Source organism: Pseudonaja textilis, chromosome 1 (genome assembly GCF_049901715.1).
Source record: "Pseudonaja textilis isolate UNSWEBS1 chromosome 1, rPseTex1.2, whole genome shotgun sequence".
Lineage (NCBI taxonomy): Eukaryota > Metazoa > Chordata > Lepidosauria > Squamata > Elapidae > Pseudonaja > Pseudonaja textilis.
The window spans coordinates 88,627,396-88,699,484 of NC_141990.1; the positions used below are offsets into that span (position 1 = coordinate 88,627,396).

At 39.6% G+C, this 72,089-nt stretch overlaps 1 long non-coding RNA gene across 1 annotated transcript; it reads left to right on the top strand.

Moving 5' to 3' along the window:
• The first annotated feature begins 3,996 nt into the window (after positions 1–3,996).
• On the top strand, positions 3,997–25,322 carry LOC148127718 (uncharacterized). The gene is made up of 3 exons (XR_015741040.1): positions 3,997–4,138; positions 22,282–22,339; positions 25,129–25,322. It is a non-coding gene; the product is annotated as an uncharacterized LOC148127718 (long non-coding RNA).
• The last annotated feature ends 46,767 nt before the right edge of the window (positions 25,323–72,089 follow it).

Here is a 72,089-nt window from a genome sequence, read left to right on the forward strand (position 1 = left end):
AAAGCATAAGCTCACATAATTCTTTATATTATTTTTTGATAGCCAGATGAAGAGGTCCAAGAGATTTTTCCCCCCCAGGCATATAGCTTCCTTCTTTTAAAGTCACAATTTATGCCATTTATTATGATAGCAGTAATATATTTACAACCTGGCCATCATTTTACAATATTTACAGTGCTTTGGATGGATTTAGTCGCTGTTACTGTTAGGTACACCACAGCATTTATCTCCTTCCAAAATATCAAACGAAAACAAAAAAGTGGAAAAAAAATGAGAAGATTCTGCAAACTTTTTTCTACTCCCAAAATGGCAGCTGAAGAGAGAAAGAGACTTTGTCTATCAGACTTTTTTTTTTTTTTTTACAGCAAACTGATTCCCTGTGAGGTAGCTGTTTGGTTGTACTGAAGGACTATCATAAAAATAGAACTAAAACTAAAATAACCGGATAACCACTGTGAAGTTGCAGTTCTGCCTCTTCTCTTTGGGACCATAGTGTTATTTATGTCAGTAAAAGTAGCAAATGGCACTTTGAGAAAAGCAAATATTTTTGACCCCCTTTGTATGAGGGATAAAAGATTGGGGGTGGGGATCTTTGGAGAGGAATAGGCATAATGAAATAGGTCCTATCCACTTGAATTCCATGCTAACTTCCCAAAAATTTACACTGCACATTAGTTTGCATTGAAACTCCTACTCTTCTTATTCTTTCTTTTATTCATGCCTCCTCTGCCATGCCAGTATGAACCTGTGAATAAGAATGTGAAACATTTTTAGAGGAAACACCTCATTAACTGTTTCTGGGTACAATTTCCTGCAAGCAAGTCTTACAACCCACTCCAGTTTGAGCAAAATCTAATATACAGGCAGGTCTGATGCATGGAAATATTCAAGTAAGGAACAAACACTCTCTCCACGGTGCTTCCCTGGACTTTTTTCCAGTTCATTCTAATCATCCTGTATTTGCAAACAAACTATTACTAGTGGATTTATCCTGCAAGCTAATATAAAGACAATATTTTAAAGTGGGTTTTAAAATCAGGGTGGTGTATTGCTGGCATGATCGCAAAGGAAGCAATTTAGAACTCACTTCCTCAAAGGTTACATTGTCGGCTGCAGTCCAATGTTATTCCTTCTCAAAGTATTTATATCAGCACAATTTAAACATTACAACTCCATCAGTTCTGAATTCTATGCTTTATTTAGAAGCGACACACCCTTTACCATCCTGTATGAAAGTACATGGGAAGCAGTTGGAAACCACCCAATGTATAACCCTATTTGCCCAGGAAGAAGTGATCACCCAAACCATGACAATAGGAATAGCAATAGCACTTAGACTTATATGCTGCTTTACAGTGCTTTACAGCTAAGTTTACAGAGTTTACAGAGTTAGCATATTGTTCCAACAATCATTTTATCAACCTACGAAAGATGGAAGGTTGAGTCAACCTTGAGTTGATGAGATTCGAATTACTGAACTGCTGGTAGCTGGCAGTCAGTAGAGACAACCTACAATACTGCATTCTAAGTACTGTGCCATCATGGCTCTTATTGGTGATAAAAAAAAAAATCTCTCTCAGTGACCAGAGTTGGGACTGGTAACTTTAAATGCCATGGTTGCTAAGTGGAAAGTCACATAAATGTGATGGACTTACATCATCACTGTTTATTATCTAGTTGTTAAGCATAGCGGTGTGGTTGTTAAACATGACAGGGACTTTTAATTTGGCTATTGCATTCTCCATTAATTCTGCTTGTGACAAGCTGATTGGGAAGCATGCACATAGTGATCATGTGACCATGGGGTGTTGTGACAGTCTTAAATGCAAGGATAGATCCCAAAGCTGTTTTTAAACAGCATCATAATTTTGAACAATTATTAAACAAAGTAATCTGCAAGTGAGGAGACTATTTTATATCAACTTACATAACAACATGCTAATATCAACAGCAGTTACAAGTATGTGTCAAGTTATGTATCAGAAACAGCAGGATTCAGGGAAATTTATTCAACAGACCAAGTTTCATTACAGGCGTCATCCTGTTCTTGAGAACCAGTGGAGCATCATGGTTAAGGTGTTTGGCTAACATCAAGAATACTTAGGTTACGTCCTGGAAGCACACGGCACTAATTTCGGCCCAGTTTATGCCACAAAATTGTTGCAGTGGAGTAATAGAGTAGAATAGAATAACAGAGCTGGAAGGGACCTTGAAGGTCTTCTAGTCCAACCCCCTGCTTAGGCAGGAAACCCTACACCATTTCAGACAAATGGTTATCCAATATCTTCTTTAAAACTTCCAGTGTTGGAGCATTTATAACTTCTGGAGGCAAGTTGTTCCACTGATTAATTGTTCTAAAAACAATGGAGAAAAAACAATTGTTCTAAAAACAATAGAGAAAAAACAATAGAGAAAGCCATGCCAGTCTTTTCTTTTGAATATTTAATACAACATCTACTTATGTTTATATTCAGTACAAATACTGAATATATAACAGTATAAAATACTGTTTTTTATATATACAGTAATTAATATTATATATACAGTATATAACAGTATACAGTACATAACAGTGTACAGCATATACAGTATATATACAGCATATACATACATACATACATACATATATATATATATATATAACAACAGTAAGCACCTGGTTAATTCAGTTAGATAATTATCTCATGGCTTAGCAAAGAAAACCAAAAATTTGGGAGTCACATTTGCAATTTGGAGAATCAGTTGCGTGTGCTGTTGCAAAACGACTGCTGGTTATGGGGTCTTTATTTTGCTACATGGACATTTGTATCATAAAACTGTATGCAGCTTTATCAAAATGCAGCTTCCTTTAGAGGCTATGCCCTATTCACCTTGCTTATCTTTTTCTTGCCTAGTGATTAGAGACAGCCATTGTTCTTATTTTTAAGGAGACTTACGGGATCTGTTTGGGACTTAGATGTATTACCAAAAATAAAGATGATGCTACAAGCTGTAGCGTCTTTTTGCAGCATGCCAGCCCTTTGATATCATAAATATATAAATAGAGAAGGTCAGATGGAACAGAAATCCTGCTGAGTACCAAGGAGGATGGCTATGAGCACACTGGCAACATGTTGAGGAATTCAGTGCTGCATGCCATCTCTGTTTTGTGATTCAAGTGTAGCCATTTTTGGACATAAACCACAGCTTCATAAACCACAGTTTACAAACCACAATGGCTGGGTGCATATCACTGTGCCAAAACCAAACTACATTTTATTTCAGTATGATTTGTGGATCTCGTCAAACATTGCCATCTTTGTGCAATTGTGGATATTGAGAACCATCAATTAATTTATTGCCTTCCTTAGTGAGGTAGAACGCTTGACTGGAGTAAGTTTAGTGCCATATAAGATTTCTCAGAAGGAGGAGATTCGGGAGAAAACTATAACTTCTATCTTAATTGGTCTAATTCTCTAATCCAGGGCTGTCAAACCCGCAGCCTGTAGGCCAGATGAGTTACGTGCTGGCCACACCCATGCCTAGATTAGCTAAGGGTAAAAAAGTCATGATACATCATGTGATGATACCATAACTACGCATGTTTAACAACCTTGCTCTAATCCATCCAGGTTCTTATCAATCTGGTGTTTCTAAATGAGTTCCAGTCCCAAATCAACCAGAGGGCAACAGGATGGGGAAAGTTGCTATTTGGGTCCTCTACTTTATAACAGGGGTGTCAAACTCATGTCATCATGGTGTCATCACAGGACATATTGTGACTTCCCCCCCTTCGCTAAGCCAGATGTGGGTGTGGCCAGCACATGACGCATTCCGCCCACAGCCTGTGAGTTTGACAGCCCTGCCTTATAACATTTTTAGCACTGATTTTTGAAATATCTTCAGCAAGTAGCAAGAATATTCTGTCTCAGATTATTGCTTAGAAAGGAGGGCTTTTACAGGTGTGGCTTTTCTCCCCTTGCATTTTGCTCATTCTGTAGCAAAAGCTTGGTCATCCTATCTTAATGATGTGACAACATCTTAAGAAACAAAGTGACGAAGGCTTCTCAGCTAGGCTGACCATACCAGAGAAGAAACGAGTATTGATAAACAAAGAGGAAAAAGAAGAAAAAAGGAGAGGGGAGCATATCGATTTGAGGTATTGCTTACTTCTCTTTTAAATGATCAGCTTTAATCATCATCCATGCCATCTTGCTATAAGCAAAAAGAGCAAACAAATTAACACGAGCTATTAATAAGTTCTTGTCTCACTGGGTCACAGACAAGTCATTGTGGATGAGCTAGATCATGCCTTAGGCTGTGATTTTCACATCACTGCTGGCCACAAAGCTCTTTCTCCTGCCTCTCTCCTATTTTAGCTCCTCACTTTCAGAAGACAAAAGCATCCTAAGGCTCTTTTGATCTTTCTTCGTTTCGAATCTATTGCATTTTCATTCTTCCATGGGTGTATTTTGTTGGATGCTTCTGTTATGAAGATTTGCTCTATTAAGATTACGTAAAGGGGGTGTGCATAAGTGCACCAATGTGCCTACCATGCCTGTCCTATTGTTTCTTTATTTTTCTTATATGTATCCATTTCATGTATTCATAACTATGTTTATACTTATACATATTATCTTGTAAGCGATTGATAAATCAAATAAATAAATAAATAAATCAGATCCTACCATTAAGAAACTTGCCTATGGACTTGCCTATGACTCACATTTATAACTACTATTACATTTATAATTACTCAAGGGAAATCAGGTGGGCAATTTAACCAATCTAGGTGGATCTCTCTTCTTGACAATTACTAGAACCACTGTAGAAACTCACTTATTCCCTACAAGACAAAGGGACAAAAGGTAGAGAAGAAAAGAAGGGAGACTGTTGTATCCCTAACGTTTGGAAGCAGCTTATCCAACTGGCACTCCCCTGTTCCATGTCTTTGACTAAAACCCCCATCATCCCCAACCAGTATGGTCGCTATCCATTTTGGCAGGTACGACAAGAGTTTATCCAAACATATCTCAAGGTCACCAGGCTAAGAGATTGCTCTATCACTAGTTTACAATTTTTGCCTCATTTACTTTGTCTTTTAATACTTTTGTTAAAGGAAGAGCTAATGCTCTGTTTTAATGATGTGGAACAGAGGCTGACAGATTGGGATATGTTCAAGGCCAATGAGCAATTTGGTTGCTGAGATTATTTTTGAATCCAATTTTGCTGCGTCAACATTCTTCTTTCTGACCCACAATGTTACAGTTAAACCGGGACTGGATAACCTGATACCTAATAGGACAAAAACAGCCCACTCACTAATCTATCACATGCTCTGTGTAGCAAAAGTGAGCCTGATGTAATTCATACGTGGCAGGGGTGTTAAGTTTGGGAAAGGAGAGGCTGAACCAGAGCATGAGTGCAACAATACTTTATTATAACAATAAAGGGCTGACCGTGCTTGCCAAGCCGGGAACTGGCTCGCAGCGATCAGCAACTGGTTGGACCCCGCAGCCTGCTTTTATAGCTGGCTGCTGGGAAGAACCAACCAATGAGTGAAGGGGAAGAACGCCCCTGCAAAGTGAATGGACCTGAGTGAGAACTCCTAGGGTTCTCAGAACATAACACCCTTCCCCCAGATGCGAACACGCATAGTCTTTGAGGTAGGCAGGAGGTTTATGCTGGCGCCCGGAACGGCGCAGCTCTGGAACGCTGTCTGTCCGTTCAGGGTCTGCCTGGGAAGGCAGAGTTGGTAAAGTGTCACCAACGTGCCCCTCGGTTCGGGCAGGTCCGGGACTCGTAGGGTTGGTCACTGGGGACGTGCTCTCGTAGACTGGGTCGGACTGGTCAGCCGTTTGGACGCCGCTGTCCGTGTTCGGGCTTTCTGGAATGGCTGCTGGTGTAAACTGGTCGCCGGGAAGGATGTGGATGTGGGGTTGATGTTGAGGCCTCCCTTCGTTTTGTAATTCTGGGTCCCTGCTAGCGAGGGAGCTGAGACGCCTACGCAGCTGGTCCAGGTGCCTTCTCCAGACACGACCGTCCTCCAGTCTGACTCGATACGACCTGGGTCCGGTGATGGCCACGATCTCGCCCGGGATCCACAGGGGGTCTCCAGCGAAGTTCCTCGCGAATACTGGCTCCTGTAAGATAAAATGTCTAACCCCCGATGTGGAAGCGAGGGGAGAGTCAGGGCAGTATTGTGGGTGCAGTCTGTCCAATACAGTCCTCAGGCGCCTGCCCATCAGGAGTTCAGCTGGGGACTTATTGGTGACTGAACATGGAGTTGAGTGCTGGCTCATCAGAAAACGCGCGAGTTTGTGGTGCCAATCATCCCTGCTGAACCTCGCCAGGGCTTCTTTAGTGGTCCTGATGGCCCTTTCAGCCAATCCGTTACTGGCAGGATGAAATGGGGCTGTGAAAATGTGGCGGATACCCAGGTTGGCAGTAAAACGGCTGAACTCGGTTGATGCGAACTGTGGGCCATTGTTGGAGACAATGGAGTCGGGTAGCCCGTGTGTTACAAACAGGCGAGTTAATACCTTGGTAATTGCTTGTGTGGTGGTCGTGGATAGCTGTGCTACGTCAATCCATTTAGAATAGGAGTCCACGACTACTAGGAACATTTTCCCATGCAAAGGGCCGGCCAGGTCGATGTGAATTCTGGACCACGGAGCGCTGGCGCTCTCCCATTTAGTAGGGGTGGCAATAGGAGGAGCAGGACGGGATTCCTGGCAAATGTTGCAGGAACTTACCCACCTGACGACGTCCTCGTCGAGGCCCGGCCACCATACGTAGCTGCGTGCTAATGCCTTCATTCTAACGATGCCAGGGTGTCCCTCGTGCAACGCCTCCAGAACTCGGGTACGCAGTGAGGTCGGGATGACCACTCGAGTGCCCCACAGTAGACAGCCCTGCAAACTGGACAATTCCTGCATGCGGGTCTTGAAAGGTGTGAATTTGTTTTCAACATTACAACCCGGCCACCCCCTCCTCACCCAGTCGAGCACCTGGGCGAGCGTTTTGTCTGCCTTGGTTTTAGCAGCAATGTCAAGGGCAGTGACGGGGAGGTCCAGTTGGGTGACCTCGAAAATAGCGTGGACAGGAGCAGGGTCTTCAGCTGGAGCCGGCAAGGGACAGCGGCTGAGAGCGTCAGTGTGGGACAATATTTTACCTGGGCGGTGTATGAGTCTGTAGGAGTAGGCTGCAAGGAAGAGGGTCCATCTCATCATTCTAGGAGAAAGGACCTGAGGGGTCTGTTTGTCCCCAGCTAGTAGACCCAGGAGGGGCTTGTGGTCCGTGACCAGCTCGAAAAAATGGCCAAAGAGAAACTCGTGAAATTTTTCACTGCTGCAACAGCTGCTAGAGCTTCCTTATCGATCTGGCTGTAATTGCGCTCTGTTGTAGAGAGCGTCCTGGAGAAAAAGGCAATGGGAGCCTCGGCGCCATTGGGAAGCCTGTGACTTAATACTGCCCGATTCCAAAGGGAGATGCATCTGCTGCCAGCACTAATGGAAGGTTGGGGTTGAATTGAATAAGTACCGCCTCTGACGTGAGTAGTGATTTGACGGCGTGAAAAGCAGCGTCTTCTTTGAGCCCCCAGTGCCAAGGTGATTTTTTATCCAGTAATCTGTGTAGGGGTTCAGCTACTGATGCTTTATGGGGCAAGAAGGAGGCGTAAAAGTTCAATAGCCCCAAGAAGGCCTCTAGTTCAGTTTTGGAGGTTGGAGTGGGTGCCTCGTGAATTGCCTTGACCTTGGACTCCAGGGGGTGAATGCCTGAGGCGTCAATTTTATAACCCAGAAAGTCCACCTGTCTAGTGGCAATGGCGCATTTTTCTTTTTCAATTTGAGGCCATGCTGTCTGAACCTCTCTAACACTGCTCTGACTCTCTGGAAGAGTTGGGGTCTGTCCCTGGCCGAGACTAAGATGTCGTCGAAGTAGGGTACTACACCAGGAGGCCCTGCAAAATCCGCTCCATGAGGGATTGAAAAATACCTGGGGCAACACTTACGCCAAATTGGAGACGCTTGCATCGGAAAGCACCCCTGTGAGTGACAATGGTCTGGAGTTCCGCTGTTTGGTTGTCAACGGGAACTGTTGATACGCTTGAGACATGTCCAATTTGGCAAAAATGCTGCCGGGTTCAAAAGTGTGTAATAAATGCTGAATGATGGGCACTGGGTAAGCGCTGACTTGTAGAAACTTATTGATTGTGGTCTTGTAGTCCGAGCAAATTCTCAGGCTACCATCTTTTTGAGGGGTGTGACAATGGGCGTCTCCCATTTGGCGAAAATCTGTTGGCTCAATGACCCCTTGTTTTAACAGTTTATCCAATTCCGCATCTAGTTTTGGCGAATAGCGAACGGGACCCTCCGCGGTTTTAGTCTGATTGGGACTGCCTGGGGGTCGACTGAGAATGAGATAGGGTACCGTTATAACACCCCAGCTCATCGCTGAATACATCTGAGTAATCAGCGAATAAGGAGTCAGTGTCAGAGGTTGAGACAGCATGGACTCCTGTTAGCCCTAGGCCGAGATGGGGAAACCAATCGAGCCCCAATAAAGTAGGGAGATTGCCGTTAACTACCACTAGAGGTAGGTGACCTTTAAAAAGCTCTAAAATTGACAAGGAACTTGCCTCTGCCGATTACAGGAATGGTCCTCCCTGGTAGTCCTTCAGGCTAAACTGGCACTTCTGGAGCCGGCTAGTTGATAGGCTGGGCTGGAGCCTCTTGAGGGTGTTCCACGAGATAATTGAGAGCGCTGACCCTGTGTCAACCTCCATGCAGCACGGTTTACCTTCTAAGGAAACGGAGAGAGAGATTTTACTAACAGTGTGGCAAGTGTGCTTGGCATGGTGGTGAGTGCGACAGTTCAATACTTGCCTCTGCGGTCCAGAGTGTGAGAAGGGGGGCTTTGTGCTGAGTTTTGAGGGGCTTGGCAGACTCTCGCGATGTGCCCCCTTTTATGGCAGTTATTGCAGGTGGCTCCTTTGAATTTGCAGGTGGCCCTCAGATGAGATCCACCACAGGCTAGGCACAGGGTGATGTGCTTGGGCGGCCCGATGTTTTCTTGTTTGGCTCCTACCTGCGGCCGTCTGGTGTTGGAGAGGCGGTGGACGTCGTTTTCGTCACTAGGGGCTTCCTCTGCTACCACCTCCTCGGAGTGGACTGGAACTGTCGTTAGCTTTGCAGTCGGGCCATGGATTTCGGAGGCTGAGTGCGCTGCCAGTTCTGCTGCCAAGGCCTCCTCGACGGCTTGTGCTAGGTTGAGGTCTTTTTTCACAAGGAGGCGCCTTTGAAGGTGTAGGTCCTTGACCCCGCAGACTAGTTGATCGAGGAGCATGTCCTCCAGGTAGGTTCCAAACCCACAATGCAATGCTGCTGTTCTGAGGGCGGCCATATACTGATTAATGGTTTCCTTGTCCGCTTGCTTCCTCATACGGAAGGTGAATCTCCTGGCAATCTGTGAGGGCCTGGGAGAATAGTGGTTAGTGAGGATTTCAAGTAGCTCTGACCAAGGAACGTTTTTCAACTCACGTGGAGCCACGAGAGCTGTGGCAGTATCGAAGACGATGGCTCCACAGTAGATCAGGAAATACGATTTTTTCCGATGCTCTCCAGCAATAGCCAGCCCAATTGCATCGATATAATGGCCAAAACGGTTCTTGTATGATTCCCACTTCTCCTCATCCGGTTTGAACGCTGGGAAGACTGGATTGGAGTTCATGGTGATGGGGCCGTAGAACAACCTGTGGACAAAATCTCTCTGGGGCAGCAGAAAATGTTCTAGTGCCTGTGGCAGGCAAGTGATTTCAGCTCTGGAGAGGCTTTTCGCAATCCTCTCTCTCTCTCTGGGTTAGCCACGTTTGGCCATCAGCCATTGGCGGCATTTGAATTCGCGCCTGTGTGGGCGTCAGTGACTCGACTACAGCACCGTGCTGTGCCCTTTAGGTTTGAAATTCAAATGACAGCCGTTTGAATTTCGCGCCTAAACAATGAGCAGCTGCGGCTCGCAGCGCTTCACTTTCCCTGTAGCTGGGCTAACAAGCGGCTACAGACGCTTCTAACTTTCGATTCTGACCGCTCTCTCTGGCTGCGGATCAGTGTTCGCTTCTTAGTGCTTGCTGACCGCTTTCTCTGTCAGCGGATCAGCGTTCGCTCTTTTTGCTTGCTGACCGCTCTATCTGGCTGCGGATCAGCGTTGTTCTTGTCGCCGGCCGATCGCTCTCTCTGGCTGTGGATCGGCGGCTAGTGACACAGCGGTTGCAAGGTGCTTCTGGTAGCCATCCCACCTTCGTCGCCAGTGTTAAGTTTGGGAAAGGAGAGGCTGAACCAGAGCATGAGTGCAACAATACTTTATTATAACAATAAAGGGCTGACCGTGCTTGCCAAGCCGGGAACTGGCTCGCAGCGATCAGCAACTGGTTGGACCCCGCAGCCTGCTTTTATAGCTGGCTGCTGGGAAGAACCAACCAATGAGTGAAGGGGAAGAACGCCCCCGCAAAGTGAATGGACCTGAGTGAGAACTCCTAGGGTTCTCAGAACATAACAAGGGGGATGACTAGTTATGCTAATGTATCGGTCACCAGATTCCAATTTGAATAAGATAATAGCATCAGTCAATGCCGTTGTTGTTGTTGTTGTTGTTTGTAGATTGTATGTAAATATGATTTTAATCTTCTGCCTCTACAGGAACTTATAATTATTTTTTTGCAAAGCCGGGAATTAATAAACCTTGATCCTGGCTCTATGTTTTGCTGAGCTCTTGAGAAATTATCTTGTATAAATCTTTGGCTTCCTGACCTCTACTGCTGCTGTCAAAAGGAGAGTGGCAACATCCTGGCTACTGAGCCACAGAATGAATAGATAGATGGGAGTGAGGCTCTGTTTTATGGTGGCTCCAGGCTCTTGAACAAATGCTTCAAAAGGCAGTGTTACAGTTCTAATGATTCATACATAGCCATCAGCCTCCGGTGCCTCTCAGAAGGCCAGTTTCATAATGTTATTTAACATAAAACCTGGAATTGCTGAGTTTACTATCAGGGCATGTTATGTCACTAAAGATACATAGTTTGGTCCAATGGTCAGAAACATATTTACACAACTAATTACAATAAGAGATAGGGTTAGGGTTGGACAAGAATATTTTGTGATATCTTTATCCATACGTTTTCTTCTAGTTTCATAAATCTCTTATTTGCTGCCTGTTGGTGGCCACAAAAACAGGAAGTTAATGATCACTTGGTCTGAATGCATTCATGTTTGGGAGAGCCCATACTGTATCACGGTGTGCCCCACAAAGGAAACAGGCAGTTAGAAACGTGAAATAAAAATAAATAAATAAATAAATAAATAAAATATTTAAAAACACAATATTTAGAAATAATGTAACTGCCCTGATGGCGCAGCGGTTAGGAGGCAGTACTCTAGGCAAACTATGCCCACAGTCTGGAGTCCGACCCTGACAGGGCTCAAGGTTGACTCAGCCTTCCATCCTTCCAAAGTCAAGTAAAATGAGGACCCAGATTGTTGGGGGCAATTCACTGACTCTTTAAACTGCTTAGAGAATGCTGTAAAGCACTGTGAAGTGGTTTATATATCTAAGTGCTATTGCTGTTGCTAACTTCTTTGAAAGAGGGCACCTTTCAAATAAATAACAACTTAATGTTGTTGATGCTAAGAATGGGGGTGGCCATATAATTGACGGATGTGCAAGAGATCAATATTTTAACAGATAACAGATAATCAGAGTGGGAAGGGACCTTGTCGGTAATCTAGTCCAACCCCCTGTCCGAGCAGGACACCCTACACCATTTCTGACAAATGGCAGTCCAATCTCTTCTTGAAAGTCTCAAGTGATGGCGCTCCCACAACTTCCGAGGGCAAGCTGTTCTATTGGTTGGTTGTTCTCGCTATCAGAAAGTTTCTCCGTATTTCCAAGTTAAATCTCTCATTCAGTTTCCATCCATTATTCCTTGTCTGGCCTTCGGGTGCTTTAGAAAATAGCTTGACCCCTTCCTCTGTGTGGCAGTCCCTCAAATATTGGAAGACTGCTACCATGTCTCCCCTGGTCTATCTTCAATAGACTAGCCATGCCCAGTTCCTGGAACTGTTCTTCATATGTTTTAGTCTTCAGTCCCCTAATCATCCTGATTGCTCTTCTCTGCACTTTTTCTAGAGTCTCAACATTTTTTTTCTAGTGTGGTGACCAAAACTATCTTGATATATTAAGTAGAGATGTTTGTGGAGAAGTCTGTACTAGATCTCACCAGTGTAGGCTGCTCAATTGCAATAGCATGTAATGTTCTGCAGAAGAACTATTTGTTCTTGTCCAAGCTGTAAAAAATGAAACCGTGTGATAGATTAAATTACACTTGTAAATATAAATAGGAAGTAAATATAAATAGATCTAGTTGCAGTTGGGCCAAGGAGTGCTGCTTTGCTTCCCTACAAGTCTTCTAGAGATGCATAAATAGTGGATCAAGTGTCTTTTCTGTGACCTTTGCAGCACTGGTTAGTTTCATCAAGCTGATCTGAAGAGCGAAGAGCACATTCAGACATGTTGTTTCTCAGGCCTCCTGAACCCTTTGCAATTAGGTGAAATAATCAGAAAGGACACCTGAATCAAAAATATGAATAGCTGACCATGCTGCAACTGTAAATATGCAGGTCTGTTAGATCCTAACCCTAACTTTGACTTTTTTAGCTTAATTTATGTTCCTGAAACTCAACCCTTGCTTTCTCCTCCAAATATAAATATTGCACAGGACTATTCCCATTTTATCGGATACTTACTATATATGAGAACAATTCTTAGATAATAGGTATTACATAATTGCAGGTATAATTCCAAAAGAAGAAACACAGGAAGCCACACAAGTGAGAAGTTAAACATTTCCCATGCAAAAACAGCCTCTGGCTAGTTGGAGGTGGAGGAAGAGAGTTTCAATGACAGATAAGACAGCAATTCTCCATTCAGAATGCAAATTATATTTTCTAGTTGATATACTGCATCCTACCACTTATAGAAAACATCTCCCACATATTCCTGTTATTTATCAACCACCTTCTCTAATGGCAGCCTACCTAGTTCTATAAAGAATAACTGGTGAAGCCAACTTTGCTTTTCATCCCTACTTTCCTGCAGTCTTGCAGAAGTGTATTTATTTTTGCTCTTCTCTGTTCCCACTATTTGGCAAGTCTCTGAGGTTCAGCATATAATCACATGCAAAGGCAAGTCTTTTTGGCATCATTTCAGCATACCACATATCTTCTTACTATGATTTTTAGCATCCCGTAGTGCCAAGAGCTATTTTATTTCAGTTCTGGCTGGGAGACAAGGCAACATTTCACTGGTGGCAAACTCCATCTTTCACTCCCTTTCAATCATTTTAATGGGTTTGATTTAGACTCTCAGGGACCAAAACTGGAAAAGGAAATTCTATAAATACACTAGGGGAGACATATTTGAAAAGCCAAAGTACCTATTTGTAACAAAGATGCTCCTGAGGCTTTGCTAATTATTCATATTCTGCTATTCATGGAGTGTTATATGATATAATAGAGTGGTAAACTTGCTAAGAGTAGAACATAAAGATTTTTCATATTAACCGGGGGGAGTTTGCTATTCAACCTGCTCTTCAAGTTGACCAATACCTAGGAATTGGACTTTAAATGTTGGTAACAAACTACTGAAAAAAATTGACACAATTTATTGTTGCATTATAAAAGAAAACATGGCAAATGGGTACAGAAAATTAAAAGTCTACAATAACCTTCCCTGGATTTATTTATTTATATTTCACCCACATTATTTTTTACAAAGGACCCAAGACATGAACATACCTAATGCTCCTTCTTCCTCCTATTTTCTCTACAAAATCCAGTGAGATGAGTTGGGCTGAGAAAGAGATGGACTGGTCCAATGATGGGTTTTATGCCTAAAGTGCCTTTCATGCCTAAATGGATTTCATGCCTAATGATTAAGTGGGAATAAAACTCATAGTCTCTTGGTTTCTAGCCTGGTGCCTTAATCACTACACTAAACTGGTTCTAATCCAGGAAAAAAAAAACAGAGAAAAAAAGCTGGACATCTCTGCTCTCTTGCTGCATGCTACGCGATGTCAGTTTCATGCTCATTACAGCTCTCAGCACAAAAGGGAAATGGTACCTATAACTATCCACCACTCCCCACTTAAAAGCTTGATATACCTCTGTTAGGTGATATTCATGAGATAGACATGTTGTGTATAATCTCAAGGTGTAGGATGATGACTTGGGGCGTGGCACAAAGGCAACACAGTAAGATAATCAATAAGAGTTCCTTTCCTCCTCCGTAAGGCATGCAACCCATGTTGCTCTCTTCTCCATTCCTCCCTGCATGCCCTAGGATGAAGAGGGGATGGGCCTGGGTCTTCCTCTGAACTCCCACTCTCTTGTTCTATCTCTCCCCTGCTCTGCCCAGCTGGACTTTGCCTTTCCCCAGCCTTCTCCACAGCCAACAGAGCCACACTCCCACTCCCTGTCAGCTGTTCATCTTCCTCCTCAGATTCAGACTCTGACAGGGGCATGACAGGGTGCTGGGATTTCCTTCAGGATATATTTTTGCTTTAGGTCAGATTCCAAAAGTGATGAGGAGGGACAATAACAATACAGGATTTGGGACTATCATTTTTAAATTGCATGTAGTGCCTCAGAATTCATGTGAATGGTCAATGAATTTCAAATTACATGTTGTCTCACTTTCCTATTGAAAACTCCCCATTGCAGGATGCTTGGCCCAGTTGTCTTCAAAATGATGAGTCAGAATTTCTGACACTTGAAAAAGACAAAAGTTTAAATATAAGGGTGGATTCTGGGAAATGGTTGGGCATGGGTCAAGGATATAGTCCCACAAACAGCACCAAATGCTTTTAGTATTGTGCTTTATGGAGCCAATGATTGGGGGGGCATGTCATCTGCTCCAACATCTGGCTTGGTGCAAGATGCCATAGTTTAGTGCAGGATGTGTCTGCAGTGTTCCTGACAGAGGATACAGTCTTTCCAAGCAAAAGAGTGTAATAGTCTTTACAAATAGGAATTTTGTCCTCATAGTTTGATACATATTTTGCATTTTATAGCTGTTTGCTCTGTTGTGTCCCTCTGAAATAAGCAGTCAGTTGTTCTGCATTGCAACTTATTAGATATCTGAAGGCTGCCTTATGGTATCGTTCATTTCACATTCTCTAGGCTCAATGTATCTCTTTTGGGTGATGTTGATAAGTCTTAATTTCCTGTTCCTTTGTAATCTTTTTCCTTTTTTATTGCTTGCTCTTGAGCAGTCAGATGAGTATCTATTCATTATCCCTTGAATAAGGATCAAATTGTTCCTTGTCTATTCTTGTTCTGCAGAGGGGCAGCCATATAATTTCTTTTTATGGTGTTGCTTTATTTCATTTTTATTTGGTAAGCACTGGTCCTGTGGTTCCATTCAGGAGTATCAGAAGAACAAGCTTTGCAATAAAGAAGCATTTTATCACGATAAAGGTTAAGTTTATCAGAAAGTATGAAATCTAACACAAGTAATATGAAAGCATCTGCTTGGTGATAATTCGAGGATGAATTTAAATAATTGAAATTTGTCATTAGTCTCATAGATAGATTAGATAGATATAGATATAGAGATAGAGATAGATATAGATATAGAGATAGAGAGATAGAGATATATATAGAGATAGAGATATAATCATTCTAGACATATGTTTATAATATTTAAGCTTTATTTTTCTTATTTTGTATTTTTATCTCTAATGTTTTTATCTAAATGTGATGTAAATTGTACCTTAAATAAATAAATAGATAAATAAATCCACTTGTTCCGTATTATTTTGATATCTCTCTAAAATAATGTGGACATTTCCAAATTGGAGTCAGTTGAAGACTGCATTCATAAAGGGAGTTATGAAAACAGAAATATAAGAAAGGGATTTTTTCTTTTTTTTTTTTTGGTATAAAATGCTTCGGTTCTGGTTAAGTTGTTGAATATTTCGATACTACAATCCATTGAATAAATATAAGCCACAACTCAGCAGCAATTCTCAAAACAGTTAAGAATTACAGTACAGGTAGTCATCAAGTTATGGCCACAATTGAGGTCAAAATTTATGTTGCTAAGTGAAACATCTGTTAAGTGAGTTTTGCCCCATTGTACTTTCTTGCCATAGTTGTTAAGTGAATTGCTGCAGTTGTTCAAGTTAATAACATAGTTGTTAAGTGAATCTGGCTTCTCCATTGACCTTGCTTGTCAGAAGGTCGCAAAACCTGATCATGGGTCCCCAGGACACTGCAACTGGTTCATTAAATATGAACCAGTTGCCAAGCGACTGAATTTTGATCATGTGACCTTGGGAATGCTGCAATGATTGTAAGTGTGAAAAATGGTCACAAGCCACTCTTTTCAGTGCTGTTGTAACTTCAAATGGTCACTAAATGAACTGCTGTAAATTGAGGACTACCTGTAATAACAACATGAAGGATCTGATGGATCCCACTGAAATATGCAGTACCAAAGGAATATGATTAATATTGCCCTACATTGCCTTTTGTTTTTCATACATCAACCCAGTGATGGCATGCTACCGGTTCGGCCTGGTTTGGCAGAACTGGTAGCAAAAATTCCTATTGGTTTCGCCAAACCGGTAGTAAAAAAAAGCCTCCCACGATCAGCTGAGAAGAGGAAGAAAAGCCTCAGACCTCAGCTGAGAGGAGAAAGAAGAGAAAGGCACAAGATTGGCCCTCCCACCCTCCCCTGCGCTTTTCTCTTCTTTATCCTCTCAGCTGATTGGCACTGCAGGCGTCAGCTGGTGTGGGGAAAGCTGTGTGCTTGCATTAGGTGCACGCGATCACCGAATCAGTAGCAGAACAGGTAGGATCCCACTGCTGCATCAACCCTAACTAATTGTACAGGAGAATCTGGAGGAGAACCTCAGATGAAGTTTTCAGTGTGCAACTTGCCCCAAGCCATTTAGGGCTTTATATATGAATACCAGAATTGGGTCTGACTCTGAAAGAAAGTCAACGGAGATGAGAAAACTAGTCTCTGGTGTAATAGAATCACATTGATCAGATCTGTCTGTGTCTGTCTGTCTGTCTCCCATCTTTCTTTTTTTATGGTTTAACACTTTTATTGAGTTATAAAAGACAATAAGTTACAAAATACAAAAGTAAATAGGAAAATGGTGGGAAGGAAAAGGGAGAGGAGAAGTGAGGAAAGATAAGAAAAAAAGAAAAGAAAAAGAAACACTGACTTCCGACTCTCTCTGTTGATGATAAGCATTATCATCAAATCACAACTTTTTATTTTTTTCATAATCATATGAGCAAGCCATTGTCTCCCATCTTTCTATTTTTGAATTTATATGGCTGCCCATCTATCCAGTAGAACTCTGCGGGGGGCAGTAAGATCGCTCTGTTTTGAACCAAATGAAGTTTCTAAGCTATTTTTACGCTGCAGTAATGGAGAGGTTACTAATATATCTACAAAAGTTGCCCAGTGACTCTATACAAATAAGGGGTAAAGCTGCTTTAGGACAAATCTGACATCCTGGAAATGCTAGCCATACCAGTTGGAAAATCTCCCTAGCCCTCAAAAATTCTTCAGGGTCCATTTGCCTCAGGGAAGGCACTTTCAGAAACTCTTCCAGGTTTGCAACAGAATACGTGACTGAAAGTCAGCACCATTCAGCAGAATATTATCTGGTTACATTAGGTTATCTGTTACAAGGGAACATTTCAGATTATTACATTTTTTTTCCCACTCAGGAAAAGTTCATCCAGAATGTACCTTACAATAGGCATTGAACCAATGTTGTATATTAGGGGACATCCATGTTGTTAATGGACGGAGTTGTTCCAGTTGCAAAAGGATCAATATAGACAAACATGGTATGACTCTTCCTCACCCAATTCACCATACAGAAGCTACTTCTTTTGAAAGTAGGTAATAGGAGATAATAATGAATGGGTATAAATACACAGATTTTCTTAATTATGATGCGCCTGTACGGATTACACCCTCTGTTATTTACCTCAATTTATCTCATAGTAAACCTTCATTTTGATGTGCACCTTGTGTACTTGCTAGCAGTTGTCTAAGCAAAATCATGCTTTTGCTTTGTCACAACATTGTAAATTTTGGTGCCGTTCATCTACTTGTTTTCAAAGAAATTTTTATATATGAAAGCATGATTTAAAAAAATACCCTTTTCTTATTCAAAAGAAACAAAGCAAGTACACAAAATTAACTCACCACTGGAGAGTGTATGTTTTATTAGGGATGATGTAGTCATTGCTAAATCCAAACCTTACATAATTTAACTTACATAATTTAATGCAGCAGTCGCTAACTGGTGGGCCATGGAAAAATTTTGGTGGGCCACAGAAGAAATGGCCCCGAGAGCAATTAATCTGGGTTGTGCAGTTCTAGCGCCTCCTGGCTCTTCGAGGGACCCCAGAGTCAGGTCCCTGAGATGCATGTGCCAACCAGCATCCACACATGGTGGGCAGCGGCAACAACAGTCCCCTCCCCTGGTGCCCACTGTTACCTCTCCCCATTCTCTAGTTTTGAATCACTCCCGCCTCTCTCTTTCCTTCCCCCTCCCCCCTGCACCCACGTATAGGCAGCTAAGGAAAGGGAGACGGAGCCTTCCGCAGCTCTCCACTTTTCCAGTCCTCGCTGCCTCTCCCAACATCGAAGCCTTGGAAATGCAGGCAAAGCCACCACAGTGGTACCCCACTGAGTTGCTTGCTTTTCCACTACTGCTTCTTCCTTCTCCAGCACCTCCTTCTCTTGGTAGGGCAATTCTGAACTAACCGAGCATCCTAAGGCAACTCCGATGCTACCGCTATGGCGGCTTTGCCTGCATATATATATATATATGTATGTGTATGTACATGTATGTATGTGGATGTGGATGTATGTGTGTGTGTGTGTGTATGTGTGTGTAGATATATATATATATATATCACTCACAGATGAACACCATACAGAAGCCTGATGATGGCAGATGAGATTCTGCCGAAACGTTGCTACAACTTTAAAAGCACAACTACAATGACGTGGGAAAATACCCGAACAAAGACGAATGCCATACATGTAAATACCCGCGAAAACTTAAGAATATATATATATATATATATATTTCTGAGGTTCTCGCGGGTATTTGTATGTGGATCTTTGGTTATTCGGGTTTTCTCCCGCATAAAATTGGAAGTATCTAGGTGATGTTTCGATGAAGTCTCATTCATCATCTTCAGGCTTGTGTCTTCAGCTTTGTGCTTCTCAGAGTAATGTGAGCTTGCAGCTGCTTCTTCCTTTTAACTGCTAGTGGGGGTGTGACTTGATTGGGTGGGGGCTTGGCTGTGTTCTGATTGGGTGAGGGTGTGTTCTCATTGGTTGGGGGTTTGGCTGTGTTCTGATTGGCGGGGGTTGGCTGTGTTCTGATTGGCTGGGGGTGTGTTCTGTTCAGGTGGGGGCTTGGTTGTGCTCAGGTTAGTCTTAGTTGCTGGGGGATTTGAGCTGGTGAGTTGTGATCTTGCTGTTTGGCTTCTAGTACGTGGTCCTGCTGCATCTTCAACAGCCTACACCCCAAAATACAATTCACCATGGAAACAGAAGCCAACAATCAACTTCCCTTCCTAGATGTCTTGGTATACAAAAGATCAGCATGGCTCCCTAGGACACACCATCTACCAGAAGAAAACACATACTAACGCTATCTGATGTGCACTCTCACACACCACCCAGCACAGATCAATTCCGGTAGCCAAGACACTCATCTCCAGAACAAAATGCTTAGCGATGAACAACACCAAAAACCGAACTCACACTCTCACCACATGTGCTTGCCAGTATGGATTCAAAGAAAGAAGATTACCCACCTAATCCAAAAAGAAACCCCATCCAAAATCCAAGACAGAGAACAAGAAAACGGCAAAGCCCTCCTCCCATATATAAAAGGCACTACAGACAAAATTAGCAAGATCCTCCAAAAACACAACATCAAAACAGCATTCTGCACAAACAGAAAAATATCCACCATCCTAAGAAACCCCAAAGACAAAATCGAATTAGAAAACCAAGGAGTATATGAAATCCCCTGCACTGCCTGCCCTACCACATACATTGGACAAACTAACAGAAGAATAAGTGCACGCATTGAAGAACATAAGAACTCAATCAAAAAGAAGAAACGACCTCTTCCTGGTCCAACACCTCAAAGCCACAGGACATGAAATTGATTTTAAAAATACCAGAACTATCGCCAAAACTGAACACTTCAACAGCAGAATAATCAGAGAAGCCATAGAGATAGAAAACGCCCACACAGCATGAACAAACGAGATGACACCTCCCGCCTTCCAGCCATTTGGAAACCTGCCCTCATGAACAGGCAGTACCTAACATGAAGAAGGACACCAGACCCACACCCATGAGAGCCACACAAGATGCCACCACCACACTTCCATGTAGAAAACAGACTCCCACCCATTCAGAAAATGAGACACGACCATGGACCAGAAGCTGCACTGCAGCTGCATCACTACCCACTTCAAACCCCTCCGAGCCATACATGAAGCAAACCGACACCCACTATGAAGATGCAGAAGGACCACGAACTGAAGCCAAACAGCAAGATCACAACTCACCAGCTCAAATCCCCAGCAACTAAGACTAACCTGAGCACAACCAAGCCCCCACCTGAACAGAACACGCCTCCAACCAATCAGAACATGGCTAACCCCCAACCAATCAGAACACAGCCAAACCCCCCACCCAATCAGAGTCCCACCCCCACTGGCAGTTAAAAGGAGGAAGCAGCTGCAATCTCACATTACTCTGAGAAGCACAGAGCCGGAGACAGAAGCCTGAAGATGATGAATGAGACTTCATCGAAACGTTGCCTAGATACTTTGAATCTTACGCGGAGAAAACCCGAACAACCAAAGATCCACATACAAATACCCTCAGAAAACAAATATATAGAATATATATATATATATATATATATATATATATATATATATATATATATATATATATATATATATATATATATATATATATGCCATCATCAGGCTTCTGTATTGTGTTCGTCTGTGTTGTGTTCGTCCACAGACGAACACAATACAGAAGCCTGATGATGGCAGATGAGATTCTGCCGAAATGTTGTTACAACTTTAAAAGCATAAATATAATGACGTGGGAAAATACCCGAACAAAGCTGAATACCATACATGTAAGTACCCTCGAAAACTTAAGAAAACACACACACACACATCTATATAAAATATTAAATTTATATTTAACATATTTTTATATTAAATATATTAGCTTATTAGTTGTCCTCAGGATTTAAAAGTATGAGTTTGGTGGTCCCTGAGGTCCAAAAGGTTGGTGACCCCTGATTTAATGTAGCTATCTCATACAACAAAAAAATATAGAGGAAATCTGGACAGAGCTAAATTAAATTCAGAATAACATTTAAAAACATTAACACTGCATATAAAGCACACTTTCAATAGTTTTACAAAATATGAAATAAAAATTAAATTAGATTAAGGGTTAACTTTAACCTGCTATTAATCATCCTACACATTGTTTAGAACAAAGATGTGAAAACTTTCATAATCCACTGTCCTCTAGAGGTGTTGAATTTTCTTGTACCATAATGAATGAGATGATGGGAGTTGTCATCCAGTATAGTTTGGAGACCTAGTTTGAGTAGTCCAATTTAAGTGACAGAATAGGCATCCCAATTAGAAAAGATTGTTTTTTTGAGAATGTGCAAAAGCAGCATAGAAGCAAATAGTTTTGGAAGTAAATTCTTTTAGGAGCTCTGTGGTGTGAGCTCATTATATAATTAGCTTCCATGATGCTGGTATTTAGTTGCATAAGAAATCAGTAAGTTGCTCTATGCACTCCCATCTAGAAACAAGATTTAATTAGTCAGGAATTACCATACTTCTTTATTGTATATAGGATGCAGTGTTCATATTAGATATTTGACAGTCTCTGTCAAAGGGGAGTGATGGTACAACATTTTTCTTTGCTGTAGTTCAGATTATTTAGAATAGAATAGAATAACAGAGTTGGAAGGGACCTTGGAGGTCTTCTAGTACACCCCCCTACTCAGGCAGGAAACCCTATACTATTTCAGACAAATGGTTGTCCAATCTCTTCTTAAAAACTTCCAGTGTTGAAGAATTCACAACTTCTGGAGGCAAGTGGTTCCACTGATTAATTGTTCTGTCTCCTTAGTTCTAGCTAGCTTCTCTCCTTGATTATTTTCCATCGATTGCTTCGGTCCTGCCTTCAGGTCAGTGGTGGGATTCAAAATTTTTTACTACCAGTTCTGTGGGCGTGGCTTGGTGGACATGGCAGGGGAAGGATATTGTGAAATCTCCAGTCAGAGGTGGTATTTGCCATATCTCCGAACTACTCAAAATTTCCGCTACCGGTTCCCCAGAACTGGTCAGAACCTGCTGAATACCACCTCTGATATTGGAACACTGCTATCATGTCATTCCTAGTCCTTCTTTTGTTTAAACTAGACATACCCAATTCCAGCAACCATTTTTTACATGTTTCCAGGATTCTACAGTATCAATAGCTACTTTACTTGAATTTGAACTCTAATGGCCAATAGCTTAAACTAACGGAATTAGTATTTCTTTAAATAAATCCCAGTACAAACTTTCTAAAATTCTGCAAATGACTTTTTTTCAAAAATAAAATAAACTTCAATAACTGATTTCATCTTCATTATCCTCACCCTCCACAGACAGAAGTTTTGGTTTAAATCGGTGGTAGTACTGCCTATTTGCCATCATAATAGGGAATTTATAGAATAAATCTTTGGGTGGATCTAGCATGTTGACATCATTAGGTTTTAATTCTAGGTTATAAACTGCAATAAAATAATTTGTTTTCTAACAACTATCTACCCCTCACTTGTAATGAATATGTGTGTATGTGTGTGTGTGTGTGTGTGTATACACATACATGCATATATGTGTGTGTGTTATATACACACACCCATTCACATACACAGAATTTCTTTCTCTTTTTTTTTAAGAGTGACAGGCACTGTTTAAGCTAAGGAGATGTCTTGAAGCCAGATGTTTTTCATAGTTTGTCCTTGTTCTCTTTTACATTGAATAAACAATGGCAGCTTATTCTTTGACCTCTGTATTATAAACATCCTTGCTTGCCATGTACTGTGTATTGCACGTTTGCATTTATTAAGGTGAATCTGAGAGGAAGGGCCAGCCTATTTTGGAACAACTAAACTATTTCATTTTTACTAATCAATCATCAACAACAATAAAAGAAATATTGGGTGTTTCTTTCAAGCGGTGCAAAAAAGAATGAGTCATGGAAATGGTCTTGGCTTACTTGTCCATAACTCAGAGAACAGAATTAGGGCATGGTTGTAAAATCTAGGTGGCATTTGTCTAACAAACCAGATTTGCAATCTTGTTTGTGCTCCCATAAACAAAATAACCTTTTAATGAACTTTCATATATTTACATTTTTTATCCAGAATTCTTATTGTAAAACCATTAGAATTAGGAGAAAGAGACAATCGGTAACTGTTTTAATTTGGATCAAGAGCAGAGTGTAAAAAATGGACTGAGTAATATTGGAACTAATATGGACTTTAGCCTTGGGGCAATATAAAGCAAGATACAAGTATGCATATCATTGCATTTGTTAATAGGTGAAGTGTAATATGTAATCTCTCCCTGCTTAGCCATGCATGCATTTTCTTCACCGTTTCTAGAGTTATTAAAGGCATTCCAAGACTACATTGAAATATTTATGTGTTTATATTATCCCCAGTGAAAATCCATCATAGACTTTTCTGTTTCCCACTTTAGATATTATTACATATAATATACTGCAGAACTGGGTCAGTTTCAGGGTCAGTTCAGAAAAAGCCCGAATGCCTCAGACAGAACGTTCCCTGCACAAGAGTTGCACAAGATTTTCTCAAACAGAGTTATGACGTTCATTTTGTTTTAAATCCCTCTAAAGTGAAGAAAAATAATCCCGAGGCACCTATTCAGAAAGCAACCTCCAAATATGAGCCAAAGCTACCAGATCCCCGTCTTAGTGCTTAATCACTTCTATGTGAATGAAAGCAGTCTTTCAAGGACACACTGTACTCACAGATCCTACTTGAGGCTAAAACTTCAGATTGGAACAATAGAGGAAGTTTGACTCTAAATCCCACTTATTTTATAATATTTTAAACCAATGAATTTATTCTGTTCATTTGCTTTGCTGGTCTGTGACCGTTATACTGATAATATTCTGACAATACGTTTTCATCCACCCTCTTTGTATGTTCAAACTGTCTCGGAAGAATAATGTGAACTCAAACACAAACACAGCTAGTTCTCGACTTATGGCCACAACTGAGCCTAAATTTTATGTTGCTAAGCAAGGCAGTTGTTAAGTGAATTTTGCCCCAGTTTATGACCTTTCATCACAGTTGTTAAGTTAACCATTGCAGTTGTTAAGTGGGTTAACATGGTTGTTAAGTGAATCTGGCTTCCCCATTGACTTTGCTTGTCGGAAGATCGTAAAAAGGGATCCCAGGATCCCAGGACTCTGCGACCGTCATACATATGAATCAATTGCCAAGTGTCTGAATTTTGATCACATGACCATGCAGATACAGCAATGGTCGCAAGGGTGAAAAATGGTCATAAGTCACTTTCTAAAGTGCCACTGTAACACTGAAGAGTTACTAAATGAACTGTTGTAAGTCGAGGACTACCTAGAGTTATAGTTCACTGAGAAAATGCTTCTGTAAACAGGAAAGTACTTAGGTCCCTCAAAAAGTCAGGATGTGTTTAATTGTATAATCAAGCCTTGTCCCCCTATTTTCTTTAATGTCTTATTATTTTTTATGCTGCCAGAAATGACACATTTATTTTACTCAGGTGCCTCAGATGACAAGGTGTCAAGAAACAATCAGCTAGACTTTTAAAAATCTTGCTCATTTATTGGTTAATTTCCATGGTGCTCAGCTGTTCTTAATTTGCTCCCGGACTGTTCCACAAACCAATCAAAACAATCAATCTATTTTTCTTGCAGAAAGTATTCATAAGCTGTGAGCAGGTTAAAAATCAGTGCAGAAGTCTCACAAATGTGGATTTTTCCCCAGAGACTTGCCTCCAATGGTTAAGTATTATCAAATATAGGTCATGTTAATGAAGTAGTCTGCAAGGTTACTATGGAAACTCATATGGAATTCAGCTGTTGAATGCTGATTAAAAATGTTGCAAATAGTTAAACTTGCAGTGGCTGTTTACAGTTGTCTGTTAGATTAGTTTCCAAGTCCCCTGATGCACTTTGTGAAAATTGTAAAATATGAAGACATAGGAGAAAGTGTTGAGGAGAAAGTCAATGCCTTTGATGGCTTACAGAAACCGAACAACTCATTCTTCATCCATTAAACCAAATCTTTAGGAAGGCACCAGATTAGAAATTGGGAAACCAAAAGGCCAGCCATTGCCTTTCAGCCCTAGAAAGGAGGCAATGGCAAACCTTCTGAAATTGACTACAACCAGCCTACGAACCCTCAGAACCCAAGTCAACCTCATAGCTAATCAGAGATCCTCAACCAACCCATGCAAGTCCCCACAACTTCACCTTCCAATGACCCTCACCTGATGTATCCTCCCCAACACAAGACTCCCACTGATGACTCACACCTGACCCATTACAAAATCCTCACTTGATACACCCATATCTGAAGCCCTTATAAACAGGAGAACACTGATATCAACATCTCCTAAACTCCACTGAAGATGTTACCTCGCCTGGCAATGAAATGTTAGGAAACCAACCCACAAGCTTGGAGAACAAACCTTCACACTTATTTTTGAAACAGTGCCAGGGAAATGGCAGAGATTTGTTCAGGCAGCCACCAGGAGTTAACACTTACTTCAAGGGGCACCATATGTTAGCTAGTAGTGGGATCCTACCTTAGTTGCTATTGGTTCAGTGGCTGATCACGCATGCATGCCTCTAACATGCATACCCCCAATAAGCCAATCAGCTGAGAGAATGAAGAAATAAAAAGCTAGGAGTCACCGTCCCATGTGCTTTTCAGTATTTTATCCTCTCTGTTGATCTTGGAGGCTTTTTTTTCCCTCCTCTCAGCTGATTGGAAGCCTTTTTTTTACTACCAGTTCGGTTCAACCAGTCCAAACCAGTAGCATACCACCACTGATGTTAGCAATGCATAGATTACATCCATACATATCATTACTTCATTATGGCTTTGACTATCAGGGAATTTCCTGAGAATCTTTGAAAATCTAATACACAATGATGCATCATCACTGTTGACATTCTTTGTGAGTATGCATATTTTTCATATGTTGGGCTGTTTTATATCCCTGTGTCTTCATATATGTTCCTATTAGAATAGGTAATATAAGCTCTTTAGGTTCAAGCTATATCAGATACTGGAAAATTAAAGGAAAAGAAAAAAAAAATATGTTCGCTGCAACTTAATTGACCCTTTAGAAACACAAATCAGCTGCACATTTTAGTTAACTGGTCTTCTAAAACTCTTGAAGCTTTGATTAGCACTAAAACACATTTGTCACCTCTATTTGATAGAAAATTATACCTGTGATCCACCTTCAAAAAGTAGTTTCTCATCTCAGCTTTAATGAAATCTTTATATATTTGTAAATTTTAAAAAATACTAATTCTGAAGATAAAATACTGATCTACAAAGACACTGATCTAGACTCCAAAATTATGATCTGGCAGAGAACTTGGGAGATGAAATCAATAGCATTAACCATTATTAATTGAAAACTGGGTATAACATAACCCTAAACCATAAACCTCACTTTTAAAAAGACCCCCAAAACCTACAATCTTGGGTTTACCCATTATTAAACAAAGTAATGTTGGAACCCATCATGTACTATAAGAAGATTTGATTCTGAGCTTGCTTCCTGTACATTTGGTATTCTGCTAAAACACTAAATTGTTAAGTCTGGTATCACATCAAAGTACCACATCAGACCTGAGTTAAGTGACCACAAATGGTTACAGGATGAATGATGCTTGGCATGTTACAGAAAAAAACATATAATCAAAAGGAAAGGAAGAAACCTTTTCCAAGTCAAACTATTGTGTCCATTTGCTCCAAAGAGTTTCTGGTAGGATTCTTTCCCAACTCTCCTTTGAGGTGCCATGAATCTGGAACCTTCCATGCTGATATTCTGTCAGTGAGCTATGGCCTTTTCTCATGTTTATCACATTTTATTAAGTTTGGTTTGGCTTATGCTGATATAGCATTTAACCAGTAGTTATAATCCACAAGTCACTAGATTGAAATTGTATGTGAATGCCTGCTGGCTTGTTATTTATAATGAACGATTAATTGAATCAATTGAACACTCCATAGACATTTAGCTATGCTCTCTGTAAACTCCAGATAGCCATCCAAAACCTGCTCTCAAAGTTCCAAGTGTATCCATTGGCTGTCAGTTTGAAAAGTCCCGTTCTATCGCTTATAAGTAGCCATATAGACTTACCCAGGAATCTTCTTTTGTTTTTCATGTTAGTTAAATGTATTTTGACTGCAGCAGGTGGTGCCATTCTAATTAGTAATTAATCTTACATTGTTTTCTTCTGCTTAAAGAAACAAGAGACAAAACCCTATAATTCTTCTTTTCAGGGAATCTTAATATCTAGTCTTAACAGAAGAAAGCCCAATGAATTCTTTATATTAGTGATCACACTAAGGACTCTGGAAAATAACTTTGTCTTGCATGGTTTCATAAAAAGCTGCCTTTTAAATATTTTTGTGGTTATTTCCAATTAAGATGATGACTGCCCTTCTGTTTTTTTTAAAAAAAAATTATTAATTTTACAATTTAAAACAAATCAACAACACATACACAATAGAAAAATGAGAAAAGAGAAAAGAAAAAAGAAAGAAAAGCAAAAAGAAAGGAGAAAGAGAAAAAGAAAAGAAGAGTAAACACTTAAAAACATTCTCATTTTCGACAGTTTGTAAGATCTTTCCTCTTCTTATTCTCTTCTAGACGGTTAGATCAAAGATAGACCTTATATCATAAGGTAAAAAAATGGGACAAACTTATATGAGTGAAATATAAAAATATATATGGATAAGATGTGTGTATATGGCATAAAATAAGATGACTGCCCTTCTGTTATTGATTGCTCTTGTATGTTTCAGTTGCTGATAAGAAAAAAACAGACTTTCTTTGTTCTCTGACACAAGTATTTTGAAGTGGGAAATCAAATAGCGGACTAACTTTTGAAGTTAGGAACAGTCAAGTATCTGTGACTTTCACATTGTCTCTATTGGAAGAATAGAGGACTGGAAACCAGAGAGGAGGGAAAAATAACTCTTCGTAGTTGGCAAGCTGGTCACAAACACATATTGTTATGTGAAGAAGCTAGAGGTTGGCTGTATTTTATTAAGACAGGAAAACTGGAAAAAAACTTTTTTTTAAAATGCAATTTTTATTTTACCCTTAGCAACCCAAGTGCATATCTCTTTTATTACAAATGTATAGATAAATGGAAACATTTTTTTCCAGAAAATATCTTCAAGGCTATTTTGGCAGTTTGTGCTGACTTAGTAAGAAAATTTAATCCTTTTTTTTCTATTTCAGTTCACACACATCCACACTTACTTTTTCACTTAGGGAAGTGCCACTTTGAAATGATGAAAATCAGTGAATACTGATCTTACGCAAAAGCTCCTCCTGATCTTAAGTTCTTTAAAGTAACTCCAACCAAACTTCCTTAATTTGATGATTAAAGAATCACCAGCTATAAGCTGTAATAACATTCCCATAAATGTAGAAGTTATACCCTAATTATTCATGGACAAAAAAAGCTCTACTTTTGAAAGGCCTGAAGTTTCTTACAGTCTCTCTTTCATCTTTTTGGTTTCACTTGCTTCAGAGGAAGTGAATGTATAGAACAGGAATCATCTTCCTGTGATTCATTTCTGGCTCCTGGTAGCTTAAAAGTAGATCTAGGCAGAGTCTTTATCTCTTTCTTTGAAATGTATTGTTACATTCTGGTCACTGGTATGTATGCAATTTTCAGCATTTCTGGGAACCCTGTTTTAGAAACCTTGTAACCTTAGAACACAATTATCTCAGTTACATGTTTATTTTATGTTGACGGCTGTGTTGCTAGCTACCCAGAGTCACTTTAGCAAGATAGATGGCCATATAAACTGAAGAAAATAAATCATCATACAAATATATGTTATATTCTCTTTGAAGTATATTGAATATTTTACAGTAGTCATGAGAGCGAGTTTGGCACATTAGTTAAGGCAAGGGTCTTCAAACTTGGCAAGTTTAAGACTTGTGGACTTCAACTCCCAGAATTCCTGAACTAACATGACTGGAGGAGGAATTCTGGGAGTTGAATTCCACAAGTCTTAAAGCCGTCAAGTTTGAAGACCCCTGAGAAGGCATCAGGGTAGAAAATGAGAGACTGTGAGTTCAAGTCCCATTTGGGGCACAAAACCTATCCTTGAGCCAGTCTCTGTCTCTCGGCTCTAGGAAAGAGGCAATGGCAAACCATTTCTGAAAAACTGTGCCAAGAAAACTGCAGGGATGTTTCCAGGCAGGAGTAAAACAAAAAACAAAACAAAACAAAAACTCTGTAGTTATGCTTTCAGAAGACAACGTGTCTTGAGTATTTTTGATGCTGCCCTTGCCCAGAGTTGTCTCCTTCAGCTAAGTTTGACTTTGATTTCTAGAATAAACTTCATCCAGTATAGCTATTAGCTGTTGACTGAAGGATTTGACAGGTCAGAAAAAACACATTTGACAGGCATCTGTGGGGGGTGGGCAGGGGTAGGATTCAAAAATTTTAACAACTGGTTCTGTGGGCATGGCTTAGGTGGTGGGCGTGGTTTGGTGGTCATGTGACTGGTGGACATGGCTTGATGGTCATGTTATTGGCTGGGTGTGGCCAACTCAATATCACTCACATCGAGGCACGCATCTCCTCGCCTGCCCTCTCATGGCTGTGGGGATGCAGCAACAGTCGTAAGTGTGAAAAATGGTCATAAGTCACTTTTTTCAGTGCCACTGTAATTTGAATGGTCACTCCATATAAGCAAAGTACCAGCAAAGGAGGGGAAAAAACCTCCAGAGAGGTTCCTGAGACAGGAAGTCTAGTACTGCCGAGAAGGTAATAAGGGTTAACGGAAAGGCAGTTTCTGTAAGAACACCAGAATGTTTCCTTCCTGCCTTCCTTACAGGATTAGGCCAGTAATTTCTTTTGACAACCAGTTCTCTGAACTGCTTAGAATGTTAACAACCGGCTCTAACAAATAGGTGCGAACCTGGAGAATCCCACTCCTGCTCCAACCTCCCAGTCCAAGGACCAGTCTACGGCATGCCAGCAACTGGGCTGCGCAAACAAGCAAGCCTCATGCATAGATGCATATAGCATGCAAAATCATGTCCCCTCTGGTCCGTGGAAAAACCTCCATGGAACTGGTCCCTGATGCCCAAAAGATTGAGGGCTACTGACATATGGCATTGATCTCTTTTTCAAATGGATAACTTTATTAGGAAGAAATAAAATAAGTGCATTAACACTGAAATTTCACAGAACTCTTCCACATTGCTTATGCAAGAGAGGGGGACAAATAAACAAGACATACTTTGAAAGCAAAGAACATTTCATGGGGATCATAAACTGGTGATTATCTATAATTTGACACAATTTTAAGATGTTGGTTCAGGATGTTCTTTGCATGAAAACCACAGGACATGAATGCATTTTCATGGGTACAGATATAGAGAACTCAATGGGACATCCCCCCCGCCCCCAGTAAACACATAGAAGTATTCCCACAGTACAAGTGGCACTGCAGTTTTCTCTTGTGCTTCCTGGGAGCTGAAAGTTCATGGGCTCAGCTGCAAAAATCCAACCATTAGTAGTAATCCTGGATCACTTCAAATGTTCCAGTGTGGAGGAGCCTTCAAGCACTAACAAGAACATATTGATTTACTGTAAGGTTGAGATTGGATGCAAAGTAAAATAAGATATAGTGCTTGTTAAGACTGTGCATGGTTCCCCAATGGTCTGGAAGAATTGGTTCAGACTTGTATAAACATGCATTGCTCTGCTATGTGTTAAATTGGGCTGGCATTTTTTTTCAACTTTTGCATGAATCTGGGGGAAAAAATTGCCAAGGAATCAATATGATTCTTAAAGCAGTTATAACCTTTTTCAGGCTTAAGCCTGAAAAGATACTGTGTGTGCCCAAGGTCAAAAGCATTTCTGAATTGTTTTCAAAGTTTGCACAGCTTTATTCCATACTGTATATAAGTAAATTAGATAACTGCATGAAGGAAAAATAACAACAAAAGGCCTGCTAATTGTTACCTAGTGATTGCATGGTATGTTCATTGGAGATTATTTTATGGGAGGACAGAAGGAATATTTCAGCTCTAGAGTTGTTTTTCCCCCTTATGGAAAGCTATATTAAATATAATTTAAAGAGAATATAAAATTTATTTGTTTGGTGATTTATTTTCTTCAGTTTATATGGCCACCTATATTACTAAAGTGACCCTGGGTAGTTAGCAACACAACCAGCAACACAAAATAAATATGTAACTAGAAGCTGGGATAAAATAACAGACAAACACAACACAACTAACATTTAGAGACAGGACAAGAAACCCAGGTCAACAGGATCAAGGTCAAGTTAGTGTTTGAGGGATGATATTTAGTGGTGGGATTCAAAATTTTTTACTACCAGTTCTGTGGACGTGGTTTGGCAGGCATGGCTTGACTTGGCTTGGTGAGCTGACAGGAGAAGGTTACTGCAAAATCCCATTCCCTCCCCACCCCACTAACCTCTTTCCAGCTCCGTTTTCCTGTGCAGGGCAACAAAAGAAGACCCAGCCAATCAGCTGGGACTCAGGAGGCAGAGAATAGATGGGGGTGGGGCCAGGCACAGATGGTATTTGCCGGTTCTCCAAACTACTCAAAATTTCCACTACCGGTTCTCCACAACTGGTCAGAACCTGCTGAATACCCCCTCTGATGATGTTCCACAGGGCAGGTGCAACAACAGAAACGGCTCTTCTTGGGTCTTGCCAAGATGGAACTCTTTAATAACAGGATCCATAAACTGCCGCACAAAAAACCATGGCCCCATGCCATGAAAGATGTTATATGTGGGGTTGTCCTTAGGGCTATGTTTAACTTTCATAGAAATTTTAATTACAAGGAAAAGGAAGGAGATGTAAGAAAAGGAGTTGATAAAAGGGTTGAAGGAAGTTTCTTCCTGAGTGACCAAGGCTGAGGGTGGAAATTCAGAAAGTGCTTTTGCAGACTCATTCTTATGTCACAGCCAGGACAAATGTGAAACCTTCATCAGCAGTAAAGAAACCTTCATATTGAAATACAGTATATCTCGGACTAATTTTGTTTTTGTTTCATGTTGATTTGCTCTGAAAACTAAACGGGACTAAATTAGTAAAAGCCGTTTGCATTTCTTTCAGTATTTGCTGGGTGGTGGTGGTGGAACCTACACTCTCACAGGCTCAAAGTGATTCAGAGCAGCAGAAGTAAATCATTTCTAAGTATTGCAAGATCGCACTCATCCAGCTGATCACATCTCTGGGGTATTACTCAACTAGCCAATCAATCGCTCAAGTTTACAGAATTTTTGAAAAGCTAGCAAGGATGAACTACCATAATTAACGAGCCAATTTTTCTTAATAGAAATGAAAATAAATATCAAACCACAGAAACATGTTCTGATCGAAAGCCAAATCACTGTCATTCTCAGTTAATACATTAAAAGCACTTAGTACAGCTATTTGTATTGTACTCAATGAATATTAGAGAGGTGATGAATCTTCAGGGATAGTTCAGAGAGAATAACACTACAAAGGTGGGTGGGCATGAAATTGAATAACGAGGATATAATCATATTTATCTGAAACCCTGACAGCCTTTCCTTGCTTCTCATGTGCCCTTTAGTTAGATAAATGCACTTAATGATACCGTAAGCCAGAACATTTTGACAGTACAGATAGTCCTTGACTTATAACAGTTCGTTTAATGACTGTAAGAAGTTACAATGGGTTTGAAAAAAATTGACTTATGGCTGTTTTTCACACTTATGACCGTTGCAGAAGCCCTGTGGTCATGTGATCAACTTTCAGATGCTTGGCACCTGGTTAACATTTATGACAGTCACATATCCTGGGGTCACATGATCACCTTTAATAACAACCTTCTGACAAGCAAAGTCAGTGGGGAAGACAGATTCACATAACAGCCGTGTGTCAGCTGTAGAAGCCATTTTGAGATCCGATGCTTCCACGCTGCCACAATTGAGCCTGGGAAAGTGGGAGCGGGGGAACCCATTGGAGTATATCTAGTTAAACATAATAACATTCTTTTTCTGATTCAAGGTCAGGTTGCATTGCGCATAGTGAAAGGAAGTCTTAACTTGGGACGGATGGTGACTGGGCCATGTGATGTGATGATGGGTGCAGGGGATGGAATTGTAGTTTTTACTTATTGCAAGGAAGCCCACAATTTTCAGATTCGGGATTCCACAGTTATGCCAGTTACTATCCAATTAAAAGGAGCCCTTGAGAGTTGTCTGTCTTGGAGTTATTGAGTGCAATGGAGGTTTGCTGGAATGCTGATACCATGTTAGTAACTTAACAATTTCAGGAATTCACTTAACAACCGTGGCAAGAAACATCCTAAAATGGGGCAAAGCTCATTTAACAAATGTTTCACTTAATAACTGAAAGGATGGCCTCAGTTGTGTTCGTAAGCCGAGGATTATCTGTACATTCCAGCTTCTCAGTAACTCCTATCTTTTTCTTTCCATCTGTTTATGAAATCTGGGTCATGGCATAATTTTTTCCTTTCTTTAACTGTACCCTGGCTGTGTGCTGCTTCTGAGTTTCACCTTCAGTAACCCCAATTACAAGTGGGAATTTAAAAAAAAAAAATCATGGAGGAAGATCTAGAGTTCAGATTTTCCGCCTGGTCAGGAAAAACACTGCTGCCATGAGACCGTGCAAAAATCCAATCGCTTCCCACCGAGCAGAGAGAAGAGAAAAATGTTGGCTCAGACAAGTAATTTCATACAGCAGATGAGTCACGCCATGAAGGTTTGTTTGTTTTTTTTCATTTCATCATGATCTCAACAGCAATCTAATGAAATGCTTTGAAATAATAAAGGCTAACTTCTTTTCTAATTATCTTTAAATAGTCTCCAAGTCTCATCTCCTTGCCTGCTAATGATTAAAAACAGCCTTATCCAAAGAGGAATGGAGAATTAGAAAGGATAACATTCTGCGTTCAGTGGGGCTATATTTTGTGTGTGCATGTGTTGTTTTTTTTAAATCAAATCTGGACTTGCAGCCGTAAAAACGGATGTATCGAACTTTTAAGAGCATTTGAAAACTGTTTGGTTTATTGTACAGTGTCCTGCCTACCCTGGAGCTCCCATAATAGATTCACCAGCCTGTGTTTTATAGTACTGCCAGTTTCAGCATCTTGTATTCACATCTTGTATTCATAAGACCAGCTGGAAACTTGCAATCTTATTCATTTTCCAGGGAAGCCAAAATATTATTTAAATAACGTATTTTGACCAACTTGGAATGAAATCTACCTACCAGTCCATCCATAGCTCTTCAACATTTTTAAGCAAGCATCCAGAGACCATGGGTAACAGATAACAGATAATCAGAGTTGGAAGGGATCTTGTCGGTCATCTAGTCCAACCCCCCGCCCAAGTGGGAGACCCTACACCATTTCTGACAAATGTCAGTCTAATCTCTTCTTAAAAGTCTCAAGTGATGGTGCTCCCACAACTTCCGAGGGCAAGCTGTTCCATTGGTGGATTGTTCTCACTGTCAGAAAGTTTCTCCTTATTTCCAGGTTAAATCTCTCCTTGTTCAGTTTCCATCCATTATTCCTTGTTTGGCCTACAGGAGCTTTAGAAAATAGCTTGACCCCTTCCTCTCTGTGGCAGCCCCTCAAATATTGGAAGGCCTCTATCATGTCTCCCCTGTTCCTTCTCTTCACTAGACTAGCCAAGCCCAGTTCCTGTAACCGTTCTTCGTATGTTTTAGTCTCCAGTTCCCTAATCAACCTGGTTGCTCTTCTCTGTACTTTTTCTAGAGTCTCAACATCTTTTTTATAATGTGGTGACCTAAACTGGATACAGTACTCTAGGTGTGGTCTTACTAAGGCTTTACAGAGTGGCATTAGTACTTCCCTTGATCTTGATTGTATCACTTGTCCTAGGTTCATTATATGGAATGGTTACCTTTTATCTTCTACAGTTAGTTTGTGTGACAATGTGGTTGCCCTATGAAAGAATGGATGGAGGCTTATAGAAAGTCTCCAAGTTGTAGCTTTCACCAGGAAACATTCTTGTTCATGTGTAGAAGGACAGGAAGCATGCTAATGACACACTCTTTCTAAGGAACAGAAGATCATAGGTCAGTGAGGGCTAACCTGTTTTATGTTGCATGCTTGTGCGCTCACATGCCTGCACCCATGATTCAATGTGCGCATAACTCCCTCTGTCCCCTGCACATGTGTGCATGACTCCCTATGCACGCAACCCCCCCCCCCACATGCCTACACATGCACATGCAACCCCCCGCATGCCACACACATCTACCATGCACGCATCTCCCCCTGCGCATGTATGGCAGATACCCGACAATCAGCTGGCTGATGGGGGGCGTGCGCAGGGGTGGGATTCTACAGGTTCACACCTATTCGCTACAACTAGTTGTTAACATTCTAAGCAGTTTGGAGAACCAGTTGTCAGAGGAAATCATTGGCCTAATCCTGTAAGGAAGGCAGGAAGGAAACATTCTGGTGTTGCTTACAGAAACTGCCTCTCCATTAACCCTTATTACATTCTTGGCAGGACAAGACTTCCTGTCTCAAGAACTTCTGTAGAGTTTTTTCCTCCTCCTTTGCTGGTTCTTTGCTTGTGTGGAGTGACCATTCAAAGTTACAATGGCACTGAAAAAAATGACATGACCCTTTTTCACACTCATGACTGTTGCAGCATCCCCACAATCATGAAAGGCCAGGTGAGGAGATGCGTGCCTCGATGTGAGTGATGTTGAGTGGGCCACATCCAGCCAATAACATGACCACCAAGTCACACCCACCACCTAAACCACGCCCACAGAACCGGTTGTTAAAAATTTTGAATCCCACCCTTGGGCGTGCGCGTATGCTCAGTGGGGCTCTTCCAGGCAGCTTCTTGCATACCACTTCTGGCATGCATGCCATAGGTTTGCCATCACGGTCATAGGTGTTTTACCATGACTTGAAACTGATCCCTAACGTTCAACTATTTCTCCTTCCCTCACATTGAGCAGAAGGTAGGTGATGATTAGTAGTTACTAAATAGGACCATGCATAGTCTGTACCAGACATTTAAGCCCACTGCTGATATAGAAAAGCTTAACAGTGCAAGAAGTTGTTCCAGTGCATTAACCTTTACATGCATTGTTTTGCTCAAATTGGCAGTTCCCTATCAACACAAATAGCAATATGATTCCAGTTGCTTACATTCCAACATGTAATCCCAATCACCGTGAAAGACATTTGAATGTTAGAAATGTGCTGACTTCTGGGAGTTTTCCAGACATATGTAAGCCATAATGTTTCGGAAAAACCTATAGTATAATTATGATTTCTGAATCATAATCATCATTAGGAAACAAGAAATTCAGTAACGGAATTCCCACTAAAATTAGTGCAATGGGGACTTCATAAACTTTTGCTCTCTTTACTTATGTTAATACTGGATGTCATCCATAAACCATGTGATGGGATCAGGAATAACAAAATAAGGGACCTTGGAGGTCTTCTAGTCCAACTCCCTGCTCAGGCAGGAAACCTTATATAATTTCAAACAAACGGCATCTGATCTCTTCTTTAAATCCTCCAGTGTTGGAGCATCCAATTATTTAATAATATTTTAAATCCCCCCCCCAACACCCCCCCCCCCCCCCCCCCAAAACCAAAAACCCCCCACACCAACCCCCCAACCCCACCCCCCCCCCAAACCCCCCCCCCAAAAAACCCCCCCCCCCCACCCCCCCCCCCCCCACCCCCCAAAACCCCAAAAAACAACCCCCCCCCCCCCCCCCCCCCCCCCCCCCCCCCACCCCCCCCCCCCCCCCCCCCCCCCCCCCCCCCCCCCCCCCCCCCCCCCCCCCCCCCCCCCCCCCCCCCCCCCCCCCCCCACCCCCCCCCCCCCACCCCCCCAAAACCCCCCCCCCCCCCCCCCCCCCCAACCCCCCCCCCATAAAACCCCACCACCAACACACCCCCCCCCCCCCCCCCCCCCCCCCCCCCCCCCCCCCCCCCCCACACCAAAAAAACCCCCCACCATTTACTTTAAAAATGTATCTTAGTTTTATTGATTATAGTAAAAATATTGTCCTGATGTAATCTGAAGAACCTAGCCACTACTACTGATTTTATTTTATGTCATCTATCTTTGATGCATCCAAAAAATTATACTGAACACAAAAATGCTGCAGAATTCAAATTTTCTTCCTGAAGAATTTCAGGACCCTTCTATCTTCTATGGGAAATATGTAAGTCCTTGATATGAGATATTCTATTTTATTTTCATGTTGTTGAACTTTGGAATCTCTGAGCAGAGACTCACCCATTCTCCAATTGTTCATTCATAGATACAGTAAATTACATTCACCTTTGTTTATCAAGATTGCTTCCACCTCACGCCACTGTATTCTTACATGTCATTACTTCTTTATCATAATAAAAAATCTTATGGTACAAAATGTAGCTTTAACTCTCCTCCTAGTCCAGTGTCATGGTTATGGATGAGTTGCCCATGTTTTTCAGCAGGATAAAGTCTGTAAGCAGCTATAAGGATATTGCCAAGTTTCCTGGCTGTTGTTATCATTTTTCCAATTCAAAGCTATTGAAAACAGGAGAACAATGAATTTTTCTTTGGCCTACAAGATACTTTGCGCAAAGTACGTCAACTACCTTATTGCTGTATTTATTATTCCTATTTTATAGATATGAGAATTGAGACTTAGCTGCCTAGAATTTCCTGATAATATTTCCTCTATCTGACTAAAAAAACCCATTATTAGTGTTTGATAAGGTATCTCCGTAAAAGTCCTGACACACTGTAATCTGAAGTTTTGTTGACACTCTCTACTATGCAAAATTTTAAAAGGAAATATGCCATAGGTTAACTGTAGCCAGGAACAGAGGTATTTAACTAGCAACATCTGTCCTTGGCTTTACCTTTCATTTTTCTTAGGCAAAGAAAATTTATATTATGGATGTTTCCAGCAAAAGCTTAAAAATATTCATTTATGGTTCCAAGATTCACTGAGTCCAAAGACAATTGAATGGAAGGCCATGTTTCATTAATATCTGCACAGGTACAATAAAAGGTGACTTTCATAATGATTACTTTGTGTCAAGTGAAAATGGTTGTAGGTTCTAGGAAAAGAATAGAGATTCTTAAGCTGGCTGACCCAATTACTCCTTTTGTGGTCTCCAATAATGTGATTACCTTACCCAAAAAACCAGATTCTGTTATTTAACATGCACGGCTCAGGAGTGGCAGTCCCAGACTGAAACCTTCACTTACATAGAATTACAATGTGCTTCATTAACCCCAGATTAGAACCTCTGTCCTAGAACTTACAATACTTTCTGCAACTGTCTTAGAATTACTAGTTGTGCACTGCTTTTGGTGAGATAGGCATCTATGTAAGTTTGATTAATAAATCAATAAAAAGATCACAATGGTGAAAAGGTCCATTTAAAGTCAAGTCCCTCTACTTGCTACAGGAATCCAAATTGGAACAACCCACAATGCTGTCCAGTTGTGTACATTCAGTAAAGGAATCTTGTTTTCTTATAACTTACATTGATTATTACCAGACTTGCACACAAGGATGACCTTCCATAGAACAAAGTAAGGCACGTTAATGCTCAGTATTTCTCCACTCTAAATACAGCCAGCTCTTTCAGACTCTCATCTTTGGACTTGGTTTCTACATCCCTGCTTATCCTCATTGCTATCTTTGAACCATTTCAATTTCTTCTGCACTGTAATAGCCAAAACTGGGTATAGATGGTGCTGACCACAACAATGGAATAATTTCTTCCCATGATTTGAAATGTACATTCTTTTGTTATACCGGTGATCTAAAAAAAAGTGTGTGCCCCTGCCACACTATTGGCTCATAGTCCATTGGAATTGGGTGACCAATGATTTTAAATTAATAATAATACGTTTGTAATCCATTATTGTTCCAAGTTCTTTTTTCAAAATTTCCAAGCCAGTCTTCTTCACATGTTCAATTTGTTCCAGAAATCAAAGGAAGAGAGAAATATGACAGGCTAGGTAGTAGGCTTCAATGAGATGGGCTAATATGGCATAATCATTTTAGAACAGGGGTCGCCAACCTTTTGGACCTCAGGGACCACCAACCTTTTGGACCTCAGGGACCACCAAACTCATAATTTTAAATCCCGGGGACTACTAATATGAATTTTGACTGACGGTAGCTTGCTGACATTGGTGGGAGAGAGAGGGAAAGAGAGAGCGCACACACGCGCGAGAGAGAGATCTGATCTAACCACTCTCTCTCCTTCCCTCCCTTCCTCCCCCCCTCTCTCTCACACACACACAAACATACAGAGGTAGGGGTGGGATTCAAATTTCTTAACAACAGGTTCTGTGGGCATGGCCTAATTTGTGGGTGTGGCTTAGTGGTCATGTGACTGGAGGGCCATGGTTTGTATGTAAATATTATAAATATTTATGTAAATATTGAATTTTTTATTAAAAAAAGAGCAACTTTTACCCCAAATCAGGTAAAGCAGGCAGGCAGATTGAGTTGCTCACAGAATCACAGATTCATTCAGAGATTTATCTATCTGCCATTGGCTACCTGAGTCTGTCACATAAAATTTGCTTGCAGTGAGTCTGCACTGAATAACAGAAGTCCTAAGGAGGATTTGGCTCTGCTTAAAAGCAGAGACGAAAATCTAAAGATTAGCTAGAAAGTGAGAAATCCAACAATTTCCTGCTTTCTAGCTAATCTAAATCTCCCGGCACAGCAGAACAGCTGATGGTCGGGGGGGTAAGGAAAAATAGCAACGTAGCAGGCAAGTTTGCCAGGTAAAGAGTGAGTGGGTGGGAAGGGTTCATGCGGGCCATGTGGGTGGCACAGCCTTATGTTCCCACACAGCCTGGATTAATTGCTTTGTAGGGGTGCTCTGAGGGTGACATTTCTCTGCAGACCACCAAAATTTTCTCACGGACCACCAGTGGGCCATGGCCCACCGGTTGGCGACCAGTGTTTTAGAACATGTCTCTTGAAAATAGTAACAGCGGCTAACAGTGCCTAGCTGACCTTAACTGACTCGAAAAAAGTCTAAGCAGGCCATATCTGCTTAGTACTTGCATGAGAAAGCACCAGAAAATATCAGAGCTGTAGGCAAGACTTAGAAGTTTTTGAAAAGGAAATTCCAGAATAAGGCAATGACAACATGCTTTTGTAATTTTGCAATGAAAATTACAGAGATGTAGCCATGAAATCACCATGAATCGAGTTTGATTTGATGAAATAATTGCCTTTTTACTGCGAAAAGCAACTTATATTTGCTTTAATGAAGAAATTTGCACGGTGGAGGCGATGCAGTTTGTTTCATTGAAGCAAAGAGACAAAGCATATTACCTCAGAAAAGCAATATAGTTGGCCCCAAACCTCTTTGCACCACTGCTGTCGGAGAAACTTCCTAGCTTTGAAGTCATTCCAGATATGTTGAGGGACTACAAGGCTAATTTGTAATGTGGCATGACCTATAGAATGTGCCATAACGTTCAGCACTTTTGATGAAGCTGTCTAGACTGACAGGACTTCAGCTAGCAGTCCTGGGGATACGTCCTCTTAGCCTTGTTCTGCTGGAAAAAAAAATCCTACCAGTCTTTTGCAGGAGTGAAAGCTCTGCTGAATGAGGCCAAGAGAACCTTTGAAGCAGATCAGGGTGAAGCAGCAACTGGCTCTCCTTTACTACAAGAAAGAAAGAGGCGGACTTCCGGGTTGTAAGGCTTCGTCGACGGCAGGAATCCGCTTCTCTGCGGGTCCCTGCTGTGCTCGCCGTCAAGGTACCCTCGATCCAACTGGATTTGGGGGTTGTCGCTACCCTGAAGGGGCAGCGGAAGACAGAGGAGATCCGAGCAGGGGTCTGGGGACATCGCACCCCCCCTCCCCAGCCGGCTAGACTCCTTTTCCCGAGACGGATGAGCGGCTGTCTCGGCAGCCATGAAGGATTCTTCAACCGGACAAGTTTGCGCAGGAGGAAGACTTAGAAGGAGAAGTTTTCTTGGCTAAACCAGGACATGATGTACTTTTAAAACACCCTGGGAACCTGACTTTGGATTGATACATTTGTTTCCAAAAGAATTTGTAACATCGGCGAAAGTGCTGAAGGAAAGCTCACTCACCCTCCCTACGGAGAAAGCAAAGGAGCACAGAAAAACTTGCTCTCTAAAGGTAAAAATAAGCTCTTTGTTATAAGTGGGAAGGGAGGACTAAAAAAAAAAAAAATTTTTTTTCCTAAACTTTGCTGGAGGAGACGCCTTGAAGATTACAAGACCATTAATTAATGGAAATACGGCTTTTAAAATATATCTGGGATTTTGCCTCTGGAGAAAAAACTGTAAAAGAGAAGAAGAGGAAAAAGTTTTGCTTGTTTGGATTGTTTGATAACTCTGACATTTGGAAATTACTTCAAGATTGAAAGCATCTGGGTTGTTGTTGTTGTTTTTTTAAAAAAAACTTATAATGGTACCACCGGTTGATGAACTGAAAATGGAATATGAAAAATTAAAAGAAAGACAACAAAGTGGCAAGGATTCTTTGGGAGCTGCCTTCCACTTTTAGAAATGGCGGTTTCTACGTACCAGCAAACACTGGAGGAAGGAGAAGGAGAAGAAGAAGAAGAAAAGGAAGAAGCCATCTTTAATGGACTAAAAAGTTTGATTAAGAAAGAAAATGGGAAGGAAGGAAGGGAAAAGGAGAATTTAAGATTTAATAAAACAACCAAGAAAAAGAAAAATAGGATGAAAAGAAGGTACAATGTTAGAAAGCAATTGAAAAGAGAATTACAACAGAGAGGGAAACTTAAAAAGGGGGAGAGGAGAGGAGGGGGCAAAAAGACCAGATTGGAGAAAAAAGGGAGGGAAAAAGAAAAAAAAAGCCACGGGTTAGGACAAGATTTTTAAAAAAGTTTTTTCTTTAGAGATGAAGGATGATAGATAGCTTATAATTAAAGAAGATTCTGCAAGAGTGCATAAGATAGTATTGTAGTATTTGTATTTGGAACAGTTTATTGGAATATTTAATGAAATATTAATGTTTAATAATGATGGATGTTGATATTTGATTAAATATTAGGAGATCTGTTAAATGATTAATGCTTAGTTAAAGTTTAATTTGTTAGTGTTTTAATATTATTATAACTTTAGTATTTTATTTTTCTATTCTAAAACAATGTACTTATTAGAACTAGAATTAGAATAGAAATTATACATTTAATTATACTATAAGTTTGTTATTCTTTCATTTTAAGATTTAATATGTAGAAGGTACTAAGCAGAATCAGAATGGAAATTATGTATTATTTTAAGTTTTATTTTAGGAGAAGGCGTCATACTTCAAAAGCGATTACAGGGGAAATTTTTTGGTTAAAGGGAAGAGATACATAGATGTTTACTAAAGAACAGACAAAAGACATAAGTATAATGACTTTGAAATAAGATGAAATAAATAAAATATAATTAAGAGAGTGAAAAGATGGGAGAAGTTATATAGAAAATACAAAATGGTTAATAAGATATGAAGGGTATATAAGGTGGGCATGAATTTGATTTAGGTCTGTCAAAAAGATGTAACCTGGGGCCAAGTCACTTTTCAAAGAAGTTTTATGTTTTATGTTTAGTGTGTGGATTATGTTTGATTCTAAATTAATAAAATCTTGGAGAAATGAAATTAAAGGAGAGAAATTGGGAAAAGATATGTATAAATGATAACTAAGGAGGTTTTTTTTTTTTCTCCAATGTTTTGCTTCAAGTGTGATAATGTGGAACCATGTTTTAAAGAATAATGCTTTGTTTGTCTTGTTGAAGTTTATGGGTAGTTCTTGGAAAGGAGGTTTTATATGTTTTGTTTGTCTTGAAAAATCAATAAAACTTGTTTAAAAAAAAAAAAAGAAAGAAAGAGGCCATATTGCTTTGCAAAGCAGTTTTGATGGTGGGCACATTCAAACCTTCCCTCAAGCAAGCACCCTTTTGAAGTTTTTCATAGCTTTACTCTTTACTTCTACAAACACATCTCTTTCATCCATAATCTTTGACAAATTTCCTAGAGAAGACCAAGACCTTTTTATGGTAAGATTTAATATTTATTGTCTAACTGAAAATTATTTAATTACATCTTTTCAGGATTATCAATTTTAATCAGGCTAAAGCCTATTGTTGTCCTTCAACTTTTTCCCTGGAACTAATTCGCTATATTTTCAAAGAGCTGAAGTGTATTAAACATGTCTAGAGGCACAAACTAGTTCTGACAGAGACTCATTTATAGAAAGCATATGAAGCAGGACAAATCTTAGCAATAATATTTTGAAGACTGTGATAATGAACTAATGTTTTTTCCACATCACAGATTCCAATACTTTGAAACCATTTTAAAATGTTTACTTTTTATTTATCAAACAGCATACTGTAATGATTGTGAGCTGAAATCAGTCAGTGCATTAAACTTGAAGAGGTAGGAAAACAGAAAACAGAAAACAAAGACAAATAAATCTCAGTGTCTATAGTCATCTACACTCAGTTATGTAAGATACCATTATTCTTCTCCTTCAGAATTTCTCCTGATCACCATACATTCATTTTTCCTAAATGTTTGAACTTTCCTCCAGTTAATCAGGTAATCAAAAGCAACAAGCAAGCAAGCAAGCAAGCATATAATTTAAACTTTTAAGAGGAAAATGAAATTGATAACCTAATCATAAATTCAGGATTGACCTAGTGATTTTTGACCCTTGAGATTATGACCCTTTTCTATGCTCTTTCAAGGAAGGGAATGACGTAGCTTAATCTTACAGGATTGATTTGAAGATCAGAGGAGCATGAAGTTGCTGGATCTGTGATAATAAATAAGGAATGACATCTATTACAATAATGTAACCTTTCTAAATTAGAGCATGCAGCTGCCACATTATGAAGAACAGATTTAAAAGCACTTTAAGTCTTGCAGAAAGTTGACACTTCAACCTAATGTTAAATTTACTCAGCTAAGCTAAATGTGTAACCAGCAAACAATGGTTCTCAGAAAGGCTTGTGAATAGTTAAATGTGTACTGTATGTATCTCAGACTACGTAACTAATATATGAGCACACTATAGATGCGTTCATCCCTGCTGGGCATACACTGAAGGCACTTATTGACTTTGACAGCATGGCTGAAAACTTAGCACTCTCCCAGATAAACTGCACTACAAATGTGGTGATCTATTCAGCAAAACTGAGTTGGAGCTAGAGGTTTATAGCCAAGACCACCAGCTCATTGGCCAAATATTGCTTTTTATTATGAGTATGATCAGCAACAGAATAGTCCAAACTTTAGGAAATCTGAATTGATAGGAAGTCATGTATGGTCATACCTTAGAAATACTGCAGATTTGTAGTGGTTCCAGACCACCACAATAAAATGAATATTTCAATTTATTCCATTATACCTCCAGTCCCTGATTACAGATAACTCTCAACAATCTTGTGGGATTAAATATATTCAACCACCTTCATTTCCCCCCTATTTATATCTATGCACATGTTTTCCTTACAGTTTCTGAGCCTGTCCCAAACCTGCTTCTAGATCAGTCTTATCGTGGTACTATTTTAACATCATATACTGTAAGATCAAATGACTTATTTATAACTAAAATGCAGGCTAATTATTGACCCATATATTTAGCCATGGAGTTGGTTTGTATTATGTGGAAGTTGCAGGGCCTTAGACAATATGGCACTTGTGACTTTGAAATATATTGTAAGATATTTTGGACAACAAAACTGAAGACAGTGTTTAGCTTGCTGAAAGTATTGGATTAAATAGAAGATAGAGGGATATTGAAAAAGTTACTCTGCCCTCCTGCAAACTTAGGGGAAAGTGATCTATATACACTCAAGTAAGATCCAGCAGTGAAAATTACTTACACAATAAACCTTTTGCATGGATTGTCCCCAAGAATGATGCCAAGGTCATCCCAGAGGAAATGTGGGCTGGATTTACCCTTTGTTGGGAATGGCTTGTCACAGATTGCCAATAGATAGTGTGAGGGAGCTCAGGGTTCAGCTGAGGAAAGGAAATAGTGAAGGAGAGAAGTTACTCTCCTGTGGGAAATCAGAAGTAGGATTTTGCTCAAAATGTTAGACCATTTAAAGATCCTTTTTTTCTCCAAGAAGACTCTCATATGTCATTACAAGTAGTTATAATTTCTCTCTGTGATTAAAAGGAGCCTTAGACATCATTACATTGGCTGTATTTTATTAATCATTTAACTGCAATCAGATTGATCTCTGTCCTGAACTTGGGAAATTGTAAAGATAATGTTGGTTGATGTGGTCTGTTTTTTGCAGTTCGCTAATTGCATGGGTTTCTGTTTGTGATACAAGGAAGTTCACTGCTCTGCAGCATAACGGGTGTGTATAAGAATTTCCCAAATCTGCTTAAGCCAAGTGAGCAAGAAGAAGAGCTATAATGGTCAAGAATAAATGGGAATGTTTGAGGAATGCAGACTCTGAAATGAAACAGGACAGGACAGCTTTCTTTATACAGTATAGATTATTGATTTGTAAAAATGTGGATCTTTCCCTATCTACATTTATCAATTCATGCAAGTTGAACTGTAAACAGTTTCATGTTTAATAAATTAATGAATTGTTTAACAATTTATTTCATGCAATTTTCCAGTGGAGTTTTTTTTCCACATTGGGCTCTATGGGTTCTCGGGTTTCATAAGAAATGGATGGGCTTCCAGGAGAGAGGAAGGAAGGAAGAAAGGAAGGAAGGAAATGTCATTTCTGTAGAAAGAAAAGCAGCATAATTCTTTCAGTTTGTCTGTCCTTCTATTAATAGGTAAATGGCAAAATTTCATACATTTTCCATTAAGGGGGAAAAAAGAAAACGAATTCTTTAAAACCTTAGTAAGACCACACCTAGAGTACTGCATCCAGTTTTGTTCACCACATTATAAAAAAGGTGTTGAGACTCTAGAAAAAGTACAGAGAAGAGCAACCAGGATGATTAGGGGACTGGAGGCTAAAACATACAATGAACGGTTGCAGGAACTGGGCTTGGCTAGTCTAGTAAAGAGAAGGACCAGGGGAGACATGATAGCGGTCTTCCAATATTTGAGGGACTGCCCAGGGAGGAAGGGGTCAAGCTATTTTCTAAAGTGCCTGTGGGCCAGACAAGGAATAATGGATGGAAACTGAAGAGAGATTTAACCTGGAAATAAGGAGAAACTTTCTGACAGTGAGAACAATCCACCAATGGAACAGCTTGCCCTCGGAAGTTGCGGGAGCTCCATCACTTGAGACTTCAAGAAGAGATTGGACTGCCATTTGTCAGAAATGGTGTAGGGTTTTCCACTTGGAGGAGTTGGACTAGATGACCTACAAGGTCCCTTCCAACTCTGATTAACTGTTATCTGAATTGGAAGAAGGACTATAAAACAAACAAACAGAAAACAAGAAGTGCATTGACTGGATTATTGATGAAGAAGAGATATAGCAGACTCCTACGCTGATCTGCTCCCAAGTAAATTCCAGTCAATATGACCTTTTCTAGGAGAACACATAAAATGGGGGATCACATGACATTATTTTAAATATTATATACTGTGGTTCCTTATCACTGCCAATTGCACATCACTTTATTTTTAACTAGTTCATTTTAAATTACAAATGTAATTTATGAGAACCAGGCTGGTGACAGAAAAGGAATATTTGCCTGTTGTTGTGAAGCTTCATTTCTATGCTTCATTTACTGGAAAATGTAGTTATCTCAAATATTAATATTGTACGATTGATGTTTTAACCAATATGTTCACCCAAAATAGCATGTATGTAGGTACATATTCTCTCTCTCTCTCTCTCTCTCTCTCTCACACACACACACACACACACACAGAGAGAGAGAGGGAGGGAGGGAGGGAGAGAGAGAGAGAGTCTCTAAGGGACTAAGCTTGAATTGTGATTTCAGAACACACTTTTCATTGTAGGCCACCCAGAGTCATATTTGTAAGATGGATTTCTATATAAATATAAGGAATAACTAACTAAATAAATCATTTTGGCATCCTTGGGGCTAGGACTGGATTCCTATAATGGTGGACCTTTCCTATAAATGAACATCTATTAGAAATAACAAAACAGGTTTTAAAATTAGCTATGTTTCTTTCGCTCCATTTAACGGTTATTTGCTTGATTTATTTGTTCAATTTTTATGACCACCCATCTCAGTCAATTACTCTGGGCAGCTTACAGTTCAAATATATATATATATGTATGTATGTATGTATATATATATATATATATATATATATATATATATATATATATATATATATATATATGTATATTACAATTAAAAACAAAGAAACATTTCAAAACAATAAAAACAAGCTGAACCAGTAAATTTTGCTGTCTTCTTTCACACCATCATATTGGTGTGAAAGCATGTATCACAAGGAAAATAATTCCTTTTCTGTCACCAGCCTGGTTCTCATAAATTATATTTGCCACTAAAATGAATAACAACAAATAACAACATGTTATTTTTGCTGCAGGGTGTGGTCAAAAGTCAGATTGCAGTCACAACAGCACAACTGAAGCTCTGCTTGTTTGTACAGGTGTCACAAAGAAAAAACAGGGAGAATTTCAGTCATACCATTGTGGTCACCATCTTGATTTTTTTGAGCTTACTCTAAGGACATTCCTATTTAACATTTAACATAATCCAGCGTTTTCCCAGATTTTGTCATTATTTGTAGGGTCTGATTTTTAGCACAAAGAATCCAGTCTGGATACCTATTATTTAAGGCAATGCATGTTCTTTTTAAATAAAACTAAGCCTGCAAATACCAAATGCCTTTGTTTTTAGATAACATACCATACTTAAACATCATACATTGCTTCTACAAATATGGCATAGGGTTGAGATGAGGATACTAGGCTCTGTTGTGAATATCCTTTCCTCAGCAGTACCATCAAAAATAAACTGGGTATAATAAATATTTGGATATATCACTCATGCACTAAGTTAGACTGAGTTTATTTGCAGTCCTGAGGTCATCTTTCCCACATGTTCTCCAGTTAAGAAAATAAATACTGTTGTTATAAACATCATCAGTGGCAAGATAATTTGCATGCATATATAAATTATGGAAATATACAAATTTAAAGCTGATTTTAGCCCTAACCATTTAAAGTTTCCTCTCTTCCTCCCACCCCTTAATTTTATTTTTTTAAAAAAATTGTTTTGGCCTTTTGCAAAGTTATTTTTTTCTGAGAACATAGAATCATTAGGTCTTTGTTTAGCAACTGCTAAATTATTTTAACAAACTATGAGTGAGAAGTATCTGTTCTTCTTCCTTTAGGACGGTCAATAATACAATCCTCCCATACACTTTTACTATGTATGCTTACTGGTAAAACTAGGAAAAACAAAGCAGTCAGAGTAGTTATAGATGACAGAAATAATTTATTAAAAGGGCTTATAGTAGCACTGCACATTTGGGCTGCAAATATCTGGATGAGAGTGAAATGGCAGCAAAAAATTAAAAGTTTGCGGTATCTCTTTGCTGCCAATCTATGTTCTTCTAAAGCCCAGATGGCAACTAGTGTTCTGTGGCAACCTGGATATGGCAGTTCTGACTTGGAGGCCATTCTAGTTCAATTTATTTTCCAAGCAGAAAGATCAATATCAGAACTAATCTCAAAAGATGGCTAACATGGATTGAGGAATTGGGTGGGGCGGAGGATCCAAGCACATTAGCAGCTTCTAAAGTAAACTCCTGGCTTTTCCACTTCTGGCTTAACCCAATGCCCCCAAAACACCATCCAAGGATGAGAAAAGAATCTAGATGAGCCCAAGCAATGTTACGGAAGCCATCAATCTTAACAAGGCAGAACAACAGGTGAGGATCAACTCTTAAACCCTCCCCCCTTACAGATTCAATTTAAAAAGTGAGTAATGGATCCACTGTTCCAGGATTTCTTTAACCTTCAATGACTGTAAGAATGGAGAATCCAGCCATAACACAGGTCATCTTCTCAACATTCCAAGGACTGTCAAAATCATCTACCGAATTAGGAAGATAAACCTCCTGAAGCAAGCTCCTGGGCCGTTCTGAGAACTATATCTCTAGGCTTGTCTTTTGTCTGCTACTGTTTGAAACTGCTGAATGTTATAGTCAAATAGAGCTAATGGGCTTTAATTCAAATAACATAAAGATCAATTCAACAGTGATTGGACTACATCTTTCAATTTGCCTCTTCAGCAATGGCAGTTAACAAGAGGAGAAAACTATGTCTGTTTTCATGTTGAAAATATTGTTCTGCCTCAAGTTTCTATTGAAGGCAATATGACGGACCAATAAGGCTGAAACTATGAGTTTTTCGTATCTCATAAATCCTTACACTGGCTCTGGGAAGTAACTAGTGTAGTGCATGAAGAATATTTCTATTTCAAAGTAGAATGTAGAGCTTGTGATCTGAGTGTTGCAGATTTATTTCGATCTTTTTTCTCCTCTTTAATATTAATGCATGCCTGCTAGCACACATTTGCTTTTGGTTAAGGGTTGAAGTGGATGTTAATCCCATAATATTTTTTAATTTAACTTTGTGTTTTTATAAATTTAAATTTGTTATTTACCACCCTTTTTTTTTTTTAAATTTTTAAAACTTTTTTACCCAGTATGGAAAAAAAAAAAAAAAAAAAAAATAAAAAAAAAACCCCAAACCCCCCCCCCCCCCCCCACCCCCCTCCCACCCCCCCCCCCCCCCCCCCCCCCTCCCCCCCCCCCCCCCCCCCCCCCCCCCCCCCCCCCAAAAAAAAAACACCCCCACCCCCCCCCACCCCCAAAAAAAAAAAAAAAAAAAAAAAAAAAAAAAAAAAACCTATTAAACCCCCCCCCCCCCCCCCCCCCACCCCCCCCCCCCCCCCCCCCCCCCCCCCCCCCCCCCCCCCCCCCCCCCCCCCCCCCCCCCCCCCCCCCCCCCCCCCCCCCCCCCCCCCCCCCCCCTCCTCTTTTTTCCCCCCCCCCCCTACTTTGCTCTGATTTGGAAGCAGATTGAATTATTCAGTTCATGGCTGATTTTTAAATAATAGTTTGCATCGGGTTGTCACTTTCTGGTATTTTTCCTCCTGGCAGGAAAATAAAATATGGAAAGGAGGATGTCAGTAAAGTTTGTGAAGTATCTCAAATTGTGCTTTTTTCAAAGGAACAATGGTGTGAAGGAAATTATTTAATTTCATTACATTGAGCAAGGAACAAAGTCAGGGGAAACTGTTTGGAAAAAAATGGGAAGTTATCCACAATAACTCTCTACTCCTCCTCAAAATGCTGTTACTGCTAATCTCCTCCCTCTCTGCTTCCACCCTTCTTCCTCTTCCTCTTCCTCTAAACCATCCCTGTTCCATTCTTAGTTGTAGGTGGAGTTTTAAAAAAATGCATATGTAATTCTTCACAATTGTGGAATTTTATAGGTGTAGATTGAAAATTATTATACAGATAATTAAATGATTGGTGACAAAATTACAATTAAAAATTCTAGTATAAAATGATAAATAACAATTGGCAATAAACAATGATATTTTGTGGAACGTAACTTCATAGGCCTCTGATAAAAATGACAATGAGATAAATTGAATCACCATCATAGATCACTTTAGACCAGTGATGGCGAACCTTTTTGTTATGGTGTGCCGAAAGTGCACGTGCCCCGGCACCCACAATGCAATGTGGCCTTCCCCGCTGTGCCTGCATGCACAACCCCCACCCCACCCTCTTACCTGCATTATGCATGCACGCACCTCCCAGCTGATTTTCAGCCTGTTTGCGGCCATTTTCGCCCTCCCGGAGGCTCGAGCGAAGCTGCTGCAGCCTCAGGAGGCAGAAAAATGGGTCTTCCGGAAATACAGGAAGTACCCATTTTTAGCCTCCAGATGGTCTCTGGAGCCCGGGAGAGGCCATTTTCACCCTCCTGGAGGCTCAAGGGAAGGTATTTCCAGAAGGCCCATTTTTCAGCCTTCCGAGGCTGCAGGGGCTTCCCTTGAGCTTCTGGGAGGGCGAAAACAGCCTCTAACAGGCTGAAAATTAGCTGGGGGGTGCGTGCATGTGCAGTGCAGGTAGGTTTGGCTGGGGCTCACATGCCCACACAAATGGCTCTGCGTGCCACCTGTGGCATGTGTGCTATAGGTTTGCCATCATGGCTCTAGACTGACAGATGGCACAAAATTGACTTTCTGCATCTGTTCATGCTAATCTGTGTAGTGGCATGCTGATCTCTATCAAGAGTAATCAGCTTCTGCTCTTTTGATGAAATAAATATATTTATGCTATGTAGAATTCTAAATCAGCCTTGTGGAGAATGGAACATGCCTATCTGGCTGTTTCAGTTTTACTCATGATGGAATCTCCCCTTTAGCAAAACCCTGTAATAGGAAGGTACATTTTCCATAATTTTTAAAATTTTAATGAGGTGATTCCTTCCTTCCCAGATCTGTTCCTTCCAAAAATTTATTGTAAATCTGCATGCTACAGTGTTCATGCATCATGCAATCTTTCACATTAAAGTAGAGCTCCAAACAAGTCCAGTTCATTTAGATGGGTATACTCTTAACTATAGTGATTTTCAGAGTTAATTAATTTTTTTATATCATTGGTTTCCTATGCTATAGTGCATTTAGCATGCAGCATATTGGATACAATCCCTATCTCTTTTAAATGTTTCATCTGGCAATCCATATCTATATCCATGGCCACATTGCTAACTTTGATGGACCAAAACAAAAAGTCATGTCATGATGCAAGCATCACACTTTGTATTTGTGTTGTGATGTCACACATAAATATGGAAAGATGAGGTGTTTATGTTGTAAAGCCTAGATTTAAAAGATATTCCTGAGATGTTAAAAACCATTTGCCAACATTAAAAAAATTGGGTCTAAAATTCTTTAGACCAATGTTCCCCACGGTGTTCTGCATCATCATTTTTTAATCCATTTAATTATGCATTGCATAATGTTTGCAGGGTGAGGCCAATGCACAGAACAAACCAAGGCAGAATGGAAGCAATATTCAACTTGCACAAGTTGAACGGTGCATGCATGCACATCACCATGCTTCTTGTGAAAGTCGAGCTGCAGGTGCTTATGCAGCCTGGTTCCCCTCTCTCACCCCCGCTGGGCTGCCAAGCTGTAAAGATTGGGGATTGCTGTTCTAGTGGACAGGGAAAAGTCATCAAGAATTACCAATCTCATATCATTATTCTAAGTATTTGGATGTGATAGGCAGGTTGACTGACATCCAAGATTGCACAAGAAAGTACCTCATCTGATTTTTCAACATTTATTATGGATATGGAAAATTTACAGTGAAATGCCATTGAGGTTTTTTTTTATTATTATTAAGGTGCCTTATTAATCATGCTACAACTCTTCCATCTTGGTGTTGAGTGACCAGAAAGGCCTGGATTGGTCTTCTAAAATCAATGATGCACTGAATGCTGAAGCTTACATCAATAAGAGGGTCCAGATTCAATAAAAGAGTCAATGAAAGTCAGATTCAGACAAAATTGGCTTCCTCTGGAAAACCAGGTTCATGATTTGTTTTTAGATGCCTTGGAACATTTTTACTTAACTTGGTGCTTCAAGTTCATCAGCTAAGGAAAACTAAGGATCTTTATGTATATCAATATGGAAACCAACTTAGCCTGTTTTTCATATCATGAGCTTATTATTTCTGAAGAAATAGTTGGTGGCATTTCAATATATTCTATAGCCAAAATACTTTAAGCAAAGTTTTCACAAAATTGGTTTGATTGATATTGTGTTCAAGAAAAAGAAAAATATTTTAGTGTAAATAGGTTGCAGAGTAGAACTTTTATTTTCTTGCATATTAACAACACACATCTAATATGTTCATTTCCTGCGGATTGCCATAAGCACATTCTTTGCAATAGGAGACATGTCTAGTAATATGAACTGTGGACTTTGGAACTGGCAATTTCATATCTTACTAACATTTTGTCATAAACATTCATTTCAGGTCTAAAACATTGACCTGTTACCATGAACAGAATGCTGACAGAGAATGTTATTCTTAGATTTGATCAGCTTGTACTTTTGGCACCTATTCCATGATGTGCCTAAGCATGCAACAAAGAACATTATTAAAAAAACCTAAAGACTCTAGAATAAACTGGCTCATTCATTGGGGAAAAGGGAAGGGAACATTGCCTTTGCTTCCGGAACACTTCATGCATTTTATTGTTAATTTTTTTTAAAAAAAAAAATCAGTACTAAACTACAGTCATCAACTTGTGATCCTCCAGAACTATATCCATTTACATAATTAAAAATATTTAGAATTTTTTGTGGTAGGCCAAGGATGATAGCAGTAAGCACAGTAAGTGATATTATTGCATCAAGGAAATGGCTGTGTTTGGGATTTCTTCTCATCTGGGGAAGCAGTATGGTGAGATTCATTGGATCTTTAAGTTTAACTTACCTATTTTGATTGATTGGTTCAAAGTTACTACAGAACACCATGGCTTGAGAGTTATCAGTTGAAAAAATTCAGGTGATCACAAGATGGTAGCAAATAGATTCCAATATTCTACTTGCTGCCACCTACTGGTCAATTGGAGTTTTGCAGCTGAGGCGGGATAGACCTGCTGAGAAACAATTTAAACCCAAGTTTTCCCAGTCATATAATCAACACTTTACAGTGACTACAAATTTACTGCTTCCTAGTGGATAACCGGATTTTTACATCTTGGATAGTTGTTTATGAATTGTTTTATTTTCTCAGAGATATCAAAGCAACAAAATCAACAGCAACCAGAATGGATATGGTAATTTAGGTCAGTATCAGTGCTGGCTGATAATGGCTCCCTGGAACAAATGTTTCTGAAGGCTCTTTTTTTTGTTATTTTTTTTAAAAGTTGGATCATATGCATATGAATCAATCTATCCCTCTCATTTCAACATAAATATCCACAAAATGCATGTCTTCCAGGTATAAACACCTAGCTACTTTACTTTGGAACAAAAATACAAAAAAAATAAACAATAGAATTGTTTATTAGTCAAGCTGGGAGAAAGAGGGATCTGGGTAGGGGACAGAAGGACATTAATGAAAGAAGATATTGAGGAAGTAAAGGAAAGAAAACCAAATCAATTTAAAAGATTTAACTTCTATTTATTATAGGGCTGCTGTATCTGAATTTCAAAGATCTGGATCTAATAGTTGGATTTTTGCAATCCAAATCTGATCACTGTTGCTATTTGCTATCTTAAGTCAGGGGTAGGATTCTCCCAGTTCGGACCGGTTTGGGTGAACCCCTAGCTCTGATGATCAGCTGTCAGTAAACTGGTTTGCTCCAACGATCATGTGGGCCCACCCACCCGTCCCTGCACAGTATTTACCTATGTCCTCTCCGCTGATTTGTGTGGCAGAGTGAATTGCCTCTCATCAGTAGTAACACAGCAAGTACATTTTTTCTGAAAGCTGTTCACATGTGCACGGTAATCATTGAACTGGCAGCATCCCACCACTGCCTTAAGTCTTAGAAAGGCAGGTAATAGCAGGGTCAAGGAGAGCCACATCTCTCTACCCCAGCTGGCCATTACTCCCTTTCCCAAAGGCGGTTGCAGCGGTGGTCAGAAATGGCCACCACAAAGAAGAACTGAACCGGAAAAGAATGTGCAGGAGGAAGAAAAGAAGTAAAAGTTTTGGTTGACTGGGTTAAACTGAAAAAGCAATAACATAAAGTACCCTGGAATTTAAACTAAATACCATTGTTCCCAGAGATTTTGACACAGTGAAGGAGAGAAAAAAGGGAAAGGATTAGTTTTTTTTTCTTCCCTTTCATATACAGACAGCTAAGAGACTTAAGCAAGAAATTGGAAAAAAAAAATCCACTTTGACATTAATAGGCATTTAAGCTGAAAATAAAAGTCAAAGGGATAATAAAGATTTCTGGATATTTAAAAGTTTTTAAAAGCAGGAAAGGAGGAAAAAAAAGAATAAAAGGGTAGGATCTGGAAAAATGGAGGAGACTGCCTGGAACTAAGGAATGGAACTGTAACTAAAAGGAACTTACAGTGAAACTTTAACAAGATTCCCCAAAGATACATCTTAACTGAAACTTGGCAACAAAATAATAGAACCCCAGGAAGAGAAAGTGGAAAAAAGAAGCAAGAAGAAACAGCCTTGGATTATTTGGATTACTTGGTGATTTTTGGTTTTTGCATCTAAATGACTAAAACTAATCGGGTGGTTGTTTAAAAGTCTTTAAAATGGCATCACTGAAGAACTGAAAATGGAACTTTAAAAATGGAAAGAAGATGCACAAGAAGGGAGAGATTCTTTTGGCTTCGTATTTCAATTCTTAGATATGGAGATCTGGAACTATGAGAAACAACAAGAAACGCTTGCAGAACAAGAAGTTTGGGACAAAGAAGAAGCCATCTTTAATGATCAAATAATTTTAAGTGGGGGATAAAAAAGGAAAGGGGGGAAAGAAAGGTTTAAGACTAGAAAAAAACAACCCAAAAGAAGAAGAAGCGTTTGAAAGATAAGTATAATATTAGAAAGCAACAGAAGAGGGGATTACAGATGAGAGAATTAGAAGTAGAGAGATGAGGGGGTAAAAAGGGGAGGGAGAAGAAGAAGGGGAAGAAGGAAAGGAAAAGAAGTTGTAAAAGACAGAAACAAGATATAGAGAAACAGGGAAAAGATATAAGGATTGAAACCATAAGCCTGTTTAGAGATAATGGGTGAAAATTTAATTGTAAAAGGGATCCTGCAAAGGTACATAAGATAGAATTGTTATATTACAAATAAAAATAATTTTAGAAAATATGACTAAAATGATGGATAAAATATTCACTGTAATGTAGTGGAATGTTTGTTAATATATAAATGAATTAAAGTGAATGAGATAATTAAATTAGGAAAGGATGGGAACCTTTTAATTATTATTAATGATTTATAAAAATATAAGTGAGAAATATGGAAAAAACGAGAATTAATTATGGAAAGTTTATAAGTGTTCCCAAGGACTTATGATATTTAATTGAAAAGAAATGTTTAAGATGTTAAGATTTTAATGAATATTAATGATAGAATTGAATTGGAATGGAATGTGTGATTTATTTACATATATATATAATCTTTTATTTTTTAAGAACATAGTGTGTATTTTAAGAATGTACCAAGCAGAATTCAATTGGAAGTTATGTATTATATTGAATGCTATAATCTTAAAGGTATACACTGAAGCTTAAATAAGAGTTTGAATGGATAAAATTAAAAGATATAAAGGTGTCATAATCCAATTAGTAACAGGGGAAAATTTGTTTAATAAGAAAAGATAATATGAAATTGCAACAGGACAGACAAAAGTATAAATATAATGATTTGAATTGAGATGAGATAATTAAAATAAAGTTGAGAAAATTAAAAGAGGGGCAAAACTGTGAAGAAAATATAAAACAGTAATAAGATATGGAATAGAACATAAAAATGAGCATGAAATTGAGTTTGTCCCTGTATGAAGAAATGATAACCTGGGACCATGCTATTTCCCAAAAAAGATGTTTCATTTATATTTTGTTTTTGTGAAAACCCAAATAAAATTTTCAAAAACAAAAAAAGAAAGAAAAGAAATGCAGGCAATGTATGCATGTTTTGAATTAGTCAATCAATCAATAAATGATCTACTGGTGTTTTGGAGACCAGAAAAGAAAGAGAACCTGATAGTATCAATTTCATTCTCCAACAATCTTCTGTCCTAACAAGGATTTAAAGTAAGGGTGTCATTGTGTGTAAACAGTTTTACTCCCAGATAAGAGAGCATACAATTGCAGGAAAGTGATTTAAAATACACTGTGTGATTTGATGGAAACTGAACATGGATGGAAACTGAACAAGGAGAGATTTAACCTGGAAATAAGGAGAAACTTTCTGACAGTGAGAACAATCAACCAATGGAACAGCTTGCCCTCCGAAGTTGTGGGAGCGTCATCACTTGAGACTTTCAAGAAGAGATTGGACTGCCATTTGTCAGAAATGGTGTAGGGTCTCCCGCTTGGGCGGGGGTTGGACTAGATGACCTACAAGGTCCCTTCCAACTCTGATTATCAGTTATCTGTTATCTGATGTGCACCGGTGATTTAAGTAATAGATGCAACACAGTAAATTTGGCTGTACTTGAAATAAACAGATGTAAATAGTTGCAGCAGAAGTGATCCCATTACTGGGCACAAGCTCTCTGTTAGAGCCTTTATTCCTAAAAAATTGTGCTAAACTAAAATATGATGACATTTATTTATTTATTTAAAAGGTGTGCATGTCTAAAAACATCTGTGCTTACGTGATCTTAGAAAATATTTTAAGGAAACTATCCAATGCTCCCATTATTAAAAACTTTTACTTTCTGAAAAAGCAACTACTACTATAGTTTGTAAATAACTATGAATTAATTATACACAAATAAGTGTTTTAATAATTATTTCTGAAGGAAAAAATATGTCTATGTAATCTGATAATAATAACAAAAATAATAGGCTTGAACTTCTTTTTTGCTTGTGTATTCACTACAATATACAAGGGCATCCCTCATCAAATCCTAATGTGTGAGATACTGTGGTTCCATGTTATCAAACAATTATTTCTGTCTCTGTTCCTATACAACTAAAAGTCCATTCTTCAAAACATATTCTTGCAATTTTATCAATTCTCATCAAGTCGTCTATGCTCTTGGAACTTCTCTTAGTTCTTAGTCTTCTTTGGCATCCCTCCAGAAAGGCTACTGAAATAATTTCTACATGGAATCAGACCCTTGAACTATGTAAAAACGACAGTTTCAGCAAATTGCGCTCTGCAAATGGTAACTTGTGCCAAAAACAAATTGCTTCTGTTATTTATGATCTGAACTGTCTGCTCGTTTATTTTCAGATGACAATGGAGAAAGTTTATGTATGTGGTCTTAAAATCCCTCAATAAATTGAATGTTACTTTTCATCCATTCCATTGAACTATGAAGTAGGCAATCAAAACTCGCCTCAAACGAAACTCGTTCTTTTTAAGAAGTGTATGTTATACATTGTTGAGTAGATTGGGCATATATCACTACTGATTGTTAGCCTCACATTCTGTGCTAAGTTGTGGCTTGTTTATGAATTATTGAAGAAACTGTAGTGGCTGATTCAAACACTGTATTGAGCGAGAACTGAACAGAACATAACACTATGGCTTCATGTGATGTGTGACCCTCAACCAATGTGATTACTATCCCGTCAAGATAACAAGGTGTGGAAGGGAGAGATTTATCAAGGTGAATGTGAAAGCACAAAAAAGCTTAGAACTTACCTGGTTTGTTTTTTTTAAAGGGGGGAGAATAGAGATTTATATATTTTTTTCACATATTTCAAATGAATATGTTGCTGTTACCTCTTTTTTAAGTCTGAGAAAACACAGCATGTGATAAACAAGATTGTCAATATCACTGTTGCTTTGTAAGACTAGATTGCTTTGACATAGGAAGGTACTGACTCTGAAATTAAACTAGTAGCTAGGATCACACAGTGCCTTATATCGTGGCTTGCTTAACTATTGGTTGTTAATTAAACTGCCTTTGGCTCAGTTCACAGATCACGCTAATCCATAAATCATAGTTTACAAATCACAGTAGCTGCATGCAGAAATGCCTAAATTGAAATCAAATCAGCAAACTTTTGACTTAGGTACATCACTATAACCAAGGATTTACAGAAGTCTCTGATTCGGGTACAGAACCCTTCAAAAAGAAGTCCAAAATGTTAACTTTCCTTCTGGAGTCTGCTAAACCTTCATGCTGCTCTAAGGGATAATTCAGCAGTTTCCAGAATTAAATCTTCAGACTCAGATGTAGACTGAGGTGTTCCATTCCCAAATCAGTAAGTTGTGTGCATCTAAATTTTATATGAACCAAGCATCAGCTGTAGCAGAGGTGGTATTCAGCAGGTTCTGACCAGTTCTGGAGAACCAGTAGTGGAAATTTTGAGTAGTTCAGAGAATCAGCAAATACCACCTCTGATTGGCCCCGCCCCCATCTATTTCCTGCCTCCGGAGTCCCAGTTGATTTGGGTCTTCTTTTGTTGCCCAGCACAGGAGAATGGAGCTGGAAAGCAGGTTAGTGGAGTGGTGAGAGAATGGGGATTTTGCACTAACCTTCCCCCAGGAGTGGGGAGGGAATGGGGATTTTGCAGTATCGTTTCCCTGCCATGCCCACCAAGCCACGCCACACCCACCAAGCCATTCCCACAGAACTAGTAGTAAAAAAATTGAATCACACCACAGAGCTGTAGCTCTAAATCTTATTTTAGTTAGGAGCTTCAACTCCAATTTTATCAATGGAATCTGTTGAGAATAAAGCATCAGGTACCACTTAACATTTTTATGTTATTTTCCCACTTCCACCCCTTAATATTGAAATGTAGATCTTCCAGTTACAAAACTCCTTCACATGCTACTTCAGGGACAGGGCAGTGAAGCAGTCACTTTAAATAGCTGCTTTTGATTACTATAATAGAACGAATAATACTGTACACTCTATAGATAGTCCTCAACTCATCACTAGTATTGTGCTCAAAATTTCCATTTCTAAGCAAGACAGTTGTTAAGTGAGTTGTGACCTGTTTTATGTCTCTTTTTGCTCTGGTTGTTAAGTGAATCTGGCTTCCCCCAGATAAACTTTGCATATAGAAGCTCCCTAAGAAGTTGCAGGTGACAATCCTAAGATCCTGGTATGCTGCAACCATTGTAAACACAGGCTGGCTGCCAAAGGACCCAAAGTTTGATCATGTGACTGTGAAGATGCTGCTGTGGTCGCAAATGTAAAAACTGGTCACAAGTCACTTTTTTTCAGAGCCGTTGTAACTTAGGATGGCCTTTAAAAATGGTTGCAAATCAAGAACTACCTGTAGTTATTTAATGTTTTGTTTCTTGTGCCAGGGAGCAAAAATTGTAAAATTTTCTTCCTTGGCCGCCAAAATAATTTAGCTAACCTAGGGCCAGGATGGTGGTGAAATGCTTTGGAACAGTCCTAAGGATTGTTGAAATTTAAACAAGAAACACTGGGTGTGTGTTACTGTGTATTCTGCATGTTGAGTATGTAGTATATTCAGAGTAGCTACACCTGCTTAATTGGCAGTACGTGAGGAAGAATGTGGGGAACTTGCTTTTTAAGTGAAACTGTTAAATCATGACAAGAAATCACTTAGCATAATGGCAGTTCTATTTATTTAGTGGCCACAATTGCCATCCAGAGTATTAAAAAAGGAGCCCAGATCTTCCACTTTATGCTATTCTCAGGAGATACAATTGTTTTCTGACCAGAGTTATCATTTCATCAACCTGTCTAAAGAAACTGTTAAAATTGCATCAGCTTGCCTGGAACACAGCACTTTATTCAAGAATCTCAATTCTCACAGGATTTTGTCATTGTCAGATAAAGTTCTGGCAATCATTGGAAAATGTCAGAATGTCCTAATATTTTCCGGGCTTGACATTTTAAATTGTTGACATTAAAAAAAAAAAGAGTGTCCCCATGATGCTTTTTGGCCGGGCCAGATGGGCCCTGTGATCCAGAAGCTCCATATTTATTGGTCCTGCAGTAAGTAGCCAGAGCCCATTTGATGAAAGGATTATCCTATTTCTATCCAGATAAGATCAGAATCAGACCTTGGCCAAAGCTGATAGATCTTCACTGGCAACCGAAGTAAATAAACTGGAGAGAAGACGATGGTTTCTCTTTGGCACTTGCCTCGTTCTGGCTGCCAGCCAGTTGCAGTAAAGCCTAATGAGAATGAGCTAATTATTCAGTGGTCTGAGCCAGAAGTGCAATTGGACAGGTGCCTCTGCAGAAAATACAGCCTTCATATTTTCGATGGCTCACCCTTTGCAATTGCTTATCGTACCAAACCTCTCGCAGGTATTTGAGCTGTTTGCTGGCAGCAAGCCCAGGTGTGAAGTAAGGGACTTTCTCCCCCCACCCACACACCCACCCCGCTTCCTTGGCCTGCTACCAGTCACCTTGTGGTGCTGCTTCAGCACTAGAGGCAGATGAGCTGCCAGCAATGGATTAGCCCATCAGGGAGTCTGCTGGGTGGCAGCTCTGCCTTTGCCTCTGCAGGGTCACAGAGGGGGAGCAGGCTGCCTCGGTCCCACAGACCCCCTCCTGCAAGACCTCCCACCATGCTGCTTTGCTGTTTAATGAGCAAACCAATTAGCGAGTCACTGTTTGTTTGCAAGGGGGAACAAAGTGAGAAACTTGACAAACTGGATTGCAGTTCCTTCTTCTTTTCATATCCCACCAGCTGCTCATTTGGGGCAATTTTGAAAGCATGACAATGTTATACAAAGACTTGCATTGCAGGTCTTCTGGCTTACATGGAGCAGGAGAAAGAACGACTATGAGAACGTGCTCCCCCCCTCCCCCCCCACTTTGCAAAGAGTAGCCTGAAGAGAATGTCACAGCTCTGCACAACAAGCAAAGTGATGGCAACAGCTGAGATTCAAAGTCCGGCAGATACACACTGTATTATGAAATCTTGGTGGGTGAGGGCCAAGCTTGGAACTGAAATAGAAGGCCACTGAGGCAACATTGCTACCAGAACATCTTACATTGCGCGGCATAGTTACTTGCTTTATTTTCAAGCTGTTTTCATTCGAGCTGAATTAAGTTACTGTATATTTCATTCTTGAGCTGAATAAAATTGACTGGTATGGGAAGGGGGCTTGGATTAAAAATGATATTTAGATGCTTTGGCCCTCTTCTCCATTTTCTGTTAACTTCAACGTTTATGTTGCCACTTTAAAAATTGGTACTGTCATTAATGTGTTACAAGATCTAAATATGTGTGGCAGTGGTGGGATTCCAAATTTTTTTACTAGTGGTTCTGTAGGCGTGGCTTGGTGGGCGTAGGCTTGGTGGGCATGGCAGGGGAAGGTTACTGCAAAATCCCCATTCCCTCCCCACTCCTGGAGGAAAGTTAGTGCAAAATCCCATTCCCTCCCCACCCCACTAACCTGCTTTCCAGCTCTGTTCTCCTGTTCAGGGCAACAAAAGAAGACCCAGTGGATCAGCTGGGACTTGGGAGGCAGAGAATAGATGGGGATGGGGTGAGTCAGAGGTGGTATTTGCCGGTTCTACGAATGATTCAAAATTTCTGCTAGTGGTTCTCCAGAGCTGGTCAGAACCTGCCGAAGACCACCTCTGATGTGCGAAGAAAAAGAGGAATCTGTCTGTCTGTCTATCTTCTATTTATCAATGTATTTAACAATGCAGATAAAAGGGCCAGGGCTTCAATACCTTTGGTTGTAGATATAAAGAAGCAATCACAATAAACCAATAAAGGAGAACAAATTGTTTTAAAAATGCTCTTCCTTCCGTCCTGGGATGCAAAAGGATATCACTGTGCTGCAGTTTCAAGGAGAAATTATTCTTGCATTGTCCTCTTAGTTTGTGACATTCATAGGACAAAAAGAGTTAAAAGAATTAGTGAGTTCAGTACCCATCTCTTTATGCATATATCAAAGAATATCCCTACCTAGGAATGGAATCCACAGAGGGATGTTCCAGAGATATAAATGACTCACTGATCCGTTAACACTTCCGTTTATAATGATTCCTGCATCTAACAAGCAGTGACATGATCCTTTTCAATCCCAGGAAGGCTGAATCCCTTAGTCTGTTTTGCAGTTGTTTATGACACACTTGGTGAGACACAGATAGGAGGGAGAGACAGCCTAAACAGAGTTAGTTAATTTGACTTTGAAAAATATCATGGCAAATAATGTGGGTAAACTGCTGAATTTAGTAGGATTTCAGTATGTAATGAGGAGTCTGTTAAAAATCTGATCTTGGCACTATAACTCAAACCAATTAACTCAATATTATTGATCCGGGGGGTAAGGACGGAAGTATTTTTCAAGCCACTGATTACTATGGAAACACTTGCATTGATCTGAATGTTTCCTTTATTCATGTTGTCATGATTTGATTACTGAATCACAACAACACCATTCAAGGCAAACGTTTAATACATTTTAATATAAACTATGGTTGACAATATTATAAAAAGAAGTTGCAATTATATCTTTACCACATGGAAAAAAATAGACCTGCAGTAACATTATAGATCATCAGTGGCTATGAAGTATAGGTCATCACACAATTACATAAATTTACAAATGCATTAACAGCATATGAATCTCAGGTTGCTGTTAAATATGTCATTCAAAAGCTGCAAATATTTGCTATCAGACTGAACTGCAAAATTTGAAATAACCATTGGATTTTATTAAAAAGAGTCAGGAACTGTTAAAGTGGCAGCACAAATAGAAGAGAAGAAGAAGAGAAGAACTTTATTGTCATTGTACAAGTACAATGAAACTATGGATGCACCCCAACAACTGTTCCCAATACTATAAAACAAAAGCACTTAAAAATGAAGAAAAGAAAAATAAGAGTGCCCACATCTCCATTTGCAATTTGAGAGTACAATATCTACGAATATACACAAAATATACATCCAACACTGACTGTAACGCTTAGCCAAATATAATACACAAGAGATGGATTGTACTGTAATATGTTATTATACATCTGAATGGGGTATTGAGATTTCACATCTTTTCACATCTTAATAAGATAGTGACTTTGTGTTTATTTGTGGTTCGGATGGCTCAGGGAAAGAAATTATTTATTAGTCTAGTGGTATGGGATTTTATTGACCTAAAACACCATCCAGACAGCAGCAGGTCAAAAAGATGATTGCCAGGGTGTGAGGGGTCTTCTATGATGGCCTTGATTCTGCTTTGGCAGTGGGACCTGGCTAAGTCTTCCAGGGAGGGCAGAGGGCAACCAATGATCTTTTGAGCTGTGTTTATTATCCTCTGTACAGTTTTCCTGTTCTCAGCTGTGGAGCCTGCATACCACACACCCAGACAATATGTCAGAGTGCTCTCCACAGAGGCTTTATAGAAAGCCAGCAACAGCTTCTTATCCAGATTGTTCTTTCTGAGAACCCGCAGGAAGTGCAGCTGCTGCTGAGCCTTCTTCACTATGGCCTTGGTATTAGGGGACCAGGAGATATCAGCTGAAATATGGATGCCAAGGAATCTGATCGTACGGACAGTTTCCACTCATTCTCCATTGATGATGAGTGGGGCGTGGCCCTGTCCATATTTCCTGAAGTCCATAATCAGTTCTTTGGTTTTATGGACATTCAGTGAGATTGTTCTGTCCATAAAACCAAAGAACTGATTAAGTTCTTTAGACAGGTTCTCTACTTCTGCCCTATATGCCGTCTCATCCTCTCCAGAGATGAGACCAATCATGGTTGTGTCATCTGCATGGTGTTTGTTGCATGGCTTGGTGAGCAGTCAAAGGTGTACAAGGCATATAGTATGGGGCTCAAGACACAACCCTGGCGGGAACCAGTACTGAGTGTAATAGTCTGGGATGATAGTGTTAAATGCAGAGCTGTAGTCCACAAATAGTCAAACAAGTGGCTTGAAAGAGGCAATCTATGGTCCTGGGATTAGCATAATTTGCTGGCTAACAGGAAATGGATATCTAGTTTCCTGCTGAAATATGGAAGGAACCTAAGAAATCTGGTTTTCAACCAAATCATTTCTTGATGAGCCTCTGTGGTGCAGTGATTACAGTGCTGTACTGCAGGCTACTTCTGCTGACTGCCAGCTGACTGCATTTGGCAGTTCAAATCTCACCAGGCTCAAGGTTGACTCAGCCTTCCATTCCTCCAAGGTCGGTAAAATGAGGACCCAGATTGTTGGGGGAAATTAGGCTGACTCTGCACATCGCTTAGAGAAGGCTGTAAAGCTGTATATAAGTCTAAGTGCTATTGTGATTGCTATTATTAGATTTTTATCCCACCTTTATTACTTAATACATAACTCAATGCAGCAAAGATACATACTACTCCTTCCTTCTCTCCACCGCCCCCAAACAATAAACATATGAGTTGGATTGAGCTCAGAGAAAATAACTGGCTGAAAGTCACCCAGTTGACTTTCATACCATGGAACTCAATGTCCTGGTTTCTAGGCCAGGACACATTAACCATTTACACCAAACACCAAATTGGCATCCAGACTTGATTTTTCATGAATGGCAGCAGAAAACCAGTGATCTTCCAAGTCAACAAGAGGATAAGAGAGAATGGAGAGATTGAGGAAAGTGATGTGTAAAAAGAGAGTATGATTGTGTGTCTACAAGTGGTATTTACCCTCTGATCTTACATATAGGATTCTAAGAATCAGCATAATTTTATGACCATTCTTCCTACTTCTCATTGGGACAGAACTTAATATTTACTTTCTAAACATACATAAATAAAGCATGGTTGTTGTTTAATTGAACAGAATATTAAGGTTTTATTAACACAGAAAAGAATAATTTAATTACATTTTAAGCAAATCCTTTTATTCCATGGCTGCCCATATGTGTCCAAACAAAATTATTGGAGGAAATTAGTATGTTAAATATCTGAGTGGGTAAATTATCTATTCATTTGAATACAAATCTATACTTAGTTATGAATATCAGTCAATAACTGGCCCTAGAAAGACAAGTAATTGTTTATTAGCCTGTGTGATATGATTGTTGTGCAAATAAAAACTCTACATGCTGACGTGAACTTCTTAAAGGAAAGCCAAGTTATCCATGATTAATGAACACTACTGCGATGTTTTAGAAACAAATTAAAATAGTATACCAATGTAAACAAATCCCAATCCCAGTATCTTTCAGAACTTTGTAATTAGTTGATTTCAGCTTTAATTCAATGTCTTTGATTTTTATATGTAGCTTTATGCTGAAATGCCAAGTTAAATTATTGTAGAAGGTATTATTTTCCTACAGAGGAGAAAATTAAAAAATGAATTTCTCAATACTCATTCAATCTGGCAAAATATATATTGTGTTGGTGGAGACATTTGGGAGTGTCAAATACAATTTAAGCATGTACTGAAAGATCTTAGTACAACCACCAGGATGTGTTCTATTCAAATTTTTTCTCTGCCAGTAAGATGGAAAGATACAGATCTTTAATAACATGAGATACTATTAAATTGCTCTTGAGAAAATCTGTCATGAAGATCAAGATGTTTTCATAATTCCCTTTCTAGAATGTAGGGATTATTCGATCTTTTATCTTTTATTGAATCTTCAGGCTCCGATGTTTTATCAAAGACCTCCAATAATATCGGATAGGGCATGTATGGACTTACGCACCAGCCACTAGAGGAATTAGATTCTGATGCTCCATTTTCATATTATAGGATTGTGTAAACCATTCAAAATAAGTGCTTCGAAACATGCAGGAGCGTATACAAGGCATTTAATAATTAAAACAGTTGGGTTACACAGCTTCTTCAGACCATCTCTGCATGTGTGTGCATGTGTAATCACTTTGCATTGCTTTAAAAAGAACTGGAAGCTATTAAAAACAATAAAGTTGTAAGAAGAGAGAGAATAACTTCCAGAAAGCAAACTATTCCAAGCTCCATGTCTCTGTACAAATTTTAACACTTGGTTCTGATTATGTATACTGTCTGAATATCCAAATTAAAGCATAAACCTATAATTAGAAATGATTTTGTAAACCATTACCTATAAAAAACATGACTGAAGAGTTTTAAGGTTGTTTCTTCACCTCTTCATTATCTTAGAATTTAAGCTAACAAGCTGCCAATATATGTCCCAAAGGAATGAATCTTAGCTCTGCAAAAGAAGCTGTGATTCCAGTCCACCATTGACAACTTAATTTGGGCATACTCACAGATATGGCTGGTGGCAGTCCACCCACGAAGGACTCCCATATTAATCAAGGAAGCTGATGCCAAACAGATGGTTACAATACCAAATAATGGCATGAAATTACTGGCAGTTTCTTCTTCCTAGTATAAGAGATTTTGTCCCTTAAGACAAGCTCAGAGTAGTCAAGCTATCTCCAGCTATCGCCTGGATCTTCAGGTAAAACAATTTAATGCCTCAATTCCTTGCTACTATCTCTCCCTGACAGAGAAATGAACAGCCTCCTGTAGCTACTTGTTGGCTAGCTTCAGAATAGTCTTCTTTTTCTGATTCTTTTCTCTTCCAGTTCTTTACCTCTTGTTCCTTATTCTCCACTGTGTAATCTCTTTCTGTCTTGTCTTAGTGCAGAGGTCTCCAAACTTGGCAACTTTAAGACTTGTGGACTTCAACTCCCAGAATTTTCCAGCCAGCCTAGCTTCTGGGAGTTGAAGTCCACAAGTCTTAAAGTTGCCAAGTTTGGGGACCATTGTCTTAGTGCATTCAGCACTTACTTTCAAATCCTCCTTCTTCTTCCTGCCCTGCCAACCATATCACCATAGCACTTTATGGCCTCCTGCCCTAGTTCGTATCAGTTGACATTTTTTTCTGTTACTGATCTCACATTCTTCCTGCCAAGGGTGCCTTTTATCATCCAATCTTTACTTAATGTAAAAAATAGCCATTTGTTGCCAACTACAGTATCATATGTTGAAGCATTTCCTTATCCCAACTGCTATATTTGCCAAAGCATTCCAAACTTTTTCTGGTTCCTTGAAACTCATACAGTTTTCTGTGCAATAAAAATAAGACTTTCCTTTCATGAGTGAATACATGGCAGGAGAATGAGTTGATACTGCCATCCAAATATATGTATGTAAAGATGATTGTTCACTGTTGTCAATCTTGCCTGCACAAGTTCTGAGAGAGTCTTCCCAAATATATGAATGTATCAGTGGTGGGATTCAATTTTTTTTACTACCGGTACTGTGGGCGTGGCTTGGTGGGCATGGCAGAGGAAGGTTACTGCAAAATCCCATTCTCTCCCCACTAACCTGCTTTCCAGCTCTGTTCTCCTGTGCGGGGCAACAAAAGAAGACCTAGTCCTAGATGATCAGCTGGGACTCGGGAAGCAGGGAATAGATGGGGGTGGGGCCAATCAGAGGTGGTATTTGCCGGTTCTCCAAACTACTCAAAATTTCCACTACCTGTTCTCCAGAACTGGTCAGAACCTGCTGAATATCACCTCTGGAGTGTATGTACAATGCTCCTATTTATGCATCAGTTATCTTAAACAAGCAAAATTAAGACCACAGAATGGCTTGGAATTATCATCAGGTAATGCGATATATTAAACTTTTCCTTGAATCAATCTTTTAGTCCAGATCATTTCAGAAACCAACCAGATGCCTGAAATGCAATGACTTAGAACAATTCTTAGTTTAACTGAATCAGTGGAGTGGACCATTTGATATGGGGGATTTTTTTGTTTGTTTTAATGACAAACTAGGAAATCTTTCTCTAGCTTGGGCCCATATAATATTATTGTATTTCATGTGGAATACAGCCTTTATAAATGAAGCACCTTAATATTTTTTTTGCAATTAAGACATTGGATGGAAAGAGATGAAGTAAGGAGGCAAAGCATTATTAATAGAAGTAAGTAAAGTTTGAACATTTTAGTTTTATTTGTAAATACTGAACACCAGCTTCATAGTTATCAGGAGAGACTTTACAGGTCCTTTTCTACATAGCCCAGTTGGATTAGCTATGCGTATTAGTTCCTGTGGAATTAGCTTTATCTGATGGCACACATGGTGGGGCTTAAAAATAAACGCTTTTATATTTACAAGAAGAAACTGATATTCTCCCTTTAGGAAAATGGAGAGATCTGACATAACTGGTTTTCTCTGTAAATAATATAGTAAAGTAAGCCTTTGGATGTAATCTGTTTTTTTAAAAAAATATACATTGTGGCCTCTCTGTCACCATCACAAGCACAAGTTGAGCTGAAATCTTTTTCAAGTGCTTTCTCTCCTTTTCAACATTATTGTGTTTCTCAGTTCATGGAGAAGGGTTAATTTAATGTCCCCTGGCATCATATAAATAAAGATTTCTCTTCTGGTAGAAACCTGACATTATCTTGAATAAAATTCTGAAGACAGGACATCAGAAAAAATGCAATGAAAAAGTCATGCAGTTATTGCAATACATTTAGAATTGAATTCTACAAATAGAATTCAAGAATCAAGATCATGTGAAGTGTTAATACCACTTTTTAATGCTTTGGTAAGGCCACATTTGAAATACTGCATCCAGTTTTGGTCACCATGTAAAAAAGATGTTGAGACTCTAGAAAGAGTGCAGAGAAGAGCAACAAAGATGATTAGGGGACTGGAGGCTAAAACATATAAAATTGGGTGGCTGGAATTGGGTATATCTAGTTTAATGAAAAGAGGGACTAAGGGTGATATGATAGCAATGTTCTAATATCTCAGGGGTTGCAACAGAGAGGGAGGAATTGAGATATTCTCCAAAGCACCTGAGGGCAGGACAAGAAGCAATGGATGGAAACTAATCAAGGAGAGAAGCAACCTAGAAATAAGAACAAATTTCCTGACCATTAGAACAATTAACCAGTGGAACAACTTGCCTCCAGAAGTTGTAAACACTGAGTTTTTTGCCCAACACTGAAAGTGTTTATGAAGAGATTGGACAACCATTTGTCTGAAATGGTATAGGGTTCCTTGCCTGAGTAGGGTGTTGGACTAGATGACCTCCAAGGTCCTTTCCAACTCTGTTATTCTATTCTAAGTATAGTGCTTGACCAATAGTAAAGAAGGCAGTCAGACAGAACATGCATCTTGAACATAATAATGGGGAGAGGCTCCTGTGAGTGGGGCAAGTCATGACTTATGAGAAAACCTTGTTACACTGGTTACAGCAGAAGAGAAAGAATGAAAACAGAAAGTGGTTTTCTGGAGAGAGAGAGAGAGAGGGAAGTTCCCTGCGGATGGGCTCCAACATGAATCGGAAAGCTTGGAAGATTAAACCTCTGGTCCTGGTGACTGACTCAGATTGGATCCTGCAAAAAAGTAATTCATTGTGAAATTGAGCAATAGAACTTAAAACATAGTTGATTATAACCCTTATAGTATTGCTAGCGTGTTTATTCCAAAAAAGGGGAGGGCAAGCAAATTTTGTGTATAGATGCCTATTCAATACAATGCAAGGTTCTCCCGATTAGATCACAGGTGTCAACTAATGGTATTGTGACCCTCCCAAGTTTGTTGATTAACACTTCCCAGTTTCTTTCCCTATTGGTCAAGCTAGCTGAGGTTGCTGTGAATTTTATTTCAATTCATGGAAAGGGCAGCTTTTCTCCCTCTTGCAGATGGACTGATCTGAAAGATCAACAGTGACAAGATGGGCAAAGCTCTTTGAACAGCCAAAAGAGGCATTTGGCTGAGTTTTCCTGCTGCCCCAACAGTCACAATGTTTAATGATTTATAGAGGAATATATTTATATTCCAAGTGATCAAGAAAAATCCTAGGACTCTGATTCCAGGGCCGTAATATATCATCTGACCAGCTGTGAGCCACATTAATCTCATTTCAGCTTGAGGTTAACATAGGTTAACAAACTGTTACACAGCTGATTGAGATATACAGAAAATGAGAGAAAGGGTTCTGTTTTTGGACTACAGTGGTAAGCACCTTGCAGAACCTACCAGTATGAAGTATATTTCTAAGACTAGAATTGTAAACCAATAATATGATGGGCTTTTCTGTGGCCCCTGGAATACCTAACTATGACTGCTGGATGCTAAGATCATGATTTCCTGACATTTAGAATCAAGGAACAAAGGATAATGACAACGCATGCTATAAAAACAGACATATCACAGTGAAAAGAACAAAAGAAAAAACAAGGGTCTTTTGAGCAAGCTCAATTCATGTGATTACATGGGCATATATTTTTTTTTCTTGGAAACAATGCAGGGGTGTCATTGCCTCTTTCTAAGGAGATTTTTAACTTCCCATGCACTGTTAATCCTGACTGTATTTCCCATCTAAATACAACCCTATCCTATTTTTCTGAATCAGGGTTGGCCTGTTTACCTCTTGCTTTGATCACGTGAACAAGAAATCCCCATTTTTACCGGAAGCCCCACCCGTCACTCACATAAAATTGCTGCTCTTGGTCCTCAAAAGGCTGCTCATTTTTGGTATTACCCATAATAGTAATATCAGTGCTGGAATAGGCCTATAATGGCCAGTACGAATAACCTTGAGCAACAGAAGGAAGAGCCACAATCAAGGCCATAGTCAGATAAAAGACATTTGAGTCCAAGACAGAAATGTAATTCTGGAAAGCATCTCAGGACTTGATCCTCCTTGAAGGTAAAAGGAGAGATGGGGAAAGCACAATCAGACTTGCAATATTCTATTCCTGTAACCCTGTAATAAAAGTAATATTAGCATTTATAACTTGGGTTTCCTAATCTGGTCAACCTTGAAGGGCTGACAATGCCAGTATGAGGCATACTTCATTTTGGAAGTTGGCATGGAATGGATAAACTGCTGGTAGAATATCTGCTAACTTTCCTAACAACAGTAGAAAAGAATTTGGGAAAATGTGCAGAGAATGGTTTCTGGAATTCTTTCCAACCCCTTTACCATCAGTGACCTTAAGAGATATCAAGTGTTTTGTGCAATGAACTAAGATTGGGTGTGGATATGAATGCTTTCCTTTGCATATCCC